The sequence below is a fragment of the Gossypium arboreum genome, chromosome 1 (assembly GCF_025698485.1).
Source record: "Gossypium arboreum isolate Shixiya-1 chromosome 1, ASM2569848v2, whole genome shotgun sequence".
Taxonomy (NCBI): domain Eukaryota; kingdom Viridiplantae; phylum Streptophyta; class Magnoliopsida; order Malvales; family Malvaceae; genus Gossypium; species Gossypium arboreum.
In genome coordinates, this window is record NC_069070.1 from 7,564,459 (window position 1) to 7,631,395 (window position 66,937).

A 66,937-nucleotide genomic window follows, 5' to 3' on the forward strand; every position below is an offset into this window, starting at 1 on the left:
TCAGATAGTGTTGGTAAATGATCATAGGAAAATATTCATGGTTGGGAAAAACCAACTTACAAATCTCTCCCCAACGGCTCCGTTGCATGCAATACAATAGACATTCACCGCTCGCTGATATAAAACTATCTTACTACGAGATATATCATCGCTTTCCACATTGATACTATAAATTAATATCAAACAAATTATAATTATTTTACCTTGATAGAAAAAAGAGAGCTAAACAATGAAATGTGGTTTCCAATGAGAAAGTATCTTACGGGTTGTGGCAGATAATTCCATTCACACCCGGGCCTTCTACCTGAAAATTTGATTCAATGTAAGCAAGCTTGTCAATAAGTGGGCAAGTTTCCAACAACAACAACAATAATATTTTTATCGATTAAATTCAATTTAATATTATTTGATATTTTTTTTAATCTAATAGAGTTATATGAAATTTAAATCGAATAATAAATAAAAAAACACAATCAAAATTAAATTAAATTAAATATTTAGAAGTGGATAGTCGAATGTGATATTTTTGGCCATCAAACAGATAATCATTCCGTTGATTAAAAAAATTGACATGTAGAAATAACCCATCACAATTAGCAGACTCATGGAAACTTGGCAATAAGATAATTTATTAACGAAAATGGAACTCAAAAGAAAAAAAAACATATCAAGGAGGAATGAAACAAAAAGAAGATGGGGTTTCTCAACCCAATCTGCTGGGTTCCTTCCCATCTCTGTACTGGGAGAAAAGGTTCAGGGTTTCTAATTTTGAGGAGAATTTGGTTTCTTTAGACGAGGAAGGAAAATGAGAAGAATGAAAAGACAGGGTAAAATGACGTCGAAAGGTGTAGCTGAGCTTAAAGTTTTGAAATTATACCTTTATTTTATAACTATGTTATTTTACTTAATTGATTTTTCGAATATTTGAGATGTAAATATTTAATTTAATTTAAACTCAAAAAAGTTATTTATTTATTTTAATTGACTAAAAAAATCAAACAACTCAGATAATTTAATTCAAATAATTGAACCATATAGAGAGAGAGAGAGATGATACACCAACGACACAGTTGTCCATGCTGACGACGTGGTTTCCACAATGACTGCATAAAAAGAAACGAGATTCAGTATTCATTTCATATCTAATGGTGATCGGAATTGGAAGCTCCAGCTCTGTCTCTGACTCTGATTGCGTGTATGACTCCAGGTCCGAGTCCCACCCTGAGTCCCACTCTGACGCTGGTTCTGTCTCTGGCTGCGACTCTGACTCTGACTCTAACTGCGGTTCTGGCTTCGATTCTGGTTCTGGCTCTGGTTTTGGTTCTGACTCTGGCTCTAACTCTGGATCCGACTTCGGTTCTGTCCCTAACTCTGGCTCTGTCTCCGGTTTTGGTTCCGGTTCTGGATCTGGCTTCGGTTTTCCCTCTAACTTTGGCTCTGCCTCCGGTTCTGGATCCGGCTCCGGTTTTGCCTCTAACTCTTGCTTCGGTTCTTGCTCTGGCTCTGACTCTGGCAGCGGGTCCGCCATTGGAATAGAAGAAAGAAGTAGAGGAACTGATATACCCTGATTGTTTGAGCTGAGTCCAAGAAATAGGCTAAGTTACAGTTATAAAGTTGAAGGTGGGAGAGAGGGGTAAAGAAATGGAGAAAAAAACCAAGAGCACTGAGGTTTCTTGATTGTGAGTTGTTACCTGTTTTTAACTTCCCAAATGGATATCAGATTCTTTGCAGCAAAAATGGGAATGGTACCACGTGATTTATATAAAGAAAATGGAAGCAGCAGAATGATAGCTTCTTTTTCGGTTATAACTGTCAACAGTGAGAGGGATTTATATACAGCCCAAGATGAACATTGGAGGGTCCTTATGTAGATGAAGTGGGTGGCTTTCAGCTCCAAGAAAGCTGGTGTCCTGCATTACTATCTCCCACTCAAATGTGAAAGGAACCGCCACTACCTTTGTTCCATTGCGTACCCTTGTATTCTGTAATTAAAGGGATTTATTGGACTGCTAGGAAAATGAGCTTGGAGCACTGCTGTAGTTGGCATTGCAAATCATAAGTTATTGACTGGTTCCATTAGGACCTTGACATGTTAGGTTCTTCCGGCATGGGTTGGTTCCAGTACCTACTGTGAATAGCAAGTGTTTATTGAGCTTCCAGGCTACAGAGTTTACTCCAGAAATTTGTTGCGGAAGTAGTGTCATTTAAAGCTGACAGACTTGGTTTAATCAAGGGAAGTTTTACTGATGCTAGAATGAAGTCTATTGGCTGATGACTCGTATTCTAAAATACCAGCAACAGTTAATCAAGAGTATGGCACTTGGATAGAACATTTGTGTTATATACTTCGGTTGATTAGGTGATAGAGATTACATCCTTTTTAATATATTTGGAGGCCTATACTTCCGTATGCATGTTTGAATATGTTTGAGACATACATGTTGGATAGAAATACTTTTGCGAAAATGAAGAATCCGAGTAGCGTAATCGATAAAAGGCTCTAATCAAAGCAAAGCTTTTCCGAATGCTAAAAAGTTTGAACAATTTCTTAACTCTGATATACCACAAACAGCTAAATCAAACTGGATTATAATACAAATGAGAGAGACTATATACAAGCCTAATGTGTGGATTGACATTATCCACAAGTAGCATTCTCAAGTCTCAATGCTTTCTGGAAAACCAAATTTCAGGGTTTAATTAATACCTACAAAACTAAGCTTCTATATAAAGGGACATGTATATATACATATGAATATAAGTAGCTTGATTCAAATATAGGGAATGTGATGTTGAATTGTACATTGTATCGGTTACTGGTAAAATGAGCAAATTATATACAAAACAAATTGCATTCTTAATAAGCTTTTGACTCCAATGCCCTGCACAAATTTATAAGAAAGGACGACAAAATCATTGTTTTTAAATGCAGAATCTCATGCCAACAGCAGTTATACTGCCGATCTCACGTTTACAGTATTTTGATGAGTGTTCATCGGACCCTAAAAATAAAAAATAAAACCAGCAGCGGTTGTTTTCCTAGTAGCAATTGCGTTAAACTTGGTGAACTTTCATTCAAGCACTGCCATTCTCGTAGGGCGCACGATGCAACCGAGTTCCATCCCAATACAGCAACTCGTCCCTGCAACCACAGCCATTTGCATTCAAAACCCAACTTTCTAATTTGATTGTCGTAGCTTTAGGATTCAGCATTTGAAGGGGAGAAAAAAGAAGCTTACGGATGAAATAAAATAATCTTCATACGTCGCAAACTCAAAACAGTAAACAGAAGATGAATATATTCGTTAATTTTATTAAAGGTGTAAAGCCATAGAAATAGAAAAATGTAAACAACTTACAAATTGCTCCCCAATGTGTCTGTTGCAATCATTGCAACGGACATTCAATACTGGTCGATCATAGAGATACCAATAAGACGGTAAAGGATCGGTCCTCACATTGACACTATGGAATTAATATCAATCATCCAAAAAGATTAAATTGTTTTCTATTCTTCTTTATTACACAATGGAATTAATATAGTTTGTGTTCTTGAATGACAAAGTATCTTACGCATTGTAGCAGATATATCTAGACATCGGCCCACCTATCTGAAAATTTGATCCAAAGTAAGAAAGTTTCAAGTTAAAAGGGAATATATTCATACAAGAAATCAAGAAGGTAGTATCCATAGTTCCATACATAATACCCGCAGTTGTACATGGTGACGATATGGTTTCTGCAATGGCGGCATAAGAGTAAACGATTTTGATTATTCATTTCATATCGAACGTTATCTGGAGCACCTGCAAACGACATAATGGGAATGGGTTGTTTCTGCTGAGTCCACGAAAGAAACACTCAAAGTGTATGTTATAAAGAAGATGAGAGTTGAGAGAGTGTGATAAAAAGAAAATGGAGAAAATTAAAAGCGACAAGACTGAGGTTCTTACCTGCTATTATCAAGTTGTGAAATGGAAGGGAATGCAATTGCAAGAGGAAGGAGATAAAGGAATGAATGGTTCCACCGCTTTTATATAAACAAAATGAAAGCAAATAGATTACTTCTTTTTCAGTTTTAACTGTCAAGACTGAAAGGGATCTCGCGGTGTTGGGATTTTTGACAGCAACAAAAAAGAAAACAGAGCAGAGGAAGAAATACAGAACACTGAATAAGGAAGCAAGAAAATTTTACTTGCTCACAAACGTGTTGCAAGGAAGCAATAACAGATATGCTTGTTCAGTGTCCTGTTTTTCTTTTTTTGCTCCGTTTTCTTTTTTGTTGCTGTCAAAAATCCCAACATGGTATTAGAGCTGCAATGAACTAGATTTACTTCCCCTAATTGTTTAGCCTTTCGAACAAAATGAAATTCAATCTTAAAATGTTTAGTTTTGCCATGAAAAACTGGATTCTTAGCTATGGCAACTGTTGACTGATTATCAACCCTGATCTCAGTTGCTTGAATCTGCTCTTCATTCAAATCACACAGCAACTTTCTAAGCCAAATGGCTTGATTAACAGCTGCAGCAGCTGCAATGTGCTCTGCTTCAACTGTAGATTGAGTAACAGTTTGTTGCTTCTTTGAGCTCCAACAGAAAACCCCTGAGCTAAGAGTAAAAAAGTATCCAGAGGGCTTTTTATGTCATCAATGGACCCTGCCCAATCACTATCTGAATACCCTATCAATTTGAGCTCTTCTGCCTTCTCAAAATTCCCTCCATAATTCAAAGTTCCCTTTACATATCTGAGAACACTTTGTTGCTTTAAAATGCACAACATCACAGCAATGCATAGATCTGGACAACAAACTAACAACATACATAATATTAGGCCTAGTAGCTGTTAAGTAAAGCAAACAACCTACCAAGCTTCGATATTCCTTCTCATTAACCCTTTCTTGATTCCTATTACTGGTCAGCTTCTCCCCTTACGCCACTGGTATGTTGACTGTTTTGCAATTTTCCATGCAAAATCTGTTGAGAATCTTTAAAGCAAAGACATGTTGGCTAATAAAGATGCATTGATCAGATTGGTTCACTTCCATTCTAAGAAAGTATGTCATAACTCCCAAATCTGTCATTTCAAAAACTTCTTGCGTTTGCACTTTGAACTCATCGTTCAGCTCTCATTTGCTTCCAGTTACAAGTAAGTCATCTACATAAAGTGAGACAATCAGAAGAGTTTCATTTTCTAACTTCTTCACATAAAGTGTAGGTTCAGTAACACTTTTCTCAAACCTGAGCTTAGACAGGTATACATCAACCCTGTCATACCAGGCCCTTGGTGCTTGCTTCAGACCATACAGGGCCTTTTTTAGCTTGTAGACTTTGTCCTCTTCACAATGAACCTTAAACCCTTCTGGTTGTTCAATAAAAATTTCTTCCTTGAGGAAGTCATTTAAGAATGCTGACTTGACATCGAGCTAGTGAATTCTCCATTGCTTCTGTACAGCCAAGGCAAACAGTAGCTTGATTGTGTCTAGCCTCGCTACTGGAGCAAATGTCTCCATGAAATTAATGCCATATTGCTTACTATAGCCTTTCACCACAAGCCTTGCCTTGTGTTTGTTTAATGAGCCATCAGCATTGTACTTGGCTCTAAACACCCACTTGACACCTATGACTTTCTTCTGATCTGGTCTGTCAACCAATTCCCAAGTGTCATTCTTGTAGATCATATCTAATTCAGCTTTCATGGCTTCCAACTCTTATTCTTGACATCTTCCTCAAAGTTTGAAGGCTCAACTATTGCAACATCACATCTTTGATATGTAACACCCCTCGCCCGTATCCCTCACCAGAACAGGGTTCGAGGTGTTACCTGACTTAAACTCAGTCAATCACACAAAAACTGTGTTGAAAAATTTCAATCAATTTAAAACTTTTCTTTTCACATGCAATTTATCCCATATATGAGCTTACGAGGTCCAAAACATTAAAACCCTATACATGCCATAGACTCGAAATACTAGGATTTACTTACATCGATAACGTGAGCTCGACAGTGTGATAATATCTCCGGCGAACTCCAACCCGAGCAGGTAACTGAAGTCAACAATCTATAAAACAGAGAAATGTAACAACGGAGTAAGCTTTCATAAGCTTAGTAAGTCTTAAGCAATGCAAACAAATAAACGCAATTATACTTCGATTATTTAATTTCTTAAGAGGCCAAATTCTAGGGATATTGCCATCTGGCCGAATATACACAAGCACATAATGCACGTTTAGCATTCTTATCACACTTAATCTGAATTCATATAACATATTTTTATCAAATACCCTCACATACTTTCACAACCTGACCAGGTGTATCATGATCATAGGTATAGTTTTAACATTTATTCACGTATGTATCACATTACTCCCTTATGATTCACTTCAAATCAAACTCACATATGAGTACATACTGCGTACCTGGCCCACTTTACGTATTAAATGTATTCATTTGACAATCTGGCACGAGGTACCTTAGTCATAGGCTTTTCTCAAATCACCGGCATTTCGCCTGCTAGGCTCGAGGCCCGATATCATTTCACCGGCTTTATAGCCTGCTAGGCTCGAAAGCCCGAATAGTATCTTACCGACATTATAGTCTGCTAAGCTCAAAGGCCCGAATAATCAAATCAACAAGTTCTATATAACATATTCATATCAATTGAGTACTAACATCATTCGAACGTATATATAATTATACATCTCAAACACTTTTCTTTCATCTCATTTTCACACTTAACGTTTGATAGCTTATGCATAACATTTCACTCACATTCATTTCAAACTTATCATTCGATTATAAAAGCACATTGCATATTTACCAACATGTTATACTTGCCATTAGGCCATATAAGCATGATAAATACACTATCATTTCATCTTTAACATTCGGCTAAACCCTTATCTTACAAGGAACACCGAATTCACATAACATATCATTTCACCGGCATTACGCCTGCTAGGCACGAAGGCCCAAATACACATCACCGGTACGAAGCCTGCTAGGCACGAAGGCCCGAATACATATCACCAGCACGAAGCCTGCTAAGCACGAAGCCTGCTAGGCACGAAGGCCCGAATATAATACCAAAGACTAGGCTCAGGGATTTATCCGGATATAATACCAAGACGAAGCTCAGGGATTTAACCCGGATATTTTACCAGCACGAAGCTGCGGGTCTTTAAGCCCGGATACACATCAAATATCATGCATATTTAATTACATATTAACACATCTCATTCAACATATCACATTTCCATTTCACCATTCAAACTTAACCCATAGTGACCATTCGACTATAAGTCATATGCATAAATTATTTATCGCGCAACTTAGTTCAAGTAGAACCAAAAGGTCACGATTCATCTAATATATACATATTGCTCATTGATTCGCACACAACCTTTCAAATTAGCAATTATAAGATGGTTCCGCACATAGCCCATCCTTATCGATAATTTACGATGGTTTTACCCTTACTCACATATATGTCATAGGAATTTTTACCTATGCTTATCAATTCACATTCATGATTCAATTCCAATCGATTTAACATGCCTAAGTACATATCGCATACCTGAATAATTTACTTTACGGAACGAATCCACATATCGTATTAACCCATAGTCTTATAACACCACACTTTTAATGGTTTACCTCATCGAAGTTCACATTTAATCACTTTAGTGCCAAGCCGTATTCGGCTATCACAAAGGACTAATAATAATAATTTTATACACATCATTGTTTCCTTTAGGTATTTAATAATCACAAATCGTGATATCTCCACCAGCACATATACGGCATAGTTTATTCATTGTAATACTCATTTAGTGCATCAAATTTCCAAATCCAATTCAACTTAAGCATAATAGCCATAATCGACATAGCCTTAAATCATTACATATTCGCACATTAACTAAATAAAATTTACATTTCCTTTACCATATTAATTTAACTCTTGGGCATATAAAAAGGAATCAAGCTTAAACACTTAAGAACTTACCTCGAATGTTGCCGAATGATTACAACGGCTATTCGATTACTTTCTCTTTTCTCTTATCCGAATTTGCCCCTCTATGCTCTTGAGCTTAAAATTTAAAGATTTTAAACTAGTCATTATTCGACTATTCAAGCATCACTTTCAAAATATAATATATATATATATTCAACTTTCACACCTACTGATCATAGTAAGCTTATAAGAAATCAATAAGCAACTCATTAACAAATTTTTGTCAATATTTACCACATAATCATAATTTCACTGCAAGCTGTCTTCCTAAGCAACAGTCACTAAATCATTTATAACTGGAGCTACGAAACTCCAAATCAAGTTCCATTAATTTTCTCTGAAAATAGACCCATATATCTTTTACCCATAAAATTTTCAGGATTTTTAGTTTGGCCAATCAATACCAGATTTTTCTTAAAGTTTCCCTTATTTCACTGTTTGACTAATCTGACCACTCTTCACTACGAATCAAATTTCTCATTGTACAAAATTAAAAATATGTTCTCGTTTATTTCATTTGAAACTAGACTCATTAAGGAGTCTAAGAATATAAACTTAATCTTATAACCATTTTTTTACAATTTATAATGATTTTATAAATACAGAATAGAGGATCTAGAAGTCATTCTGACCCTGTCCCACATCACTTAAAATATCTCATCATCAGTAATTATTTTTCTTACACGGTTTCTTTTATAAGAAACTAGACTTATTAAGATTTAATTACATAATTTATTCAGCTTCTAACTCATCTCCCACAATTTATGGTGATTTTCCAAAATCACGTTACTGCTGCTGTCCGAAGCAGATTTATTACCAATTCACTCTTTCACACATACCTTGCATGCATGTTATTTAAACATGCATATCACAAATCAATCATCACATACCTATAACTTCACTTAAGCATAATCTTCCTTTCATCATTTTAAAGCACAACATTACTCAATATTATCCAAGTTCACATTCGACCATAATACACACAACATGTTAGCCGATTTTTCCCCTTAGCATCTAAGGCACATGCATGCTCATTTGCTTGGCTCAACTTCATCTATTCTCCATTTTTCATCAAAAGAACATGAAACAACAACCATTTCTCTCATTTCCATTCATGACCGAATGCTCACAACACAACCAAATATCAAAAATATGCTTCATGGGTTAAGGTAGAAACAAGAAAAACCCATGAACATCAAAATCGAAGCAAAGCACCATGAACTTATCTTGGATTTTCTTCCCCAAGTGACCAAACATTCAAGAGCTCTTTTCCTCTCCTTTCTCTTCCATTTTCGGCTACCATGAACAAGGATAGGGTTGATGAGGATGTTTATGAGGTATGTCAGCTAGGAAAGCAGGCCAGATTGCCATTTCCTTCAAATAAGGCCTGGAGAACCTTAGAAAGACTGCAGCTTGTGCACACTGATGTGTGTGGTCCTATGAAGACTCAGTCATTGAATGGCAGTAGGTATTTCATTCTGTTCATTGATGATCACTTGAGATTTTGTTGGATTTACTTCTTGAAGCACAAATTAGAGGTGGCCTCAATGTTTTGGTAGTTCAAAATAGCTGCAGAAACTGAAATAAGCTGCAAGCTCAAGACCTTAAGGTCTGAAAATGGAACTAAGTACACCTCAGCTCAGTTTCAAGTCTTTTGTGAAGAAGCAGGCATTAAACACCAACTCACCAACATCTATACACCTCAACAGAATGGTGTAAGTGGAAGAAAAAATAGAATCTTGATGGATATGGCCAGGTGTCTCATGTTCGAGAAGAATTTGCCCAAAACACTGCTGTTAACATTCAAAACAGGCTCCCCACCAAGGCATTGAGTCAGAAAACGCCATTTGAGGCCTGGTTTAGGTTCAAGCCATTATTGGCTTACATGAGGGTCTTTGGTTGCATTTGCTATGCACATGTCTCAGGTGTGAAGAGGGAGAAGTTGGCCAAAAAAGTACAACCTGGTATTCTGGTAGGCTACAGCACAGTCAAGAAGGGCTATAGGATCTTGGGACCTTCAACATACAAAGTGCTTGTGAGAAGAGATATGGTGTTTGATGAGAATCCATATTGGAATTGGGAGAAGAATGAGCCAGAAGCAATTTCTGAAGACCTTATGGCTGATCAAACTGAGGCTGATCAAAATGGTCTTGAAATGGACATTGATAATGAACCAGTCAAGGGTACAAGGACTTTGCCTGAGATTTATGAGAGGGCTCAAGTAGCTCAGGAAGAACCAAGCTATTTTGAAGATGTTGAAGCTCATGAAGGCTGGAAACAGGCAATGGCTGATGAAATTGCCATGATTGAGAAGAACCAGTCATGGGAATTAGTTGCAAGACCAGAGGAAAGTCATTGGAGTGAAATGGGTCTATCGAGCCAAGCACAATACTGATGGAAGTTTGAACAAACTAAAAGCTAGGCTAGTGATGAAGGGTTTTAGCCAAAAGTATGACTTAGACTATCTGGAAACCTTTGCACCAGTGGCCAGGCTAGACACCATCAGGCTGCTAGTTGTCTTAGCAGCATAGGTGCAATGGAAAATTCACGAGTTAGATCTGAAGTCAGCATTTCTAAATGGATTTCTCGAAGAGGAAATTTATATTGACCAACCTCAGGGTTTTGAAGTGGCAGGTAAGGAGCACATGGTGTCTATGCTAAAGAAAGCCTTGTATAGCTTGAAGCAAGCACCTAGAGCCTGGTATAGTAAGATCGATAGCTACTTGATATTTTATGTTAAGAATGAAGGAGCTAAAACTCAGCTCATTGTGTCTCTATATGTTGATGATCTGTTGGTGACAAGAGGAGACCAAGCAATATTGGCAGACTTCAAAGGCAAAATGGAGCAGAAGTTTGAGATGTCTGACTTAGGACAAATGTCCTACTTTTTAGGCATGGAAGTGTCACAATTTCATGAGGGAATTTTGTTAGATTTTATTAAAATAAATCTACAATATAACTTAATAAACCAGGATCTGTCATGTAAAATCATCAAGAATAAATTAAGAACAAAACTAGATGCGGAAGTGTACCTGAATCCATGGATTCCTTGAGACTTTCTGGAACTTTGAGGATTTGATCTTCCAAATTAGTACACAAGAAATTCAGAGAATATCTGCTCTCTCTTTCCTAATGATGGGATATTAGAAAAGATATCTTGTGTATAATTTGGGGACCATAACCCTAATATTTATAACCTTAGCATATTAGTTCTAATCAAATTCTAATTAGCCCATCATTAATTAGAATTTGATTAGAAGAGTATCTACACATGTTTGACCCATACTTTATTTAATAATTAAAAGCCAATAAAATTCTAACCAAATTAGATCACTTTTAATTTGGGCTAACCTATCATGATAGTAAATAATAACATGTAATTATCCTTATTATCTATGTGATGTCCAAATTTTCCAACAAATTTTTCTAAGTCAGAAGGCCTTTGCTATGAATATTTTAAACAAATTTTCAATGCAAAATTGTAAAGCAACAAGCACACCAGTTGCTGTTGGAGAAAAGTTATCGAGCCAAGGTGGTTTTGAGAAGATATGTGAGTCAACCTATAGGAGCCTAGCTGGTTGTTTGCTATATTTGACTGCTACTAGACCAGACATTATGTTTGCAGTAAGTTTGCTCTCAAGATTCATGCATTGTTGCAATGAGAAGCACTTTCAAGCTGCAAAAAGGGTGCTCAAGAACATCAAAGGTACCCTGAGTTATGGAATGTTGTATAGCAAGGCTAAAAGCCTAAGATTTGTTGGCTATACTGACAGTGACTGGGCTAGTTCGATGAATGACGTGAAGAGCACTTCAAGGTATGTTTTTACCCTTGGTTCAGCCATATTTTGTTGAAGCTCGAAGAAGAAAAATGTGGTTGCTCAGTCAACCACTGAGGCAGAATATGTGGCAGCTGCAAGAGCTGTCAACCAAGCCATTTGGCTAAGAAAGATCCTGGCTAATCTAAATCTGCATCAAAGGGAAGCAACATAGATAATGTGTGACAATCAATCTGCTGTTGCAATTGCAAAGAATTCAATTTTCCATGGAGGACAAAACACTTCAACATTAAGCTTCATGTTGTAAGAGAAATGGAGTAAGCACAGGAAATGAAACTGGTTCATTGCAATTCTAAAGACCAAATTGTTGATATTTTGACAAAGGCCCTTAGTGTGACACGATTCCTTCACTTGAGAGCTAAAATAGGAGGTCGCAACATGCTAACCAAGGAGGAGTGTTAAAGGTTGGTCAGCATGTAGCACCAGGAGCAGCCAAGAAGTAGGCCATGCAACCCGAACCATGTTGGAGCTGCTGAACTAAGTGCAACTGTAGACATTTAGTTCATTTTGTTCTTTTTGGTTGTTGTAATGTAATCTTGTTGATAAACATGTTAATTTGCATTTTTTTGTGTTTAATTTGGTTTATTGTTGAATTGAACCCTGCTAATTAAGTGCTTTTATGATCTAATATTGTCAATGATGCAATCGGTCGAAAACAAGCTAAAAATGGCCAAATTAAAAGACAATCATTAAATTGGGGCCAAACCAAAAAAATAGAGAAAGCCAAGGAGTTATCAATTTTGTTGACTTTGTAAAAAGCCAAAAATAGGAAGATATTATTTTACTTTTATTTTTGTTTTTATTTATTTTTATTTTATTTTATTTTATTTTATTAAAATAGTTAGGTTATTTTTAGTAAACCCCATGTATATAAATAAGGGTATTTTGTTCTTTGAAAATCATACATTACTTTTGTAGTCATACTTCAATTTGGAATTGGATTATTCTCCCTTTTCCTATTTCCATTTGAAATTGAATTATTTTTTTTCTCTTTCAATTTGACGTGGGAATTTTGTCCATTTCATTTCAATTTCTTTGTTTTTTTCTAAATTCGTCCAATTGCTTTCCAAGCCCTTTTATCCTCCAATTTCTTCCATTATCATACAAATTCAATCACCTTCCATAGCTTACAAGCATGAATAATTTCATGCTTAACTAAATTCCATCTTAGATTTAGGCCAAAGTTCTTTCTGGTCAGGAATCGTGAGATATGAATTCGTGCTAAAATCCGTCCAATATGTATTCATTCTTTTACTAAGTATCGGGATTGACAACTCATCCCTTAAGGTTAACTCGATTACAAGTCAAAAAGTGCACATTGGGTTGGAGTCGTGTTAGCTAACAGTTGGAGAAACGAGTCGGCCTGTATTCGGATCTCCGAGAACAAACGAGGAAGAAGTGATCGGATTTAAACGACCCACGCAGTTGAGTCCGTTAATTCGAGTTGGGTTCTTCAGAACGCAAGGCTGTCGAAATCTTGAATCGGGAACGCGTGTATCTCGGTTAGATAATCGGTAAAGGTTGGTTTGCAGGTCGTATCGAAACCAGCTACTAGAGGAGAAATTGGTGGTTAGGACGTTTTTAACTATTATAACCAGCATATCGTTTGGAGGAGAAGACTAATTTTCGAGGATCGATTCTTGATACGAAATTTACCGAGTCTAAGGCTAAGGCTTATTTTATTTGTTGCAAAATTCTAAATTTATTTTCTAATTTATTTAATTAATTATTTATGTTGTTTCAATTATCTAGTTTCTAAACATTTCAAAAACCCCTGATTTACTTTTATTTCTAATTTTTGCAGGCACGATTGGAGTTGTGGGCACGACTATTGTCACGACCTTCGACACGACAAACAATCTGATCATAAGCGATACACGGAAGTTGATTATAGCATCCAATCCTTGTGAACTCGACCCTACTACCACTCTTACTACTAATTAGAGTTATTTTATAGAAATTATATTTGGTGATTTCAACGCCCATCACTTGTTCATGTTGAACTATGTTAGGTAGATGTTTGATGTAATTTGATAGTGATTGAGCTGTTAACTTGCTTTGCTCATGAGTGCAAGCTTTGTTTATCAAATTTCAATCTATTAGTGGTAGTAGGTAGTGTTTAGGTGTTATACTGATTTTTGACAAGCTGAATGATTGGTTTTATGTATTGGCATTATTTCATTATTCTTTCTTAATGAAATTATCATTATTCTTATTCAAGTTACTCTCCATCTTTCTTTGCTTTTGTTTCATTTTCTGTTCTAGAGGTTTGTTTGTTTCTTCAGCAAGTCTCGAGTCTTGCTGCTCAAGCTTTAGCTGTAATTTGCTTGCTCTTTGTTCTTAACACCAACACCCCTCCTAAGTTCAAAGCTACTTTAACATTTGAATGGGTGCTCTTGATGGAAGAAACTTGGGAAGGACTGAGGTTATCAGAGTCCCAAAAGACATTGAACTTCCCATTTGTTGGAGAAGGAGAACCTGAGGTGCTGTCATAGTCTATGGAAAATGAAAGAATGAAGTGGAATTCAACGTTTGAATCAATGGGAACATCAGTGAATTTAACTTTGTTGATTTCAGCTCCTAGGTATTCTCGGAAAAGGTCCGAGTTCTCGGGAGCTGCTTGGATTGACATATGGCAAGGAAGAAAACTTGAACAACGAAAAGGGCAATGAGAAGCTTAGAAGACTCCATTGCTGCTGTGATGTAGGCTTGGAGTTGAAGAATTACTCTCGTTAATATATAGGCGTTAGAATGCAGAATACAAAGGTTTGAAGGCATATGGAGAATAAAAATAAAGCAATGCTTTGTTTGCCGTTGTCGTAATTATGAATCTGGGATATTTAAACACAACAAATACGCTGCTATTTTGGTCCTGGAGCTGTATCACAAAATACCAGTAATATAAATGAAGCTGGTATCTTCCTGCAGGGTATGATAATGATGTTATTTTGTCTTGCTGCAGGGGTATGATAGTTAATTGAGACAAGAACAGTGACTTGCCTTACCAGCCATGGGAGAGAAATCTGCAAATTTCGACCCTTGAATATATGTTTTATGGAATATTTCAACAGTTTGTTGCTCTTAGATACCATAAGAAAAGTTTTCTGTAGATAGTATAAGAAAATATTATTGTATTCAATTCATTGGTTGACTTTTTATTATTATTTTGGCCCAGGAGATCTCCCACAAAATACCAGTAATATTAATGAGGCCGATATCTTCTTGAACCTAATTAGCAAGACATCTGAATGTAAACAACAAATATTATTGTCACATACATATCAGTTAAACTGTCACTTTGTCTTGTAGTCGACAGTGGTTTGCCTGACAAGGCATGTAAGAGGAACCTGCAACAATTGACCTTTGAATAATATGTTTTTTTAACCCAAATTCTTGGTTTCTAAAAAATATGTTGAACTTTCCATTTGTAGGTGATGGATGATTGTCATAAGCATGGTCAATTGCAAAAGCTAGAGTGAAGTGAAATTCGACCTTGACCCAACATAAAATGCAGGCTTTTTACGGTAGCATTACTCAGCTTAGTCCTTGATCAAGCATATTACTAACACCAAATGCTACAAACAAACTACATACATAGATATTAAATTTTATGAGAAAGAAAATAAATGAACAATTTATATACTAAGAAAATGTAAAATAATGTTCTATAGCACATCAAAGTTGCTCACCTGATTAGTTTCCATGCATAAAAAAGTTGGCTTTGGCCTTAAAATCCTTGTTTTTAACTGCCAAAGCCAACAGCAGGTATGCTACTAATCCTGCAAGCTGCCATTTTTACTCAAAAACCAACTTTTTCAACCCAAAAAAAGTAATAAAATGAAGGAGCTTATATATGCAATATAACCCTTCTTCTCCTTCTCGACATCATAGGGACATCGGGCTGTCCAGCAGCTCCAGCTATAACCATAGGCTGAAAATATTAAACAAGAGACAAAAATATGTTCATCTTATTCAAAGGTATGAGTACATTACAAGCTGGTCGGATTAATTTGGATTAAAAATGTATGGCTTTGCAAATTCATTTTCTCTGAACTCTTTGACATATCTGATTCATCACTCTTTTGCTGCGAGCTACATTAGCTTTCATAGGAAGATTACTAACAAATTCATTTTGTCTGGACTCACAATCACTCGACATCTCAGTAACTCAAGAGAGACATCAGTTGCAGAGGCTGCAACTCGAACAAATTCATATTCAATTAGAAGTCCAACAAGGATAATACCTTTTCTTGGTCAGAAATGCCAGTTCCAGCTGCAGCCAGAACCTCACACATGTGTTTGGTCTTGAATAAATATTCTTTGATAGACAGCTGCCCCTTCTTTTGAAAATACAGCAGGTGTCTCAGACTTGAAAGTTTAATACTGGAATGAGTTGTAACTGTAAACTTTCTTTCGGTGGTCATAAATACATCATAACTAGTTTTGGCATTTATCAAGTACAGTAGACTCTCATCACATACAGTAGAAAGTAACCAGGAGGACAGAAGCTTATCTTGCTGTTTATATAGCAAAAAATATGTATTGTCAACCAGATTCCCATCTGCATCAGTCACAAATTGAGAAATATGACCAGAGGATTCTACACAGATATTAAATTTTATGAGAAAGGATAAAAATGAACAATTTATATACTAAACAAATGTAAAATACTGTTTTATAGCACATCAAAGATGCTCACCTGATTAGTTTCCATGCATAAAAAAGTTGGCTTTGGCCTTAAAATCCTTGTTTTTAACTGCCAAAGCCAACAGCAGGTATGCTACTAATCCTGCTAGCTGCCATTTTTATTCAAAAACCAACTTTTTCAACCCAAAAAAAGGGTAATAAAATGAAGGAACTTATATATGCAATATAAATCTTCTTCTACTTCTCGACATCATAGGGACATCGGGCTGTCCAGCTCTAACCATAGGTTGAAAACACTAAACGAGAGACAAAAATATGTTAAATCTTATTCAAAGGTATATAAGTACATTACAAGCTGATTGGATTAATTTGGATTAAAAACTTATGACTTTTCAGCTTTATGGTTTTAAAACGTAGTTGATAGTCATTTTCTCCACCATGGTTTATATCATATATAGAGCTTCATTAGTATACGTTAAACTTTCTTTTATAGTACAAAGAAGGGTGCAGCTCCAGTATGGGAAGAGTTTATAAATACCAGAATTCGAACTCCACACAGCTGGAATCAAGTGCAATTCGACGGTACTTGAGTTTATAGGCATATATATCAAAGACCATGACCAATGTTAACTACATCAAATGCATGCAGGATTTTTTTCATAGTGGCATTTAATCAGTCTAGGTACATATTTCTCACACCAAAAGTCACAATAAAATTCCTACATAGATATTAAGTTTTATATATTAAACAAATGTAAAACTATATATGTTTTAAAGCGCATCAAAGATACTTGAACAGTTTCCCTGCACAAAATGTTGCCTGGCTGTAAAATCCTTATTTTAACTGCACAATCTCATTCAAAAACTAGCCAACCTCACATTTACAGTATGTTGATGACCATTCGGCCCTTAAACCAAAAACAGAAGCTAAAATGAAAAGAAAAAAAAAACCAGCAACACTTGCTTTTCCTTGTAGAAATTGCATTCCTACTTTGCTTAGAATTCACTATTCGTTGTTACAGACTGGCTTGAGTGTGCCAGCATAAGTCAACCGGCTTCCGTCCCAATACAGCAACTCCCCTCTGCAAAGCCACCATTTTCATATTCAACTTATATAATAATTTTTTTGTCAAATGAATACTTAAAATTATTTCAAGAAAAATCAATTTTACGTAAAGTGACTAAATTATATAAAATAAATGTAAAAAGATTAAATCGATAGAGAGGTTAAAATAAGAATTAAACAAGAAAAAACTTACGGATTCAACATAAACTTTTGTTCTGTGCGAGACCCTATAGGCAGCCGGGGCAATCCAACTCCAGCCGTAAGGCCCATAACCTGAAAATAGTATATGAAAGACAATTTTATGTTAAATATATATGCAACCACAAATAATATATAAACAAAATCAATAATTATAAAATATGATTGATTTACATAGGACGGGAACCAAACGTCTTAATAGAAAAGTTAAAAAGGATTAATTTTTGTCGTTAATCTTTGTATTTTGTTGATTTTATCTTTATATTTTAATTTGGTTGATATTAATCCATATACTTTTTGAATTGATCAATTTTAGTATACGATATACACATTTTATTTTTAAAATTTTAGTTTTAACCCAAATAGGTAGTACTTAAATTTGTTATTAGTGTTGTACTATCCATAAAGTTATAGATTTAATCTATGTTTTTAATTTGATCATATTTAGTCTTTATACTTTTCAAATTTTAAAATTTTAGTCTTGATATAAACGGAATAGTTAAATCCATTCGATCAAACTATAATGACATTACACGTATGATAATATATTTTAGTATTTTCTTTTAAAAATAATAAAATTTAATGATTTCAATAACTACAATTTGATCAATATTTAAATTTTAAATTTAAAAGGAATAGGAATTAAAAATTACCAAATTAAATTACAAGGATTAAATTTACAACTCATATAATGTATATATGAAGGAGTCCAAATGAAAGGTATACTTAGTGCAAAAAACTTACTAATCTCTCGCTATACCTTGTCACATTGCTTGCAAAGCACATTCATCGTAGCGGAAGGATAGGAGACAGATGCTGGTCGGGTTGGAGGTTGTCGAATTGATAGCTTACAATGAGACCAAGGCCATGTTGCAAGTTTAACACGCACATTCACTATTTTATATCAATCAATACACAGGTTTTAATTATGATAATTGCACTATTTGAATATTACACAAATGAAATGTATGTATTTTTGAATAATTATATTAATTAAATTGAGAGATATATCTTGTAGTTTATGATAAAAGATTCGCCTCATTCCTGGTGACTGAAATTATTTTTATTAAAAGTAAAATAATGAACAAATTTATCAAAACAATTTTTAAATGCTGAGGAATATATATATATATATATATATATTTAAATTTATTATTTTAAATTGATTAATTGTAATTAAAATAATTAAAATTTAAAATAATTTAATTTATTTAAATTATTCTATTTATAATAATTTAAACTCGAAATAATTTAAATCTCAAAATATTATTCGCATGATAACTTTTTAAAACTCTTTAATTAACCCAAATCAAACCTTACAAGCAAAAAGAAAAGATGCAAATATTATATTGTATATGCTTCTTTAAAGAAGCCATGGAACCTAAGCATATATTTCCTGGTAAACTAAAGAACAAGGAATCCTATAAAGAACACAACCAAGAACTGAAACCTGGGCAGACAAGAAACTTGATACATAAAACACTTGAGAAACTTGCAAACAAAATGACGATAAAGAAACAGAGAGAGGGTTATTACTTATTACAACAATGGCTGCAAGGAAGTTGTCGGACGACAGGACGTGGTTTGGCAATGACGGCACAAGAAGACACGGGAGTCAGAGTTGAAATCGTATCTAATGGCGTCTGAACCACTGGACTCAGTCTTGTGGCCGATTGGATCAAAGATTGCAGCTGACTCCAACAAAACGCACACCCGAAGTTAGTTAGATTATGAACTTCAGAGGGATATGGAAATGTATAAGGAAAAAAAAAGGGAAAATGGGGTTCTTGATCGTAAGTTGTTTACCAGTAAAAAATGGGTTTAACGGAGGGATGTTGTTGAGGGAAATAAATTGAAAACGGTTTAACGGGGGTTTATATAAACAGATAAAAGGTCCCTTTTGCAGTTATAAGAACCTTGCGGGAAATTCACGGCTAAAAACCAACTTGAAATGCTCTAAGCCTTTTTCAGTTATAAAGATGTAAAGGATCGTTAAACAATAGAAACACAATGAAGGTTATTATACAAAATCATCATATTAGATTCACACGGACATTATTGTCAAAGTGGAAAAATATAGGTTCAAGTGCGTTGAAGATTCAATGTATTATCCGTTGAGGAGTATTGTAAATAATTTTAAAGTTAAATTACACCAACAGTCACTCAACTTTAAGGTAGTTAACAAAATAGTTATCTAGATTTCATTTCAGTCACTCAACTTTTAAAAAATAACAAAACAGCCACTAACGTTATAAAAAAGTGACAAAACAGTCACTGACTAACAGTTTCCATTAGTGTTTTAACAGAATCGCTAATGTGGCAAGTTAACTAGCTGATGTGACCAATTAACTTGCCAATGAAAAAATTGAAAAAAAACCCAAAAAAAACCCATTTAGCAGAGAAGAAGAATAAGAAGCAGCAGCAGAAAAAGAATCAAGCTGAGAACCTCCAGCTGCATGGAAACTTATTAGTTTCTGAGAACCTCTTAGTGACCTAGTCTTAAGTCACCCATCTGAGCCCTGAACTTTACATATCAAGAATCAAGCATGGAAATTTCCATCAATTTTATGCCAGCAAAAGGCACTTACATTATAAGCATCAGAATGGGAGCATGGATTCTTATATTTTAAATAGGGGTAATGGTGTAGTTACAGAAATGTATTCCTAACCTTTGCAGAAAGTGGAGCAACATACAGAATTATTGAAGCATTGCAACATGGGTTTAGAAACTGAAATAGGTATCAGTGCAATGCTTGAAGAAAAGGCGCCTCAATGCACTTGAAAGTATCTGATGAAGAGGCTTCGAGGGAAATGGTGCTCCCAACTTTGATAATGGTGCTCTTGAAAACTCTCCTCCATTGATCGACTCTACCACTAATAATAATCATAAGCTATAAAGAGGAGAAACAAACATATAATTAGTGTGTTAATTCGATTACGAGATGATGTTGTATAGTATTCTGGTGGTTCTGGTTATCGTACTACTATCCACTGAAGTCGCCATTGTGCATGGTGAAGGTAAGGGTAACAGTGGGAATGGCAACAACAATGGTAACGGATATGGCAACAGCAATGGTAAGGGCAAGGCGACAACAATGAGGACAAACGCAAAAACAAGGGCAATGGAGATAAGAAAAAGAAAAAGAAAGACGATGATGAAGTGAATTATAACATGTCGTCATCAAAGACCGGGCAAGAAAGAGCCTACTGCAAACGGAAAAGTTCTTGTAACCTGAAGACCCTTGTTTATCCATCCGAATGCCCTCAAAGGAAGCCTACTAAGAAGAAAAAGCAGAAGGCTTGCCATATTAACTGCTGCAGCAAGTGCGAAGAAGAATGTTTGAAAACCCACATTAACAACGGTTAGATGTAGAGAATGGAGGGGAATGGTGCTCCCAACTTTGATAATGGAGATCCATTGCAGGAAAAGCATAAGATGGAGGTATCTCACTAGGTACAGATGGACCATTCCAGTGACCGTTGAAGCTATAACTATCTGAAATACTTCCACTGGAATTTGAGGAAGAGGGATGAGTAGCAGAAGAAGAATGTTTAGCAAAGATAGGGCTGGTAGGGCTGTCAAATTGAGAGTAACTGGCTGGCTGGACGATTTTTTAACACCAAAGACGTCGTCACATGTCACGTCACTTTTTCGTGACGTCTGTAATGGAAAATGGTAAAAAAAATTATTTTGTGATTTTTTGAAAGTTGAGTAACTGAAATAAAACCTAAGTAACTGTTTTATCAGTTATCTCAAAGTTGAGTGACTATTGATATAATTTACCTTAATTTTAAACATTGTATCATAAAAATAAATATAATTAAAATCTATAATAAAATTATTAAAAATAATAATAATACAGTTGATATTTGCTGTTCATAAGAGAACAGAATTTTACAGCCACCCTGTTTAGATTTGGTTTTACTAAAGGATTTCGATAGTGCAAAAAGAAGCATGGCATTCATAGCCATGAACCGTCATTTTGAGACAGTAATGTCATTTTTACCAATAATAAACTGGCACATTATTTTTATTTTATTTTTTTACTTTTTCAATTAAAGTCATAGTTATAATTCATATTATATATGCCAACCCTTTTAAAAGGGTACATTGGGCTTGCTTTCCGAGATACATTTGTATTGGGCTAATCTTATTATGTCTATGTGGGAAATCCAAGTTCTTTCTGTGTCGAAAAAACCGAGTTAAGCCGACCGCCAAAAGAACCTTGAATTGGGGGCAAACCAAACATTTCAACTTAATACACGTGTCGTTTTATCATTGGACAAGATTCTTTTTCTGTCTTCGTTGTCTCGCACGATCTCCATCATGATATGGAGCGGAGTGGAGCCCCAAAAAGAATATATAAATTAATAATTAAAACCACTAAAATATTTCACTTCAGCACAAAAAAGAAAGGAAAAAAAATTCAAAAAAGAACTAGAAATTTATTATCGCTCACAGTCTCTTTGAGAAAGCCCAATAATTCCCTCTCTCATTTTTAATTTTAGATATTTTTGTTGCCCTAGATTTTCTCTGTAAGCTCTACCTAGAGAAGAAGCCATGGTGAGTTTTTTCTTTTCATTTTTTTAATCTTTTTCTGCTATTTTCCTTTCCATTTTCAGTTCAAGTCTTTGTCTTCGATCTGTCTTTCTTTGACTTGCATGGAACATTTAAATTTTTTAGATCTGATTTATTATTTACATTGAACGTAGAACTCTGTGTTTCTGCTGATTGGCATAGTCTGAATCTTTTTATTTTTTTTGGTTGTTGCTGGATTTGCATTTTGGTTTAATGATGATAGTTATGAATGTTTTCATGCTTCGGTTATTGTTCGATCTTCTGCTTGATGCTGTATTGACGTTTTGGATTGTTAAACTTGAATGAGAACTTATTATAGATAAAAACAATGCTTAACTTAATCTTCATGGATCTACCATTACGGTTCCTTTGACAATTTGGGTTTGAACTCATATATTAATAAGCGTTATAACTTAAATATGTTTAACGGATCAATACACTATATAGATTTTGAGAAATTATTATAGATAAAAACATGCTTAAATTAATCTTCATGGATCTACCATTCGGATTCCTTTGAAATTTTGTGTTTGAATTGAGATATTAATAAACGTTATGATTTACAATGCTTAACGAACTGTTTATCGAATTGTAATGATTTTCTTTTTCTCTCTTATCCATTATCTTTTTTGGCTTTTGTTTTCTAATGGATTCATTTTGATCATTTTTCTAGTGTCCATCGTTGATAGATGACGTTTTTTAAATTTAAAAATATTGTTTAATTCATTCTTTTTTATCCCCACAAGCGGATGTGCATCACTGGTGAAGCGATTTCCTATTGATAACCTGTGACATGCCATCTCAACTACTTTTATTATTGTTAGTATTGTTGCTGCTTGACTTTATCACAAAGAAAGTAATCGGATTCATCTCTTAGAGTGGCCCCAGTTGGTTAATACTCTTAAGATTGGGATATTGCATTTACACCTGTTAAATTTTTAAGAATGTTGTTTCAAAATTTATGGTTCATTGTCAAAACAGTGAAAAAAAAGGTGGGATTGGATCAATTTGGTTGACCCGGTTGTTTTGAGTCATTGATCCGTCTTTATGTTCTTTTTTCTAAATGGGAGAGAGAACTCAAGAACATATGATTTTTTTTAATTAGCCTAATTATGATTTCATCTCTTGGGAATTCTAGTCAATGGGAGAGATATTGAGTCCAACCTTTGTAAACACTGTTTGTGCTCTCTTTATATTTATCTGGTTTAAATCCTATCATGTGTGGGTCTTGTCTAGATTTATTTTGGTCTATGTTTAGAGATATTCCGGTTATCAATCCATTGTACAGTTATTGATTCTAATTATAGTTATTTGGATTTATATTATTCATATATGTAATTGTGATTGTTCTTGTATTTGTGCTCTCAAAAAAATAAAAATAAAAAATTGGGTCATTGTTGTATGGAATCTTATGTATTCCTTGAACCTTTCCATTACAGGCTAATGCAGCGTCTGGAATGGCTGTGCATGATGACTGCAAACTGAAGTTCCTTGAGTTAAAGGCCAAAAGAACATACCGCTACATAGTATTCAAGATTGAGGAGAAACAGAAGCAGGTTGTTGTAGAAAAGCTTGGTGAGCCAAGTCAAAGCTATGATGATTTCACTTCAAGCCTCCCTGCTGATGAATGTCGGTATGCTGTCTATGATTTTGACTTTGTGACTGCTGAGAATTGCCAAAAAAGCAGGATTTTCTTCATTGCATGGTATGTGTTAGTGCTTTTGCCTATTATTCTCAAGCATTGTACATTCTAGTCGTTGCTGCTTATGTTTTTTTTTTTTTTTTGTTTATTTGAAGGTCTCCTGACACCTCAAGGGTGAGAAGCAAGATGATTTATGCAAGCTCAAAGGACAGGTTCAAGAGAGAGTTGGACGGTATTCAAATAGAGCTGCAGGCAACTGACCCGACTGAGATGGGACTTGATGTTATTCGAAGCCGTGCCAACTAAATTGGCATCTCCAAATGGCAGGAATAATGGAGATGGTAAAATACTTTCTGCTTTTGTTTCAAGTGAAATGTTAATAGTTTGGTGGGGTGGTATGATTTTGGTTTGTTGTTCAGATGTTATATCCAAGTCTTTGTCTAGAACAAGTTTAGCAATTTCCATTTGAATCTTATGATTCTGTTATGCATGTCTCAAAGTTATCGGACGGAGTGTCTTACAGCTGAGTCGATAAACAAAAGTCTCATCTTCTTGAAGAGTATATGAAGCACTCTTTTTTGAGGGGTTTTTTCCATTGCAACTTTGACTATGGATGGTTGGATAATCGCATATCAGGTTGTTACTCATACTTGTGAATATTGCGCAGGCCCGATGTGATATTAGACCTATCTATTTTAACACGATCTCAAAAACTCAGCCTAATCAATCCTAAAAATTGATAAAATTAAAAATACTCTTCACAATTTTTGTTTTTTATTTTTAAGAATTTAGTTTTATTTTTCAAAATTTTAATTTAGTTGTTAAAATTGTTAAATTTAAAATTATTTTAACATTTTAACAATGTTAATAGTTAAATTGAAATTTTAAAATTTGAAATGTACGACTAAAAGTCTAAGAATAAAATTATATGGATTAAATTTTAAATTTACAAAGAGTATATGAACTTATAACATATTTTTAACTTAATAAAAGAAATTTTAACTATTTTTGTTTGAAGGAAAAGAAATCATTAATTATAATGAAACTTTACACTGATGACGTTTTTATAAAATTATTTTAAAAAGAAAGAGAGGTTAAAAGGCATTTTACGTCTTAATTTTTTTCTTAGTTTTCCTTTCCTAGCTTTCTCCAAATTAGGGTTATTTCAAATTTATGATATGGTTAGTTACGACCGATATTTAGACTAGAATCCGTAGCTTTGATTATTAGTTTTGTAATTTATTCCTTATACTATAATTTAGTTAGTTTTAACTTTTATATTTTTCAAATTTAAAATTTTTTATCAAACAATAATTATTAAATTTATTAAATTTTGTTATTTTAAAATCTATACGGCAAACATATTATCATATGTACAATAAAATATTAACTTGTCATTTTCACATATTACTCAATTAAAAATTTAATTAATGGTTTAACAACATACATTTATGTTAAAACTAAAATTTTAAAATTTGAAAAGTAAAAGAAATTAGAATGATCTAATTAAAGAATATGGATAAATCTAAAAGTGTACTAGTAGTACAATACTAGAATTTAAATTTAACCAAACGGATTTAATTGTTATTATTTGAGTTAAGATTTAAATTTAAAACTTTTAAAAATATAGGCACTAAAATTAACAAATTCAAAAAGTACAATAACAAATTGATTAAATTAAAATACAAAATTAAATCTAAAACTTTTATGATCTACATGAAGTTTTAACCTGCTTGATAAAAGCTCATTTTCACATTAAATGCCCCAAGTACTAGCAAAAAGGGCAAGAGAGATCCTTGTCGTGCTTGTTACTTCAATGGTTAAATATGCCACTAGTCCTTGTATTTTGATAAAATTTGAGCTTTCGTCTCTACTTTAAAAAAGTTAAAAATAAATCCTACTTTTTTAATCTAACAATCTCAACCCAATCATCAACTTTGTTTGTATATTTTTATTAAAATTTATCTATTTAACATGAATAACGTGAAATAAACATGTTAACAAAAATTGCTAGAAACTAACATCAATAATGATTGGACTAGGATTTCAAACTGAAAAAGTAAGATGATTTAATTTTTTAAACTTTTAAAGTTCAAAGACTAAAATTCAAATTTTGTAGAAGTACAGGGACTAACTACATATTCTAACCTACTTCAATTTACAAATGATCAAATTAAATGGTAAAGATTTTATTATCATTGAACGAATGGTAAGGCTTTAGGTGAACTCTTGCAATTCATCAGCCATATGCCACAATCTTCTCAGTTCACAAGGTACCCTATACAAGAAGACTAGTAATCTTAATCTTTTCCAGCTATATCGGACCGAATCTTTGCCTAAACTTCACCAACCGCCTTCGGTTTGGCAGTGAATGAACTTGTTCTTTTCGAAGATAATCAAGTGTAAACCATACTTTCCATTAAGGCATCCCCCGTAACAACAGGTCCCTGTTAAGTTTCCCTTAAAATTTTGTATCGTTAAAACTGTTTTCCAAGAAGATTACTGATCGACATTCTCATACGAATTCTTCAAACGATTTCCACGAGCAAGAATATCATGTGTAACCTTACTTGGCTTAACACCTCTTCTGAACATGTCATCGCGCAATTCGAATGCCTTGTTCAGTTCTCCAGCAACACAACAGCCGTGTATCAAAAAATTATATGCCAATGTATCTGGCATTATACCCTTATTTAGCATAGAGTCCCACAACCGAATAGCTTTGTGTAAACTACCTCTTCTACAGTGCTCGTATATTATAGTTGAATAAGTAATACAATCCGGGAGAATACCGTTGTCAGCCATTCCAACTAAAAGCTCCATAGCCTCCTCAAGTCTTCCTAACCTGCAAAAGCCACGGATAAGTATATTGTACGTGACTGTGTTAGCTAAAACTCCTTTAACAATTGCATTGTGAAGCTCTACAGCTTTGTCCATATTCCCTTCCTCGGCGAGCCGATTGATGAAACATCCATATGTTATCTGGTTCGGGAGCAAATTACTACCCAGCATTTCTTTACAAAGAAGCTCAGCTTTATCAATGAAACCAGCCTTACATAAGCCATTTATCAGAGCAGTATATGTAACAACATTAGGGATGCATCCTTCACCGATCATAATATCCCAGAGCCCGAAAGCCTCCCTAAGATTTCCCACTTTACTGTTTGCATCTATCATGCTTGTGTATATCACATTGTCAGGGCTCAATCCTTGATCGTCCATCTCCTTTAGCAGCACAAGTAACCTTCTTGTATCATGTTGTTTTAGAGTTCCATCAATAAGTATGCCATAACACACGAGATCCATATCAATGCCTCGTGCAACCATCTCACAACAAGCCCTCAATGCGTCCTCTATTTTCCCTTCCTTGCAATAACCATGTAATAGTGCACTATAACACATCTCATTCAACTTACGGTGATCTCTATGAAGGCCATCCAGGAACTCTTTGGCTTCCGACAGTCTACCAACAGAACAAAGACCACTTATTAAAGATCTATAAGTATATGTATCAGGCACAAGACCTTTGTCCACCATTTCGCCGAACAATTCAAAGGCTTTTACCATGTTACCGTCCCTGCAGTATCCCTCAATTAGAACATTATATGTCACCTCATTTGGCATAATGTTTCTGTCCACCATTTGACCAAACAATCTAACCGCCTCCACCATCATGTTTGCTCGACAAAGACCAGATATAAGAGCAGTATATGTATAAGTGTTCGGAGCAATTGCCTTCCCTGTCATCTCATGATATAGCCTAAACGCCTTATGCAATTTTCCTTCATTGCAATATCCACTCAACAACGATGTGTAAGTAACCACAGTTGGCTGCAATCTGTTGTTAATCATCTCATCAAAAAAAGACTCTGCTAAACTCAAATTCCCTAACTTGCAGTACCCACTGATCAAAGAATTATAGGGATAGACCGTCACTTTTATTCCCGCCTCTCTCATTTTACTAAGAAAACCAAGTGCAATATCCATTTCACCTCTTCTACAAAATGAATCAATCAAAATAGAGAAAGTAACATCATTCGCATGCAAACCCTTGCTTTCCATATCATTGTAAAGCAACTCGGCTTCATCAAATTTCCCATTTTTACATAATGAATTGATCAATGCATTGTAAACAAACAAATTAGGTGCTAACCCAATTTCCCCTACTTTCTTTACCAAACTAAGAGCATCTTCAACCTTCCCCTTCCTCCTCAGCCCCTCAACCAGACTTGTAACTACGGCTTCACTCGGAACAAAACCCAACTTTATCATCTCATCCATCAACTCTACGGCAACATCAAATTGTTCCACTCTGCATAAGCCAAGGACTAACGTATTATACGTGATAATATCTGCTCTCAGTCCCCGTTTAACCAAGCCATTCTTAATCTCAACTGCCTCCCACACCCCATGATTCTTACAAAGCCCATGGATAAGAACATTGTACACCACCACATTCAACTCGGCCACGTTCGACTCCATTTGGTGAATCATTTCACAAGCTCTAACAAAATCCTTCGATTCGCAAAAACTTCGGATCACCACCGTGGATATAAAAATATCAGGCCTAATACCAGCTTTCATAATCTCATCAAACACTTCCAAAACAATGCCAAACTGTCTAATTTTCGCTAAGTCGTTCAAAAGAGCACTTAGGGTCCTAATTTGAGGCAGCAAACAACAATCAAACTTCCTCATTAATCTAAATACCATTAAAGCATCAAAAGCTCTCCTATTCTGCACATAATGTTGGATCAACAAATCAAAACCCAAACACGAATGGAACTTACATTTCTCATGAGCCTTCCAAAGAGCTTCAAAGGCCTCACTCGGACTCAACCCACGAAGCAAAAGCGTCTGCAAAAGCGAAGAGGCGGGCCAAAAGAGATTAACGTTGAGTAAAGCGTGAATCAACACGCAAAACGACTCGGCCGAGTGGTGGAAGCCTTTGTGAAGTCCTAGGAAGTTAAAGAACCGTAAAGCTAACCTCGGGTCGTCCAAGGTTTGGATCAAGACTTCCTCGACGTGGTGGGTCTTCAGGAAAATGGCGGTGCTTAATGCGACCTTCCAGCTTTGCCTTCCACGCACAATGAGTCTGAGATTGGAAATTATTTGAGCGTCTTTGGCTTTTTCATCATTATCTTGAGGGGAAACTTTGGGTGTAGCACAAAATCTCCGTTTTGAGAAAATGATAGGAATTATGAGAGGTCGATGAGATGGGTATAGCTTCATTTCTTCGAGTTTAAATGGGGATTTCCTTTCTGGGTTTCCACCATGGATTTGGAGGAGGCTTGCAAAAATGGGAGCTTTGATGAGAGAATTCGGCTTTCAGTGGGGGAGTTTGCTGCGATGGTCACGGGTCAACCCGGAATGAACAAAAATATGGATCTTGAGATAGTGGGTATTAAGTCTGAGGTTTAATTCTGCTATATGTCCTACAACTCCTCAGTCTTTTAAAATTTAGTCTCTCTATTTTGGATAAAGTAACATTATCTCTAACTTGATAACTTTTTTTTTTGCCTACATTAGTCTCAAGTGATAGATGTTTTCAATTTAATCAATATACTTGAATTTCCTTCTTATCGTGATACTCTGAAATGTGTCACGTCGTCTTTGAATTTTTTAAAAATTTCTTTATAATATTTTTATTTTTGTATTTATTAGATTTTATATAATTTTTAGAAATTTTAAGTAATGATACGACACAATCTCAAAAGTTAAATTCAGAGACTAATTTTTAATGAAATTCAAGTTGAAAGACTAAATTAAGAAAAATTATCAATTTTAAAACTGATACTAAGGAAAAGAAATTAAAAACTTCATTTATTAAGTTTTGCTTTATCCCTTTTATTTTTAATTCTAAACCTTTTTATTATTCATGTTCGTTTTATAACTTATATTTAGAGTTTGAGGTTGTCTCTCGCGACAAATTAACATCTCCACTTCTAAATACAATGTGTTTTACTATCACATTCAACACTTATTGATTTTTAATTCTAAACTTTGAATATTAAAATGATATATATTCAAATTTAACAAAAAAATTTAGTTACAATATTATATTCTAAGTAAATATATTAAATTTTAAAAATACAAAGATTAGAAGCAAAATAATATTTAACCCATTAAAGTGATGACCTATGTAATACCCCTAACCTGTATCTGTCACCGGAATAGGGTTACGAGGTATTACCGGACTTATACACTATCATTTATACAAAACTGAGTCATAAAATTTGTATTCCAAATCAATTCTTTTCAAATTTCACCACAAAGTCCCTAATATGGGCCTACGGGGGCCAATACATGCTTTGGAAGTGGTTCAGAACTAAACTGGCAATTTTGGAAATTTTTCATTGAAGATAAGGGCATACGGCCGTATGGCCTGAGACATGGCCGTGTGGCCAGCCCGTGAGGATCACATGGCCGTGTGGCCAGCCCGTGTGGAATTCTAATTTGCAATTTCTTAAATGTCAAAGGGGCAAACACCCATGTGGTTAGGCTGTGTGGTAAACTAATTTTTCACCATTTTTAAGTCATTTTCATACGATTTTGACACACGACCATGCTTGAAACCCGTGTCCTTCACGTGACCAAGGCACACTGCCATGTCTTTTGTCCGTGTACTATCCTGACTTTACAATTAAGGATGCAGGGGACACACGATCATATCACACGCCCGTGGGCTTACCGTGTGTCACACACGGCCTAGACACACGCCCATGTGTCTAACCATATGGACGAAAATAGGCCGTTTTAGGCCACTTTTCTCACTCTTTCATCCATTACCTGCACTTAAACACAATTACACAAATTACAACCAACCAATCAACCAATTTATGCCCATAATATGCATTTTATATTAATACACTACTGCTTAACCATTAAACTAAGTTTCATACACATATGCCATCCCTTTTCATACTTTAATCATCTTTAATTTTATCCAACCAAATACTTATACATGCTATATAAATCAAAAGATAATAACCCGAAAACTACCAAAGAGCGTCTGGATAGTATGATTTTCAGTGATGATCTGATCCTCCATGTCCACGTTAATCTATAAGACATATCAAACACATTCAAGTAAGCTTGTGAAAGCTTAGTAAGTTCGTAGACTTAGAAAGTAAACTTACGAAATATGGTAAAGCATTCATATCATATATAATTCATTAATTTCTCCTGACATTCACAAACCAAATCAGTTTCATTTAGTATTATTCAATACTACTCACTCTTAAACTTCATTCTTTTGGGCCCATTTATTGCTTACCATCTATTTTCTAATTAAGAAACTATACAGAATTGAGTACTTCGTCTTTACTTTGCCATAGTAAACTATGGACTTACACATGATCACGTTTCACTTTCCGAAGTCATGGCCCAGCCAAGGTCTTACACGAGTCATATATCATACCGATGTCATATCCCGGATATGGTCTTACACGGAAGTATTTACTACTTTTCTCCGATGCCATAGCCTAGCTATGGTATTATACGGATTGCTTGTATCACTTTAATCCGAAGCCATAGCCCAGCTATGGTCTTATACAGATATTGCTTATCATTTGTTGCCATAGTCCAACTATGGTCTTTTTCCTTCAATTCATCATTTGTCACTAGACAAAAGTACTCAATCTGATGTTTCATTCAACTTGATCATTTATTCAATTTCATATTTTTACATTATTCATGGTTTTATCATAATCATATAGTATAACTCATTATAAAATTCATAAGAATAACAATGATCACTAAAATTTAGCCACATGAACTTACTTGGGCTAATTTGCAAAAGTCGTAGAAATTTAAGGACTATTCTTACAATTTCTCCTTTCCACGATTTACTTCTTTTTCTTGATCTATAATTATAAAACCATTCCTTCATTAGCATCTATTTCAATTACATTCTAATTCACAATTTATGCCCTTAAATTTTTAAAATTACACTATTACCCAAGCTTTCAGTTTTTACAATTTAATCCATGCTCAATTTATTCATCGATTGAGCTAATTCCTCTCAAATAACACTTTATCAAGACATTATAAACTACTTCAAAGACTTTAACACTCAAAATTTCATTACAAAACCCTAATTCCAATAACTTTCACAATTAGATCCTAAAAATTGATTTTTATAAAAAATCTCTTCATAAAATCATCATATAATGAAAGTAAAACCTCAATTCCATGATAAATCATAATAAAATTTTAGCACTTATTCATGGAAACTTTCAAAATCATCCATGAAATCAAAAACTAATGAATTAAACATGTGGACCTATTTGTAAAAGTTTCAAAAACACAAAAATTAGAAGAAATAATCAAGAATTGAGCTTACATGTAATAAAAATATGAGAGACCAGCTTAAAAGAACCCTTCAATGGTGTTTTTGCTGGAGAGGATGAAGAAAAATGAAGAAAACTCTAGATATTCTAATTTAATCCAACTTTTAACTATTCAATTTCAACTTAATTACCATTTTGCCCTTAGTTCACACTATGTCTCAGTCATTCACTTTCCTAACCGTATAGCCCATTTTATTTTGGGCCAATTTGCTCTTTAAGTCCCTCTTATTTATTATTAAAGCTATTTAATCACTTCCTACAGTTTTACATCTTATTCAATTTAGTCATTTTTCTTCAATTAACTATTAAAATGGTAAAATTTCCTAACGAAACTTTAATACTAACTTATTAACACTCTATAAATATTTTTAAAAATATTTATGGCTTGGTTTATAAATTCAAGGTCTTGATACCTGATTTTTATCTCCTTTTATCTACAAATTTTCTTTAATTCATAATTTCACTAAAAAAAATATTTCTAAAACCACACTTAACTTTTACTTACTAACATCTAAACTCACATGTCAGATTTAGTGATCTCAAATCACTATTCTGATATCACTGAAATTTGGGGCCGTTACAACCTAGTAGGTCTAACCCACTTAAACTCAGGCCTAAATAGAATTTGGAGTTTTGGATTAAACTAATAATATTTCTAACTTAATCATGATGATCCACCTACATAGAAATACAAATCAAGATCATAAGATCAAATGTATAGAAAATTAGAATAGCTAGATCTAATATCATTCTGTTCAAAGGTTTCTCGTTTCTTTTCACTTGGCTTTTAAAACTTGTGTAGCAATGTTAAAGTTTGGTAAAAGTATGCATGTTTAGTATTTTAGTGAGAAATTAATTAATTCAATTGATAATTTTAATCATTTTCATGATTTACCTTTAGTAAAAAGAAGGAAATTTTTTCTTATTTTTATAAGAGTTTTAATCATATTTTTAATAGAGTAAATTAGAAGAAAAAGCTGATTTTAAAAAATAATTAAGGATTTAAGTGTTTTTTTCATATTTAAGGAAGTAGGTTGATTTTAGAGAGAAAAATAGAAAAACACATTTTCTATTTGTAAAAAAATTGTTTTTTTTTATGTGTTGGAAATTTGGTGAGAATGATTTGTTTGTGTTTGTATTTGAGGTAGACATTGTGATAATTTTAAGGTATGTATGAGTTGGTGGTGATGTGATGGCACTTAGAGACCCACATATTTTGTCTGTCGTGTGGGAATGGAATCATCACCTTAAAAGTCCATCCCGTTGTAACTCAGGTTCCCAGTTCACAATGGTTATATGGTCACGAGTTCAAAAATAACTAAGGCTCCCAGTTGATGGTGGCTATGTAGTCACGGGTTGGAGTATAACTCGAGACCCCAGTTGGCAATGGTTATGCGGTCATGGGTTCAAGTTTCGTGATTTCAGAAGAGGATGTTACATAAGTTTGAGATCATAATCATAGGAAAAAACAAAGGAATTTCTAGTATAATCAACTTTTTTTTCTCTACCTCTACCAAAGTAGTATCATTAACATCATTGTCCGAAATTAGTGACAAAGATGATGAAGAAAAAGTTGAAACTCAAGTTGGGATAGCAACGATTATAATTATTAATGAGTTTTTTAATCACAACAATCGCTATTGTACTAAGCTACATTTCTACTTTTCTCCAGTGCCACAGTCACTCCTCCCCCTGAAAGTTTTTTTACCCCCAACTTTATTACAGGTTTCGATAATAGAAAGATTAAGGATACTATATTTGGTGGAGATGGAGAAAAAGAATAAGTTGATATTTAGAAAAGTCCCTTAATTTTTCCCTATGATTATGGTCTCAAACTTATATATAGGGTTTATAAATCATCATCTTTCGGTATCATAAAACTTGAACTCGTGATCGCATAACGACCGGCAACTCAGGGGTCGAGTTATACTTCAACCCGTGATCGCATAACCACTGTCAACCAAAAGCCTTACATAACCACTGTCAACTAAAAGCCTTAGTTATACTTCAACCCGTGACTGAATAACCATAGTGAACTGAGAGATCAAGTTGCAATGCAATGAGCTTTTAAGGTGATGGTTCTATCCCCACACAATAGATAAAATGTGTAGGTCTCTGAATGTCACCGTATCACGGTAAACTCAAACATACCTTAAAATTATCATATAGTTTCCCTCAAACATAAACACAAATAAATCTCTCCCTCAAAAAATTTCAACACTTAAAAAAATAATTTAGAAGAGAATTTTTATTTTGTAAAGGACAGTTGCCGAGAGAGTTGATGGAATAGGGGAGAGCAAAACCCCCCATTTATATATGCAACCAAGAGAAAAAAAAGTTAAAAAAATTGTGTGTGAGCTAATGACTGTCTAGGATTCTCGGGATGGGATGTCTGAAAATTATTCTGGGATTCTTGAATTCTGAAATTTTTCATGGGTTAGGATTAGGGTTGAAAATGGAAGAAAAGAAAATGATTATTGCTAAAGATGTTTTCAGCTGAGGTGGCAGAAAGGACGTTAAAAGCACACCTTATAAAATGCATTTTCAAATGAACTGCCACGTAAATTGAAAACGCGCCCTTTTATAATTTTAAAAAATTCCATTTACATTTTTTATTTCATTTGAGAAAGTGATTTTAATTTTTTTTTTTAATGTCATTCTAGTTACTGTTTACCTTTTATACTATGTACACTTAACTCCTACAATGTTTTAATTATAAAGACAATTTCCAACTTTAAAATTATCGTTTAAAGAAATTGAATTTTAAAAGTAATTTTTACTATTATTGAAATAATTAACTAACGTCATACAAATAATTTTATATTAATTAATCGTAATTTGTAATATATATGAAACTTTAAAAGTTTATTAGCTCTAAATATAACGTCATTTTATTGCAATAAACATATTATAAGTTATAATAATTGTTGAGGATATCATAATGTGATTTTCAATGGGTTAATTTTTATATTTATATGATACGGTTATTGTTCATGAATGTAATATTGTAGATATATTTCTGTGCATGTTAACACGTATCTTACTCTAAGATTAAAACGTATTTTCTAGATGTGGGTTTGCTTATATGGTGGTGCGAACCATATCGTGCGATCTCATAAAAAGGTGCAAGCACTTTATATTGAAACCCAAAGTGTGAACTGCATAGAATACGGGACAAGACCTAATCAAGTAATCGACTAACGGGTCAATAACAGTGAGAATCATAACAATAATATTTAATAAAATGTTTAATTATTAACTTTAACTTAGGATAACTTCTATTTATACAAGTTATAAAATACAATTCATAAATTGCATGCAATAATTTTATAATTCAACAAGACTTCATAATATTTTTTTTTTGGTAAATAAAAGAAAATTACAACTCAAGTATTAAAACTCAGGACATAATCTTTGTCAACTAACCGCAAACCCGGTTTACTATCTTGCCTGGACTTGGCAATCTTGTCTGTGATTCTATTCTCTTCTCTAGGAATATACTTGAGGTTCCAATGACTTAGTAGCTTCAAGAGCAAAAGAATTCTCCTCACCAAGGCAGAGCTAGAGCCATTCCAAACTCCATCCTGGATAAGATTAATAGCTTCAAGACTATCTGTCCAAATGATGATTTTCCGAAAGCCCTGTTTGAGGGCGATTTGTAGCTCATCAAGGATGCTCCATAGCTCAACAACAGTAACTTCACAGCTACCCAAATATCTTGTAAAACCATCGATCCACTTTCCATTGTGATCCTCCAAAAATCCTCTAACTGCGACAAATATTCCTCAAAATTTAACAGATCCATCCGTATACAAATGAGCCCATCCTTCCAAAGACACTGGAACTAATTCTGTTCTTGATAATTTGGATCCTTGCAAAGCTAATGCCAAAATATACTGCTTTTCCCAACATAGTGACGTTTTAATGACCTCATCAACACTCCATGAAAGACCTTGAAAAATGTGGAGATTACTAATCTTCCAAATGCGCCAAATGATAATCCCGAACAAACAAGACCAATTGACTCCTCTCCCTAGATTAATGTCTTACTGATTCCGAAGATTGAGCTCTATCCATTCATAGAAGTTACCTGAAAAAAAAAAATAGATTGCTTACCTGTAGGGAGTAGCTGCAACCAAATATTTCTTGCCAGTGTATAATCCCTTGGAACATGAAGGACACTTTCATAGGTATGACCGCAGGCACCACAAATCGTATCAGATCCCAAACCTCTTCGTAGCCTTTCCACATTGGTGAGTAGACGGTGTTTGATAGCAAGCCAAATGAAAACTCTAACCCTTTGCGGACCCTGATACTTCCACGGAAGTTTCCAAATGTCATCTTTAACATTCCATGAATCCTCTCTAAGCATCCTGTACGCACTTCTGATTGAGAACGAACCAGGCGCAAAACTCCCCCAAATAATTCTATCTAATCCAAAATTTGGATGAGGTGGCAGAATCCCTGTAATTCGAAGAATGATGTTCCCAGGTAACCACAGACGGAAGATATCTAAGTTCCAGTCACCATTTTCTGTGACCATATCACTAAGAGAGCAATCCATATCCAAGCGAAAGTTAGAAACTACCTTTTTGCAAGGAGGCCCAATATTAGGAATCCAAGAATCCTTCCAGTAGTTAATATTGCGGCCATCTCCTACCGATCAAAGGAGATTTTCATATATGAGTGGCCAAACCTTTGAAAGAGATCTCCATATAAAAGAACAACGTCCCCTCGATATAGATTCCGGTAAACCACTTTGAATCCCATACTTAGACTAGAGAACTTTAGCCCATAGAGAAGAAGAGTCAGACACCAACTTAAAACCTAACTTCATCATGAATGAAGTATTCTGATCATGTAGAGATCTTAAACCAAGACCACCATTAGCTTTAGGCTGACATATCACATCCCAACTAACCAAAGCCATTTTATTGTTTCTACTAGTGGACCCCGAAATGAATTGTCAAACCATAGCTTCAATCTCATCACACAAACATTTTGGGATCATCATCGATTGCATAAAATAACTCGGAATAGATAACAATACTGTCTGAGCTAAAGTGATTCTCCCAGCAAGAGAGAGTTGTCTACCATCCCAACTGCAGAGCTTACGACGAACCTTGTCCATTACAAAGCGCAAAGTATTATTCGTAACTTTCTCATGAAAGAGAGGAACCCCTAAATACGACCTAAGATTTTGCACTATCTGAAAGCCAAAAAAACCACTAATGCGCCTTTGAGTGTCACCATCCACCCCTTTGGAGAAGAATATATTAGACTTTTGTAGATTAACGTTATGCCCCGAAAATCTACAAAAGGTGTCTAAAACATCATTGATCACTCTCGCTTGCTCATCCTCTACCTGACCAAAAAGGATTAAATCATCTGAAAAAAAAAGGTGAGAAAGAAACGGACTTGTTCTAGAAAGCTGAATAGGCAACCAACTACCTTCTGCTATGGCCGCGTGGAAGCCATGACCTAACCATTCTATGCACAGAATGAAAGGTACAGAGAAAGTGGACATCCTTGTCGAACTCCTCTTGCCAGTTTAAATTTCTGCGACGGCACACCATTCCTGAGCACCTGCATAGTTAAACTAGAAATAACTGACATTATAACATTAATAGGAAGTTAGGAATACCTGCAGCCTGTAACGAAGCTTCAATGAAATCCCAACGAACGCGATCATAAGCCTTTTCAAAATCAATCTTAATGGCCATCCATCTTTTATTCTTCCCCTTACACCTCATTGAATGTATGACTTCCTGAGCGATAAGGATGTTATCATTAATGTTTCTCCCTACTACAAAACCTGCTTGTTCAGGTCCAATGATCTTCGAAAAAACAACTTTGAATCTGTTAGCGATCACTTTCATCACTAATTTAAAAAGGACAGAACAGAGAGAAATAGGACGAAATTGTGAGAAACACTCCGGATGCTGTACTTTAGAGATAAGAACAATAAGGGAGTTATTAAGGTTAGGGTTAATACTCTCTCCAAAAAAACCTGTTTAACCTACTCACAAACCGAAGAACCAACTAGCTCCCATTGGCTTTGATAGAAAAAAGTATGAACTCCATCACTACCGGGTGCTTTTAAAGGTGCTATATCAAACAGAGCCTTTTTGATCTCCTTGTCAGAAACTGGCGAATTAAGGAATTGGATCGCTTTAGGTTCAAGAACGGGGAATGAGCCACGCCCAATATTACTTCTACTCTTAGGTTGCTCTCCATAAAGATTTTTATAAAAATTAATTGCTTCTTGCTTCAATTCTTCCTCATCCATAATCCATTCTCCTTCTTGATTTTTTAGAGCAATAATACGATTAAACTTCCTTCTCTGAAGTGTTCGCCTGTAAAAAAAACTTGTATTTCTATCTCAAAAAGCTAACCAATCACACCTGGCCTTCTGCTTCCATAAGAGCTCCTCATGATGTAGCAGTAACTCCAGATCATCTCGGACTTCTGACTCCATCCGATACAAAAAGGGCGAGCTTCTTCTGTCAATCGCCTTCTAGACACTATCCAGCTTCTTCTTTAAATAATTTTTCCGATATATAACATGACCATAAACCTCCTTGTTCGAAGATTTTACTTGCTTGATGAAAAAAGCATGAGTTAAGGACATGTTACCCAGAAACTTCCAATTCTGCTTGACAAACTCTGAGAAACCCGGATGTTCAACCCAACCAGCCAAAAAACGAAAGGGCATTTCAGAGAAGTGACGAGTTTCAGACATGAGAGTTAACTTAAGTAATCTGTTATCCGATTTAAGCTTCTGCAAATAAAGAACTTTAGGCAAAGGAAATTTAAGGCACCAAGCGTCATTACAAATCGCTCTATCCAGCCCTTCAAAAATACCCCCTCTGTTCCAAGTAAAATTAGGACCACTGAAACCCAAATCTTGTAATCCCATAGAGTCCATGAATTCACCAAAGAGAACACACCTTCTCCCATTAACCCTACCTCCTCATTTTTCACAAGGATCAATGATAGTATTAAAATCTCCAATCGCTAACCAAGGGTCCTCATCCACCGGGACAGTATACTTAAGAGCCTTCCATAACTGCTTCCGTTTTTGGCTGTTAGGATTCCCGTACACAAAGGTAACCAAAATCGGTTTACAAAAAGGAGTCCCCGAGATTTTAATCAAAATAAATTGGGAATGATTTCTCAAAATCTCTATAGAAATAGTATTCTTCCAACCAATCCAAATTCCTCCAGAGAAGCCCACCGCCTCCACACGATGCGAAAAATCTAAACCGAATTTAGCAATAACAGAATCTGCTTTAACCCCACTTACTCTTGTTTCCAAAAGTCCAACTAAGTCGAGCTTATGCTCTCTATTATACTCCCAAAAAATGAGAGGAAATTTTAAGCTCGCACAACCTTGACAATTCCAACAAAAAATAGTAAAATTCATAATAAAATAAAAATTAAAACAATAATAATAAGAAAAAAAACCACCATATTATGTCAACGTGGACTTAAGGCCACCGATTTGTCTATCAGCACTACCACTGATCCCCTCAGCCCTTCCCTCAGCATTCGAATTAAGGAGGTTAGCCATAGAGCTCATTGTAATATCCCGAATTAGGGCCTAATCAGAATAGTGGTTTCGTGACCACAAATTTGAGATAGAAATAATTATTTTATAATTATTTTGGGGTTTATGATATGATTTCATGATTGTGTGAAAATTTCATGACGAAATTCTATGCATAAAGTGCTTAAGTTGAAATTAGGGACTAAATCGAATAATTTGCAAAACTTGCATTCTAGAAGTTTTTAGCATGAAATTGCTTTGGAATATTAATGAGGAGGTCTTAAATATAAATTTGACCAATTTCTAAGTATATGGACAAAAATTAGATATGGATGGAATTTTTGAAAGTTTAGTAAGGAAGGACATTTTGGTCATTTGGATATTAAATGAAATAAAATGGGAAAAATAACACAAAAATGATCATCTTCTCCATAAGTTGCTGCCAAATTTTTCTCTCCACCATAGCTAGGGTTTCAACACTTTTAAGCCTTGATTGTAAGTGATTTCTATGCCTGTTTTTAATGATTTTTATGTTTTTGAAATCCCGGTAGCTCGATTTAGCTTATGCTAGCAATAATTCAACCTAGGGTTCATATTTGGAAAAATGCCCATAGGTGAAATTTGTGTATTTTGGTGTTTTATGATAGAATATGAGGTTTTAAATTATGCTAGACAACTTGTGCTACTCGGTTTTAAGTGAAAATGAGTAAAAGGGCTTAATCGGTAAAAATACCTAATATTCATAAGTACATGTTAGAGTGTGAATTTGATGTTGCTATAGAAGGGAAAAATGATCAGCATGTCATAAAACATAAGAATAAGGGATGAAGTTTAATTCCCGAGCCTAGGGGCAAAAGTGTAAATATGCAAAAGTTTAGGAGCAAAATGGTAATTTTGCCAAAGTTCGTACTAGGGGCTGTTTTGATGAATGTATGTATTAAATAAAATTAATTTGGTATTATAGATCAAGAGAAACAAGATTCAAGTCGTGATCGAGGGAAAAACAAAGTTTACGAGGAATAGGCTCGATTGCTAATATTTTGTATCGAGGTAAGTTCATGTGTAAATAATGTAACATAATTTTATTTTAAGTGATTTAATGATATTTGTATGATATGATATTTATTATCATGAAATATTATGCTTTGTGAATTATTATTTGGTAATATGCAAATTATGTGAACAACTTGATAAGTATGAGATGTTAGCAAGTATCAGTTTTTACATTTCGAAGAAGGTGATCAAAATGTAAAATTGAGAAGAACCCCGTTTGAACCTTGGGAATAGATTAGGGTACAAGTGACATGTCACTAGGATGGTTGAGTTCCGAACTCGTTGAGTTGAGTCCAAGTTCGTGAGATGTAACTAGGCATCCGAGCTCGTTGAGTTGAGTCCAAGTTCACTTATGGATGCGAATGCCCGAGCTCGTTGAGTTGAGTCCGAGTTCATTTATGGGCGGGTTACATGGTAGCTTGGCTACATAGATTTCAAAAGCTATTGAGCTTGTTCAGTTATGAGTATAGCACTTACGTGCACACTATCCGCGTATCCGAAATTATATTCCGATGTGTTCAACGGGAGAATCCTAAGAGAATATGGAGAATACTTAAAACGAAAGTGATTCGATGATGAATGTGTTGAAGAAGTGAAAATGGACAGGTATGAGTTTAATTCTAGGTTGAGAACTTTGTTGAGACAGAATTGTGGTAAGATAGTAAGTATTCTTATGTTATGTGTGTCTTAATGATGTTTATGTTGGATTGCATGATCATGTTACTTATTATTTGCATATGAACTTACTAAGCATTTATGCTTACTCCCTCATTTTCCTTCATTGTAGTTTTAGTAAGCCGGCTTGAGAATCGGGATAGGTCGAAGGCTCGCTCACACTATCAGAAGACCTAAATTGGTAAAATGACTTGTATATTTTGAGTGTGGCATGCATAGCACTATACTCACTTTGTGTAAATGATCATATGATATGGTTATGGTTTGGTAAGAAAAGGGTTTGTAAATGATTAGCTATTGGAATGGGTAATCAAGTTTATATATGATAACATGTATGCTTTATGTCTTAACTAAACCATGAAAATCCTTGGAAAGGTAAAATTGGCCACAAAACAGAATCAGACAGCAGCAATGACATGAATTTGAAAAATCACTAAAAATAGTAGAAATGGAATTAAAGGATGAATAAGTTATGAAATCAAATCTTGATGAGTCTATTTTCATATGGATGGAACAAAATAGGTAAATGAGTTATATTTTATGATATATTTAAGTTTTGGTGGAACAGGGTTAGAGTGGTCTCTGAATCCCCTGTTCTGAATTTAAAATTCACCATAAATTGTACAAAAATAATTAGAAGTCATGTTTTATATGTATAGATTCCTTATTGAGTATAGTTTTATGAGAAACAAACTACATAATCATTGAAACTCTGTACAGGGAGATATCTGATTTGTAGTACATAGGGGTCAGAGTAGTCGAACCCTGAAATAGGGGATACTTTAATCAATAAACTGTACTAATTACCTCAACAAAAAATTCTAGAAAAAAATTAGTAGATAGATATATGAGTCTAGTTTTAGGGAAAATTTACATAATTGGATTTCGAGTTTCGTAACTCGAGTTATGGATTTTTTAGTGACTGTGATGCAGTTAGCCAGCTTGTCTGGAAATTCTAAAATAAATTGTTTGAGCTGTTTAATTAATGAATTAAGTTCGTTAATACCTCGTGCTCGACTCCGGCGACGGTCTTGGGTACGGGGGCGTTACACTCATAGCCTCAGTCAAAGGAACCCTAGAAATTCCGGCATTTTTAAGTCTATTGCCCTTATCCTTGAATGTGCGATTAAAGGAAGCTCCACCACAGTTAACACTTGCTTTATGCTTAAACCCACGCCCCATGGAACCAGAAAAAATTTTATTAGAATTAACTAAAAAAATTTTCTTGTTACCTTTGGATGCTTTAATATCGTTGCTTTCATTAAAAATGACAGCCGAGTGTTGCTTTGGGTCTAAAATGGAGGTTTCTAAATTGACGACTGTTTCACAAGGCCCTTCAAACATGGGGTTATTTAGGATCAGACTTTTCTCCACATTCCCGGAAGAATTCGAAGGTGCTATCGCCTTATTCTGCTCCACCCTATGTTGACCTGAATTAAAGTTTTGGCCATTAAAATAACTGTTGTTCAGATCACTATGATTTGGCCCGTCTGGAGCTAAAGGAACAGAATATTTAAGCCTATCTCCACTTGGCCCATCAGGTTTTACCTTCAACGACCCACTAGACCCCGCGTCATCTCCCTTTGCGTGCTCTAAGCCTGTAAGTAACAGAATAGAATCAGCATTAATATTGGTTAAATTGTTAATAGAGCCCTTGTTAATATAAAGAAAACCATCCGACTCCTCTGGCCTTTTCTCTAAATATTTGAAGCTTAGACCACCCTTGTTCGGACCAAACCCAACTGCATCAGAGTCCTTAGCTTTGGACATCAAAATCGTCCTCCTAGCAGGCCTAGAATCCACCCCAGCCCCACGGCCCACTCCATCCGTATAACCCAACGCCTTAAAAGGCTCACTCCTAATTTCATTTCCCTTAAAACCCCCCACCACATTACCTGCTCCTTTCTTCCCCAAAAATTCCTCGATAGAATCCCCTAAAACGCCTCCTGAATCACCATCAATATCCAAAGGTGCAAATCTAGTCCCCAACGGCCCCTTTTCCCGACTTAGCTACCCCATTTACGCGAGAATCACGTTGATTGCACCTTGATTTTTGCTCTACCAGCATCCACTACCCGTAATCCACTCTCATTCCCTCACTTCCCTCACCGGCAACTTCATCAGATTCCACAACCACCGCATCCACAGATTTCCTCGAAGCTGAAGAATCTCCCACCGCCGGGCATAGATCCTTAACGTGACCATATTTACCACAGTTGAAACAAACCATCGGGAGCGCCTCGTATTCAACCCGTTGGACAGCGCCATCCACCAAGACTTGAGAGACGAGGGGCATGTCAAGATTGATGAAAACTGCTAAAAAAGCGAACCGCCCCCTGGTTCTAGTATCAGTTTGTAAGTCCAGTTTAACGACTTTCCTGATCAGCCCTCTAATAGCTTCAATAATTTTACGCTTGTATAGGTAACCCGAAAGACCTAGCAACCGAATCCAAGCCATCACGACGCTAGGGTAAGGCTGAGATGGATTAAACGTTTTTGTCCACGGTTAAACGGTAAGATATTGTCCAAAAACAATCCACGGTCCCTGGGTTAAGACTTTGTTGTAATCATCAATATCCTGAAATTTAACTAGAAAATATCCATTAGTAGTATCCATTAGGTGAAAAGGTTTAGTAGGCTTCCATAGATTGAGGATACGATTATAGAGCACATTGTAACCTATGTTGCGCCCTAACAGCTTGAGAATGACCGTCAATTCCATCTGTTTAAACAAAATATTTTTGATATGATCAAAGAAAACAATTGCCGAAACCCCATTGATTATGGACGTATTCACGTCTCCTTCTAAAAGTTCAAGATCACTATCATTCTTTCTTAAGGCACCTTCATGATTTTCATCTTCAGATACAACACCACCTCCCAAAAGCTTATCCTTAAAGGACATAACCAGCTGTTGGTCAGAGTCAACTGCCATGGTAGTGTCTTATCCACCATTAACTTCCTTAAATCTCACTTTTTTGGTGTTGCAGTCACCGTCAGCACACGGATCTCTATCAGCATCGTTGCCGAAATTTTGAACCTCCATCACTCGTGTTCAATGATATTTTGGGTACTCTCTAATGTTTTGATGGAGTAACAGTACACAATTTTTAATCTATATTTGTATATTGATACATCAGATGTTGAAAACTATTTGATAACTCACTAGAAACTTGGAAAGATAGTAAGGAATTATTTAAAAATTTAGACTTCATAATATTTTTTTTTGTGGAAAAGAAAAAATACAGAAGACTAAAACTAAATCCTCATAGGAGTATCCTCAATCAATCTTAAGCCAAGACTTCTGGACCGAACTGACTTGGCCAAACCATCGGCCACTAGATTTTCACTGCGAGGAATATGCTGGATCTTCCACTGTTTTAGAACTGTGAGAGCGGAATGAATTCTTCTGACGATTGTAGAATTAGAAGTCCCTTCGAAACCTTCTTGAGTAGCATTAATCGCTTCAAGGCTATCAGTTTGGATAAGGAAATTTTTGAAACTTCTATCCAAAATGAGATTTAGGCCGTCCAATATCCCCCAAAGTTCAGCCTCGACCACCATACAATTACCCAAATATCTGCAATAGCCTATGATCCACCTACCATTATTGTAACGCCCCTAACCCGTATCTGCTGCCAGAATAGGGTTTCGGAGCATTACTACCACTTGCAAATCACTAAAAAAAAAATTCACTTAAATACTTATCAATTCAATGCATCAATAAATATATTACCATTCAATCAATGGCTTGGCACTTGCCTAAGCATCAACAACAACACTTGTTAGTGTACTTACACATATTTCATATAAATTCTTATTTTCTCAATATGTCATATTTGAATTTAATATTCGTCTTAACTTACATATTTTCCTTATGTTAACATATAAAAGATAATCTCATATGTACATGTCATGATACATATCATTCTCTTACCGTTTCTTTAATAACATATATCATTCATTTCATTATATCAACATTTCATGCACCATCATTTCCTTATATCTTAGGTATATTTATTTCGGTAATGGTTCGTATTAAACTTAACATAATTTAAATTTCATGTACCTATACTTATTTCATTTATCTATCTTATAAATTATTTCATACAACTTTTCGTACATTTATTTCCATATGACCAATTCCTGTAAACATTTCACATCACCATTTTGTATAACCAATTCATTTAACCATTTGTTATATTACCTGAATATTAGTTGTTCAACAGATATCTTGGCGTTTCTCTTCCACGATCTTATTTATCTTCGACATGATGCCATAGTGTCTTTCAACTATGGTCTTACTCATTTTTTGTCATGTTGCCATGGTATCATTCAACCATAGTCTTATTCATTTTCCCGTCACGTTGCCATGGTATCTTTCAACCATGGTCTTACACATTTCATGCCAGGTTGCCATGGTATCTTTCAACCATGGTCTTACACGTTTCATATCAGGATATCAGGTTGCCATGGTATCTTTCAACCATGGTCTTACACGTTTCATATCAGGTTGCCATGGTATCTTTCAACCATGGTTTTACACGTTTCATATCAGGTTGTCATGGTATCTTTCAATCATGGTCTTACACGTTTCATATCAGGTTGCCATAGTATCTTTCAACCATGGTCTTACACATTTTCTATCAGAGAGCACACTCTTGCGAACCTCATTCTTACAGTGGGATTACTAGTCCAGGCTAAATCCCCTGTAATATAAACTCATAGAGTATTGTCGGGATTACCAGTCCAGGCTAAATCCCCTACAACGACAATTACTCTAATGAGCTTGGATCTGAATTACCAGTCTAGGCTAAATTCAGACCCTAATTCGGATTACCCGTCCGGGCTAAATCCATTTTACACATATTCTTCGAGAGGGCTATATCAGGTTAAGATCACCCGTCCGGGTTAGATCTTTTTTACCGTCAATTCCTTTTCAGAGATCCATCGAATTTTCCTTTCATTCAACCGGGATTTCTTCCCATTTTATCAAATATATCAATGTTTCATCAATTTTCATATAATGAACATTCAAATCATATTCATATCAAAAACATGCATTTCGAGCATTTAAGAATATAATTCAAGTTACATGAACTTACCTCATTGATTGTTCGTGTTTATGATTTTATTATTCTGATATATTTTCTTTTCCATGATCAAGTCTCGTATTTGTGTCGTCTGGATCTTTATAAATAAATTTGATCATCATTTTCATTCATTTCATATTCTAATGCATTTAATTAATGCTCCAGGAAAAAATTACCATTTTGTCCCTAAACTTTTAATTAATGACGATTTCATCCTTAGGGTCAAGAAAATAAAATTCTTGCAATTTAATCCTTATTTCTAGCTATTATTATCATACATATCGATAACAGTCCATGAATTCTATAAAATATCAAAATTTTTCACAAGTTCAACACTTTTCAATTTAATTCCTAAAACATGTTTTCCCCCGATCTTGAACTAAATTGATAATTTCGTTAAATTTTGTAATTTAAATAATAAAATAATCTATTTCATGCAATTTAGTTATTTCTGACATTTTTACAAAATTGTCCATAAAGTTTTACTTTTATTCAATTTAGTCCCTAAGCCTAAAACATGCAAATTAGCCATGCTAGATGAATATTCATACATATTTTCCTCCTCTTCCTCTCCATTCCACATCCTTAATTTATATAACATGCAACAAGTAACATTATCAATAATTTCACTATTTACTTATATGTACATTTAAAACTATCCATTTGCGTCATAGTCACTAAATTATTTATATATTAAGCTACAGAACTCGAAATTAAGATCCGTTAATTTTTCCTGAAACTAGACTCACATGTATTCTTACCATGAAATTTTCAGAATTTTTGGTTTAGCCAATTAGTACATTTTATTCATTAAATTCTCCCCTATTTTGCTATTTGATAGTTCTGACCACTCTTCACTAAAGTTTAATTATCTCTTTAAACAGAATTCAAATGATGTTATAATTTTTTCTTATAAAATAGACTCATTAAGGAATTTAACCATATAAAGTATGTAACAAAATTATTTTTTATAATTTTTAGTGATTTTTCAAGTCGAACAAGGGATCTTGAAATCATTCTCGAACCAGTCTCACAAAATATAAATATCTCGAATACAGAATTACTTTACTTTCTCTATTTATTTTATATAAAAATAGACTCAATAAGCTTTAATTCCATGTCACCCTTAGCTTCTAATTCAATTTCTATCATTTTTGGTGATTTTTCAAAGTTAGCCTATTACTACTGTCTAAAACTACTATTGATTACCAAGTTTATAACACTCCTATTTCCATTTTCTACCATATTTCCCATTATTTTCTCTCATTTCCCTTCACTAATATATCAAAAACATGGAACCATATAAAATAAAACTCTACATTAACATCAATTCCATGCTTTTTCAACAATATTAGACTTAAAAATATATTGAAATCTTAATGTTTTTACCTTTTCTTATTAACTTCAATATTTAACTTGATTTTTCTCTCTCCTCGAGCTTCTATTTCTTGAATCCAACTTGATATTCTTGCTCCCCATCATCTCCTTGCTATCTTTCTCTCTTGATGGCTATGGAAATTCTTTCAATTTTTAGGTGAGAATAATGAATTTTTGGTGAAAGGACTAAATTGTAAAGAAAGAAAACTTCTTTTCTTCTTACTCTTTCTCACGTTGGTTTGCATAGAAAGGAAAGATGATGAAAATTCTTCATCTTTCTTTCCTTATATACTAAATAAATAATAATAAAATAATATTAAATATCTCATAAAATATTAATAAAATAATATTTATCTAATTAATTAATTTAAAATATCAACATAATCATTACATTCTAGAATTCTCTCTCTTACTAATTGACCATTTTGCCCTTCATGATCTTTTAGAATTCCATCCTTGAGTCATCATTTAATTTGATAAAATTGTAATTTAGTCCCTCATAGTTCTTCACTTATTCAATTTGGTCCTAATTTATCCATTTTCCTTAGTTTCTAGATCATTCTACCCTTAAAATATTTACACTAATGGTCCTTCAACTTTTCATATTTACACTTTAACCTCTTAAGTCTTGAGTATTTACTCTTAGGCAACAAAACTTTTCTGACTTTTACAATTTAGTCCTTTCCTGAATCAAGATATCATAATTTACTTCCCAGTGTTGCCATAACTCAAAACTTCCCTTTTTATCACTTTATTTCCTTATTTTATTATATCAAGGATAATATATTACTGTAAAGATTGTCGGGGTATTACAATTATGATCACACACAACACCCCCAGTAGTTGCAAAGTCATCACCGAGTCTAACCGAACCATCAGATTTCAAGCTTACCCAATTGTTGGCCAAATCCGAAATGTGTGAGTAACCATGCTCCATGTGATGAGCTGGTTTTGAGGCTAATAAATATTGCTTAGCCCAACTGCATAAAACTTTAAGGATTTCTTCATAACTCCAAGAGAAGTCTTGAAAAATAAAGAAGTTGCGGTTTTTCCATATGCGCCAAGTAATAATCTCAAAAAGGTACGACCAATCTACACCATCTAAAGAAAATGAGAAATAATTTGTGAGATTAACCGTCAACTAATTATGGAGAGAACCAATAAAGAACCTGGATCTTCTATCTTCTAGGATAATATTGGCCCAGATGATTCTAGCTGCAGAACAGTCACGAAGTACATGAAGTACATCTTCACAATCATGACCGCAAAATCCACAAGCACTGCTATTCCCAATACCTCTCCTTGTCCTTTCGGCATTCGTTAGAAGGTGCTGCTTAAGCGCGAGTCATAAGAAATACTGAATTCGCTGAGAACCTTTAAACCTCCAAGGTAGCTCCCAAATGCGTTCTTTAGGATTCAATGAACCAGCTCGGATATTCTCATAGGCACTTTTGATGAAAAATAATCCAGTCGAGGTAGCCCCCATACTATTTTGTCAAGACCCGATGAAGGGTGCGGAGGTGGAATTCCAACAATTTTATGAATAATTTCTTCTGGAACCCACAAACAGAAAAGATCTAAGTTCCACGATCCATCACCTGTAATCATGTTACTAAGCGTACAATCCAAATTAAGGTTAGAAGAGCATGAGATATAAGATAATAAGGGGCCACCATTTGGGATCCAAAGATCCCGCTAACATTGGATATTCTTACCATCTCCAACAGACCAAGAAAGGTTTTCATAGATAAGGGGCCATACCTTAGCAATGGATCCAAAGGAACGAACAACGCCCCCTCGATATATTCTAGGGTAATCCACTGGAAATGCCATACTTAGTCCGAAGGACCAGAACCCATAAAGCATTAGTATTAGTGACAATGTTAAAACCCATATTCATCATAAAAGAAGTATTATGATCTTCCAGGTGTCTCAGACTAAGGCCTCCATGAGCTTTTGGTTGACATACTGAATCCCAACTCACCAAGGCTATTTTCGCGTTGCCATTAGTAGAACCCCAAACAAATTTCCGCACTATACATTCAATCTCATCACACAACCCTTTAGGAATCATCATTGTCTGCATAAAGTAACTTGGGATCGACAGAAGGATTGATTAAGCTAAGGTTACCCTACCTGCCAAGGAAAGTTGCTTGGCGTCCCAACTAGACAGCTTGTTACGCACCTTATCTACCACAGAGCGTAGAGTATTAATAGCAACCTTCTCGTGGAATAGGGGAACACCTAAGTAAAGCCCCAAATTATTCACTTCCTGGAAACCAAAAAAATTACTGATACTTCGCCTTAAGTTGTCATTGACTCTTTTGGAGAAAAAAATATTCGTCTTCCTTTTATTAATCGTATGACCAGAGTAACTACAAAAATCATCAAGAATACTCTTAATGATCCGAGCCTAGTGCTCCTCAGCATGACCAAAGAGAATCAAATCACCTGCGAAGAAAAGATGAGAAAGTGGTGGACCATTGCGAGACAGGCGAATGGGGGACCAATTGCCAACACCTATGGCAGCTTGATACTATGGCTCAACAATTCCATACACAAAATGAATAAATACGGTGATAAAGGACAACTTTGACAAACACATCTGGCCGGTCGAAATTTCACAGTTGGAACCCTATTCCACAGTACCTGCATAGTAGAACTGGAAATTGCAGACATAATAACATTACGTAAAAAATTGGGAATACCTGCAGCTTGGAGCGACGAGTCAATGAAATCCCAGCGCACTCGATCATAAGCTTTTTTCCAGGTCTATTTTGATGGTCATCCACCTCCTATTTTTTTGTAAGCTTCTCATAGAGTGAATAACCTCTTGAGCAATTACAATATTATCAGTGATGTTTCATCGTGCTAAGAAACCAATCTGCTCAGGAGCAATAAGCTTAGGAAAAACCACTTTGAAACGGTTAGCAATAATCTTCATAACCACTTTATAAAGAACAGAACACAAACTAATTGGCCGAAACTGGGCAAAGCCTTCCGGATTATAGGTCTTAGGAATAAGAATAATAAGCGAATTAGTTAATTCTGAATCAATACTCTTACCAACAAAAATACCTTTAACCCAACTGCAAACGGAGGCGCCAACGTGGTCCTACTAGCTTTGATAAAAAAATGGCGTGAAAACCATCACTTCCTAAGGCCTTCAAATGAGCCATGTTAAACAAAGCGGTTTTGATTTCCTCATCAGAAACTAGCCTATTAAGGACGTTAAAATTTTCATCACTAAGAGGCGGAAAAGTGTTCAAGGGTGAGCCTCTCATCGGACTAGGGTGTTCTCCATATAAAGCTTTAAAGGAATTGACTGCTTCAGTCTTTAGCTGCTCCTCATCCATGATCCATTCCCCCAATTCATTTTTTAAAGCGGTGATTTGATTCTGCTTCCGTCTTCTTAGAGTTCGGGTATGAAAAAATTTAGTGTTGCGATCCCCCAAGGTTAACCAGTCGCATCGAGCTTTCTGTCACCAGAGAATCTCTTCATGATACAATACATTTTCCAAATATTCTCTAACCTCCATCTCAATTTGACTAAGAAAAGTCGAGTTTCTTTTGCTGCGCTCGATCTCAATGTTGTGAAGTTTCTTTGTTAAAAACCTCTTTCGGGTAGGAATGTGACCATACACAACTTTGTTCCATCTTTTGACTTGATCAGTAAACTCGAAATGAACTGTTGACATGTTAGCTGAAACCTTCCAATTCTCTTTAACAAAATCTGAGAACGCAAGATATTCAACCCAATCTGCTAGAAATCTAAACGGACGCCCTTGAGAGGAATGAAGAGCTGGCATCAAAGACAACTTAAGGGGTCTATGGTCCGATTTAAGTCGTGGCAAGTGGGTCACTAAAGAATTAGGAAAAAGAGTGCACCAAGCATTGTTGCAGATAGCCCTATCTAGACGCTTCATAATCCCCCCTCTCAGCCAAGTGAAATGCGGTCCTCTAAAGCCTAAGTATTGCAACAAGGCGGAGTCCATAAATTCACCAAAAAATAGACATCTTTTACCTAAAGTCCGGCCCCCTCTCTTTTCAGAAGGAGAAAGAATAGCGTTAAAGTCACCAATCGCCATCCATGGAGACCTATCGACAGGAATAGTTCTTTGTAAGGTCTCCCATAAACTTCTCCATTTACTATGATTCGGGCTGGCGTACACAAAAGTGACAAAAAGAGGCTGCCTGGAAGAGGTATCAGAGATTCTGACAAACACAAATTGTGAGTGATTTTTGAGAACATCCACACAAATGGATTCTTTTCAACCAATCCAAATACCACCTGAAAAGCCCACTGCTTCAACACGATGTGAGTAATGAAACCCAAGCTTCGCAATAATTGAATCAGCTTTTTTCCCACTAACCCTTGTTTCTATAAGACTAATCAAATCAGGTTTATGTTCCCGATTGTATTCATGAAAAACCCGAATAAACTTCGAACTAGCACAACCCTGACAATTCCAAGAAAAAATGGTAAAATTCATAAATAATAAATTAAAAGTAAGAGGACTAACCTTTCAAAGGCCAATGGACGCTTTATCTCCCTCCTCATTGGTACTGACCGAGTCAGTAATGGTCTCCACTTGTTCACCAATAAGTTTTGCCATGGAATTCATGGCATCAGTGAGTGAGACACGCGAATTTCCAGCAATTTTAAAACGACTCCCCCGTCCTCGAATTGTCTTATTTAGCGTTCTACCACTACTCCCACTTCATTTTTTATTATCAAGACCATGTCCTTTTGAAGGAGCAGACAAGATACTAGAGTCACTTGGTCTAATATTTAACTCTGTAGCTACGATCTTGTGATCTGAGTTTCCTTTAAAAATAACGGTCGAATGTCTTTTGGGATCTAACACGTTAAAATCTAAAATCACCTTTGACTCCATAGGCCCTGTCGAAATGGGTTGTGACCCGTCCGGATTGGAGCCAGTTTTATTTTCTAAAATTAAATCCCTATGCGTCTGACCTTGTCCAGCTTTTCCTTGTTCAACTTCTAAATGGACTAACCCACTAGCTTTATCCTTAAGCCCAATAAATCTGTTATGGTCCACTATTTCCTTACCCTTATTTCCCTCAGCCCGATGCCCATAGTTACCCCCAGGTCTGTTATCTTTTAATTTCCTGCTAAAATTTCCTTGTTTAAAAGCAATCTCCTTCAACCCTAAAATTTCAGCCCCCGAATTATCAACCCCTGATTTTTTAGCCCCAAAATCTGCCAATTGATTTTTTTCAGTGAATAACGCCTTGAATCTTGATCCATCGGGATTTCCTTCCGCAACTTTTGCTTGATGATTCAGCTTTCTAGCCTGGTTACGCCTAGATTTACGTTAGACTACCATCCACGGGCCAAAGGCCTCAACCGCCGTCACCGGAGTTGTATCTTTGTCCACCGTCACAGGAGCGTCTTCCTTCTCCCCTTACATGCTTTGTTCTGCCAAAAAAGAAGCAGAATTTTTTTTTTAAATGGCCATATTTACCATAATGAAAACAGACCGTAGGGAGAGCTTCAAATTCTACTCTTTGGATTCGTCCGTTGATCGAGACTTGTGAGGTAAGTGGCTGTTTCAAATCGATCGACACCGCCATTCTAGCAATTTAGCCTCTTACACCACTATCTGTCTTGAAGTCAAGCTTCATCACTTTTCCGACCAAACTCCTTATCTCCTCTAAAATCCTTTTCTTATACAGAAAGCCCGGCAATCCTGGGAATCGGATCCTAGCTGTAACCACACTAGGAAAAGGTTTCAGCGGATCAAACTCGACTGTCCATGGCTGAACAGTGAGGTACTGTCCAAACACTATCCAGGGGCCTTGAGTCAGAGCCAGATCATAGTCAACTCTACTTTGGAATCTGACGAGGTAATATCCGTTCTTGATGTCCATCAGTCGAAAAGGTTGGGAGGGTTTCCAAAGGCTAGAAATACGATTGTACAACACCCCATAACCTATGTTCCTTCCCAACAACTTGACCACAACGGTAGTCTCCATATCCCTAATCAAAATATTCTTTAAACGCTCCGAGAAGTTAATGGCTGCATTAATAGAGGTTCGAAGAATGTCACCATCTTCAATTATGAGGTCCCCATCAGAGTCACCAACACCAGATTCAGAACCGTTTCTTCCCAGAAGCATCTCTTTCCAAGAAATTTCTTTCACTGAAGTCGTGTCAACCACCATGTTATCCATTGAATCCTCTCCCACCACTTTAAATCTGACCTTTTTAGTGTTGCGTTCCTCCTCAGTGAAAGTACAAGTATCAGTCCGGTCGTCGGATGAAACGTCGGAATCTTTCATTTTCTAACTTCATAATATTTTAATAAAAGATTATTTTACTCCTTTTAAACATATATAATACCTTTCTATCTTTATAATCTAATAAATTTTATAATAAATATATTACATTTTAAATATATAAAATTTAAAGAATAAATGCGTATTTTAAAGTTATCAAATATTTATCATCCACATAAAGAAAATTGCCCACCAAATCCTCTATTTCCACATTCTTTGAAAAGTTTGAATTTTTTATTATTTAAATACATTTTTGAAAAGTTTTTAAATAGTTATTTTAGCTTCTTAAACAAATTGTTTACTTTAGTCGTATCTGCACCAGCAAATAATTATATTTCTTCTAAAGGTTATTATTCCTAAGTGGTATAAAAATAAAGCTAATTAAAATATTGTGCATAAAATGACATAATATTTTATTTATTTCTATTATAAAATTTTAAAACTACTTTAAAAGTTAGACGTTATTTAATAGACCATTAAAATTTAAATCAATTAAAATTAATATTTTCAATGATTTAAATTTTTTTATGTATGTTTGATAATCTAAAATAAAAACAATTTGATAGAACTTTTCTATAAAAAATAGAGTGTAAAAATAATAAAACTATTTATCATTTAATGGAGAATATTTTTAATTAAGTCTATTTTATTTTATTTATTTTAATATTATATTATCCTATAAAAACTTTATGTTTAAAGTTTGATTTTGTTTAGAATAAGGTGAAATGTTTAAAATTAAGGATAGAATGTAGAATTTTTTAATAATTTAAAATCTATACTTATCAAACAATCTAATTATATTCCATGATTAATTTTAAGTAATATATCAAATAATTTTGTAATATAAATTCAATAGTTAATTTTTCAACACTTATTTTTTCGGTACTTAATTTTTGGTTTATCAAAGAACACCTTATTTAATCTTTATCAATACTTTAAAATATTTTTCAGTTAAATATATTTAAAATATTAAATTAAATTAATTTCAAAAACATATCTACATTAAAAGTATATGTTTAAAATTTTAAAATTTAAAATTATTCACCAAAAAATTTTAAAATTTATAACTTTTTAACAAACATATTTAAAAACAAAATGTTTAAAGCAACTTCAACTTTTTCTTTTTTAAAAAGAATTACATATATATTAAAACGGTGTAAAATATGCAAAAACATATTACAAATTGTTAATTACAAAATTTATAGATATTTAAAAATATTACCAATTATAATTATAATATTACATTTTCAAAATTTTTAAAACTATTTATATTGATAAATCTAGTTTTAATAAAAATATTTTTATCCAAAACTGGTTTAAATTTAAAACCCATATAAAAATATTTAAAACATAATAAAAATAATTATAGTGTATTAAATATAATCATTTTAGTACTTTATTTAAAAATATTATAAATTTATAAAAAAAGTAAGAACTTATAATAAAATTGTTAAAAATTATTATAATTTTTACTTTTAAATTTTAAAATTATAATTTATATACAGTTGAATAATTTTAATTGATATATACACAATCAAACATTAGATCCGGGCTCATTAATCTGTGCGCCATGATATCTCCAATAACATTCCGCCACTTTTCCATCTTTGTTTCCCACGCTAAACCGTCTTAACGCACATTTCCAGGCCGTCGATCCAAATAATTAATCCAACAGCCACAAGAACGCCACACCATCAATCCCCGTCTCTCTAAATCTTCCAATCAAACTCTTCCATTTTCTCCTATATATACATTTCCGCTTCCTTGTCAAACCCGCAACAGTCAACCACCAGGAAATCGCGCAAATTTTATCGTCTTCCACTCAAAACAAAACAGAAGAGAATCTACCATGGCGCCCAAAGCCGAGAAGAAGCCTGCTGAGAAGAAGCCGGCCGAGGAGAAAAAGACTACCGTCGCTGAGAAATCCCCTGCCGAGAAGAAGCCGAAGGCCGGTAAGAAGCTTCCCAAAGAAGGCGGTGCGGCCGGAGACAAGAAGAAGAAGAAGGCCAAGAAGAGCGTGGAGACCTACAAGATCTACATCTTCAAGGTCCTTAAGCAAGTCCATCCTGATATCGGTATCTCAAGCAAGGCTATGGGGATCATGAACAGTTTCATCAACGATATCTTCGAGAAGCTTGCTCAGGAAGCTTCTAGACTCGCGAGGTACAACAAGAAGCCAACGATTACTTCCAGGGAAATCCAGACCGCAGTTAGGCTTGTACTTCCCGGCGAGCTTGCCAAACACGCCGTCTCTGAAGGTACTAAGGCGGTTACCAAGTTTACTAGCTCTTGAAATTTGACCTTAGGTTTTTTTTATCTCTCTTTAATTTGGCGGAATTCGATAAATTTAGGATTAGGGTTTTATGGAATCTTAAATTGTTGTTGTTACTCTTGTGATGGTTAATGTGGTTTTGTTGTAATTATAAGTTGCTAATGGAACTTGGAGTAAACCTCTTCGCTTAAATGTTATAATGATTCGCGCGTCTGTCCCTTTCGAAAATGGTGATAAATGACTAGTCGAAATCGTTTCTTCTTATGCCGCACTTGCGGAAACCACCTCCTCACCTTGGACAACGTCATCATTACTGTAATAACTCTCTCTTTCTCTCTTATGAATATATAAAGATTCTTCTTTTACTACTGGAACTTCAGTTCTTGGTTTTGTTATTCATGCGATACCTTGTTCTTGATTGTTGTGCTGTACAAGCAAAGAATGATTGGGAGGAGGTACATTACTTAAAAGCTTATTATCTTGAAAACCTTATAAAGATTTAAAATGTTCATGTGAGGTTTATTTACAGAATCATTGTATGAGCAGATATATACACCTATACGGACATTATATATATATATATATATATATATATATATATATATTATCTTTATAAGTTGTCATCTTTTGTGCTGTACAAGCAAAGAATGACTGGGAGGAGGCACATTACTTAAAAGCTTATTATCTTGAAAACCTTATAAAGATTCAAAATGTTCATGTGAGGTTTATTTACAGAATCATTGTATGAGCAGATATATACACCTATACGGACATTTTATATATATATATATATTATCTTTATAAGTTGTCAGCTTACTTTGAAACAAACTTTTAAGGTAGAAGGGAGGGTGAATAGATTTCTCTGCCACAATGCGTAAGATACTTGTCCCATTACATTCCATTGTGTAATAGAGTAGAATAAATATTATAGATTAATCATTGCGGTTGCTTGATATTTGTAGTGTGAATGTGAAGAGCGATCCTATATCGACTCGTAGGTCCCTGTTTAATTTTCTGGCGGTGAATGTCCGATGCAATGGATGCAACAGGCACATTGGCGAGCAATTTGTAACATCTTTTCTATGCCTCTCTTTTTGTTTTCCCCATGATTTTGTTTATAAACACTATCTGATTATGCTGTCCTTTAATAAGATTAACTTGTTTATTTGTCTTGCTGTTTTCAGTTTACGCTTGATGGTGATAGGCCTCTCCATCGTGTAATGGAAAGAAGTTATGTACTTCATGTGTATATTGGCTTTGAAATACTGAATCATATTCCGAAATTAGAATGAAAAAGGCAGTGGTTGCATGCAGGGACCGGTCACTGTATTGGGATGGAACCCAGGTGATTAATGCACCACTCCTCGGAGAAAAGTGACTGAGTTACCCAACTCTAAGTTCACTAAGGATGCAAACTTTTATACGGAGTGTGGTTTTGTTTTTCATGTCAGGATGTATTGTTGGTTTTGTGCTTTATTTGGTTTGCTGAATACTCATCAAAATATTAGACCGGTATTATAATTGCTATCATTGTAGGTAATTTTCATGGATTTTGTTTCCTAAACCAACATTTTATGCAGGGAAATTGATTCAAGTGAGCATTGCTTTAAAAACATTGTTTTACATTTGTTTAGTATATAAATTGATCGTTTTTTTTTTCTGGCTTATTTATCTTTCTTTCTCATAAAACTTAATATCTATGTATGTATTTTATTGTAGCATTTGGTGTTATAAATATGTATGATGAGAGCCTAGGCTGATCAATGCCACTGCGAAAAAACCCTGCATGCGTTTGAGCAACGTGAAAGAAAGACAAAATAAACCCAAAAAAAAAGAAGCAATTTATATACTAAACAAATGTCAAACAATGTTTTTAAAGCGCATCAACTATGCTCACTTGAATCAGTTTCCCAGCAAAAGATGTTGGCTTTGGCAACAAAATCCATGAAAACTACCTAAGTTGAAATCAATTGTAAAACCAATATAATATTTTAATGAGTACTCAGCTAGTTAAATAAAGTACAAAACCAACAATGCGTCTTGAAATGAAAAGCAAAACCAGATGCGATAGAGAAGTTTGCACCCTTAGTGAACTTAAGGATTGGCTCGACCATTAGTTAAAGTAGTTAGGAAGAATTGAGGTAAGTTGTTGTCAATGTAAACTGTTTACTTTTTGTTAATGCATCAGCTGGAAGTTAGTTAGGATCAAGTTGTTAGACTAAGTTCTTGGTCGATACATTATCCAAACTCTTGTATAAATAAGTGAGCTCGGTCCTATTGGGATTATTAGAGTTCAAATCAATAAAAGAAGTAGATCCTGTTTTCTTTAGTTGAGTTTTCTTTGTTGTAGATTTAAACATGGTAATAGTGCCTGCTCTTTTTTTGGCTGAGTAGAGAGGTTTACTTTGTTTCTTAGTGGTGATAATCTTTCTTGGTTCCATCTTTGAAAGATCAGTCTTAATGGTTCCAGAAGTAGATTCTGGTCATGGTGGAAATTCTTCCCGGAATGCTGGTGATTGACTTTACACTCCTAATTCAGATCGAGTGGCAAGTTCATGTCGATTGGTCAAAAGAATTCAGCAATTTTCCAGACATGATACGGTTAAGCTCACTGAGAATAATTTTCTGTTGTGGAAACATCAAATTGTGCTCATCTCGAACGGTATGGGCTGCAGCAATATGTGTTAGAATCCTCTTGTCATATTTCTCAATTTGTGATTGATGCAGATGGGAAATCTGGTTGACAATCTAGATTTTTAGCTACATAACAGCAAGGTAAGCTTCTGACTCCTGGTCACTTTCTAGTGTATGTGATGAGCTTCTACTCTACTTGATAAATGCCAAAACTAGTTATGATGTAGTTATGCCCATAGAAAGAAAGTTTACAACTCATTCCAGTATTAAACTTTCAAGTCTGAGACACCTGCTGTATTTTCAAAAGAAGGGGCAGCTGTCTATCAAATATTTATTCAAGATCAAACACGTGTGATGTTCTGGCTGCAGCTGGAACTGGCATTTCTGACCAAGAAAAAGTATTATCCTTGTTGGACTTCTAATTGAATATGAATTTGTTCGACTTGCAGCCTCTGCAACTAATGTCTCTCTTGAGTTACTGAGATGTCGAGTGATTGTGAGTCCAGACAAAATGAATTTGTTAGTAATCTTCCTATGAAAGCTAATGTAGCTCGCGGCAAAAGAGGGATGAATCAGATCAGTCAAAAGAGTTCAGACAAATGAATTTGCAAAGCCATACGTTTTTAATCCAAATTAATCCGACCAGCTTGTAATGTACTTATATACCTTTGAATAAGATGAACATATTTTTGTCTCGTTTAATATTTTCAGCCTATGGTTATAGCTGGACAGCCCGATGTCCCTATGATGTCGAGAAGGAGAAGGGGGGTTATATTGCATATATGAGCTCCTTCATTTTATTACTATTTTTGGGTTGAAAAGTTGGTTTTTGAATAAAAATGGCAGCTTGCAGGATTAGTAGCATACCTGCTGTTGGCTTTGGCAGTTAAAAACAAAGATTTTAAGGCCAAAGCCAACTTTTTTATGCATGGAAGCTAATCAGGTGAGCATCTTTGACGTGCTATAAAACATTATTTTACATTTGCTTAGTATAAAAATTGTTCATTTTTTTTCTTTCTCATAAAATTTAAGTGCAAATTATCAATAAAAGTCCCTTTTTTTTAAATTTATCGAAATGGGCTAGGTCAGAAATTATTTATCGGAATGGGCCAGTTTTTACAAAACGCGTTCACGTCAACGCGTTGTCAGGGGAAAAAGCAGAAAAACGCTTCCTCAAGGAAGCGCTTTGCCTCGTGACGTGACGCTTCCTTGAGAGCGCTTTACATCACGTGAGACAAAGCGCTTCCTTGAGGAAGCGCTTCCGTGTTTGAACAAGAGTAACGGCTACTTTTTGACCGTTAGTAACCCCCCAACGGTCCAAAAAAAAAAACTATAAAACCCCCCACCTCTTTCATTTTTTTCACACTTAAATCCTTTCAATCTTCAATCTTTTAATATTCTTTCAAATTTCTCTCAAATCTCTCAAATTTCTCTTAAATTCCTCTCAAAACTCTCATTAATTTTTTTAAAAAAGCTCTAATTTTATTTTTTTAAATTTACTTTTTAAAATAAAAAAAATTTGATCGTGTTAGCAATGGCCGGAGAATTAATTCGCTTCGATGATAAACACATATCCGTCAAACAAATGCAAATGGTAAGTGTTAAATTTAATATTTAAATATTATTTAAGATTTCTGTCATTTATGCAAATTCAAATAATTTTTATTTTATTATTTCTTATAAAAGTCTGTAGATCGGATATTGCAATGCTATATCCGAAACATGACTGGTCTTCCATCACCGTTGATAGAGGATTACCTATGGAAAGCGGGTTTTTGGCATGTGGCGATGATAGGCCGGGGGTGCAAGTTGGACCCGAAACTTATTAGTGCTTTGATAGAAAGGTGGAGACCTGAGATGCACAAATTTCATCTTCCATGTGGAGAGTGCACTATCACTTTAGAAGACGTGCATTTGTAATTAGGATTGCCGGTAGACGGGGATGCAATCACTGGTCCGTTCATTCTGCTGATTGGGGAGCGATATGCTATGAGCTTTTGGGTGTTATTCCGGATAATATTAACGGAGGTCGAATCGAGATGGGCTGGTTACGAGACACATTTTCGGAGCCGGATGATGATTCTACCGAACTAGAAAAAATTCAATATTCTCGAGCATACATTCTTCAGATAATTGGAGGTTATCTGATGCTGGACTTGTCACGAAACCTTGTACATCTGAGATGGCTGCTAAAACTCGTTGATTTTAGAGTAGCTGGTGAATTTAGTTGGGGGTCTGCCGTGTTGGCAACACTGTACCGGGAGATGTACTGGGCTACGCGACCGAATAAAGCGAAAATCGGAGGTTGCCTATCACTACTGCAATTATGGGCACGGTTTCGCTTTCCATTTTTACGTCCTCGAGTGGACCACCCATATACATTCCCACTCATAACGAGGTAAATTTTATATTAGATTTTACAATTATTACATAGATTTAAAATATAATCGTATGCTAAAAATTTATTTAATTAGGTGGAACTATTCGGCAAGTTATGCTCGATTACCTACCTGTCTTGAAGATATACGGCTTCTATTAGAGTAACGGTCGGAAGCACAAGTAAGTATTAAAAATATATATATACATACATAATAAAATAGTGGATTCGTATTTAGTATTTAGTATTTTTTATTTAACTAATATTTCCATCATTTTTATATAGTTTCAATGGACACCATACGAGGATCCGGCAATTCGGGTAGTAATTCCGGATGAATACTTGCAAAATCCGAACACTTAGTACGTGAAGGTCCCATTGGTCAACTTTGCTATTGTGGAGATGCACCAATCAGACAGAGCATTACGGCAATTTGGATTCTGACAACCGATTCCTGTGGCACCTGAGGTGTTGGATGATCATCACAAAATCGACTTACGGCAATTGCATACGGATTGGCCGAGATTCTAGTCACACTATAACCAAATGTGGGAAGATCGGTATGATTATATACCTACTCGAGAACCGATCATCGTTCCAGAGTTAGCGTGCGTGCCGGAATACATGCCATGGTTTAGGATCCATTGCAAGCCATATTTACTGTTAGAAGAGGAGAGACAGCGGCAATTGCGTGTCCAAAGGGAACGACGTGGCCCTTTAAATCCTAGAAGAAGGGACGACGACGCAGGCCCATCAACAGCGCCCACACAATCACCCGGCTCAGCAACAGGACCTACACAGTCACCGGGCCCAACAGTTCAACCGTCGACACCCACAGCACAGCCTCTTCAGATGATGCCAAGTACGTATCCTAGCCCTTTTATGTATCCTAGCCCTTATATGTTTCTTTTTTCTAGTCCTATGGTAGGTTGGAATGCATGGCCCGGTTCATCTCCATTTTCGATTACTCTGAGTGGACCGCTGATCTATAGGCAGCCGTCACACGAGGGATCGCAGGAGGGGCCGTCGGGGAGCTCTTCTTTTTACCAATCCCCATCGCCTTATGGGTTTCAAACACATCCGCCATTAATGATGCAAACACCTTGACAGTCACTATTCTATCAAGGTGGGTCATCCTCCCAACACCCACAACCAGAACCTTCGCCAGAGCAAGCACAACCCCCGCCGGAAGCTGGACAAAGGAGGAATCCAACGCGTAACCCGTTGACGACCTCCATGTGACACTGAATCCGACCGGCACGAACATTATTTTTATTTTAATATATTTGTACAAACATTTTGAATATTTTATATTATTTCATGTAATTAAATAAAAGGTTGTTTTAAATAAAGTAATTGTAATTTACTTTTATATTTTTAATAAAATAGAAATTATTTTAAATAAGGCAACATTTTGAATATTTTATATTATTTCATGTAATTAGATAAAAGGTTGTTTTAAATAAAGTAATTATAATTTACTTTTATATTTTTAATAAAATGGAAATTATTTTAAATAAGGCAACATTTTGAATATTTTATATTATTTCATGTAATTAGATAAAAGTTGTTTTAAATAAAGTAATTGTAATTTACTTTTATATTTTTAATAAAATAGAAATTATTTTAAATAAGGCAACATTTTGAATATTTTTATATTATTTCATGTAATTAGATAAAAGGTTGTTTTAAATAAAGTAATTATAATTTACTTTTATATTTTTAATAAAATGGAAATTATTTTAAATAAGGCAACATTTTGAATATTTTATATTATTTCATGTGATAATATAAAAGGTTGTTTTAAATAAAGTAATTATAATTTACTTTTATATTTTTAATAAAATGAAAATTATTTTAAATAAGGAAACATGTTGAATATTTTTATATTATTTCATGTGATAATATAAAAGGTTGTTTTAAATAAAGTAATTGTAATTTACTTTTATATTTTTAATAAAATGAAGATTATTTTAAATAAAGCAATATTTTGAATATTTTTATATTATTTCATGTAATAAAATATAAATAATACAACATATTGACAATTACAACAACTATCAACTATTGCGATTTGGACATAATCTACTTGTATGACCTGGGTTCATACGCCATCCACATAACTTCTGTTGATTGGTTGTTTCTTGGATATCTATATTGTTGATTATTCTAGTCAAGCAAGGTTGACCCTTTGGTTTACGCCGCAATTCTCTATCCGATAACAGCTTAAACGGAGCAAGCGATACAAAGGGCCACTTACGCTCATCTGGGATCTGTGGGAATATGTGTCTCCACACGTTGTACATGTATTCCAATTTGTACACGTCGTCGACATAGCTTATGGGATCCAGACGAAGATTTTGACAAGCTGCAATTACATGAGCGCATGGATAACGAAGGGCGTCAAACCTCCTACAATCGCAAGTCCTATTTCTTAAGTGTACAGGATATTGCCCGCCAGTAATACCTTGGTGCGATTTGTCAAACTCTGTCACACGAAACCATAAGTTGTCTCGATCGTGACACACTGTGTGCATAGTGTTCGCCCGTGCCTTCGCCTTGTTAATTTCTTGCAATACCTTTGCGCACCATACATGGCCTCCCTGCATTTGGCCTGCATAATTCGCTGCTCGTTTCGGAAATAGTGACGCTAAACGAAAATATGTCTCTCGCACAACTGATGTTATCGGTAAATGACGTGTTCCTTTCAGAACAGAATTTATACATTCAGCCAGGTTTGAGGTCATGTGACCATATCGTAAGCCGCCGTCGTATGCTTGTGTCCACTGTTCGAAAGGTATATTACATAGGTAGTCATAGCTCTCTTCGTTAACTGAATGGAAAACTGCCAACATCTTATGAAAACAGTCTTTACTTATCTCATACCCTGCCAATATAAGTTGATAGCGAAAATTACATACCACTTTTCCATTTAAAATAAATTCAATATTCCAAACGAAATTATATTAATAGAGATAAAGTTAAATACCCATGTTGGCCACTTACCGTCGTTCACCTTTAGATGGATATTGCCTGTAGTAGTTGGAAGCAATGTGCCTTAGGCAATACCGGTGGTGTGTGCGATGCCATAGGCTTCCCTGTCGCTCAATTGCAGCTAGTATCCCGGTGCCTCGATCCGATATAACGCATATATCAGGTTGGGGGCAAACATGCATCCTTAACCTAGAAAGAAAGAAATCCCAGTCATCAGCCGACTCCCTCGGTGTTATTGCAAACGCAATTAGAAGGATTCTTCCACTACCATCTTGTGCGACTGCTAGCAATAGCCGATGGGTATATCTACCGTAAATAAAGGTACTGTCAATTTGTACCAATGGCTTACAATATGCAAATGCGTCTAGGCATTGCTTAAAGCTCTAGAAGAGACGCTTAAATACTTGGCATCCACGGAGCAATCGATCGTTGTAGTATGCAGGTTCTGTTTGAAGGTCTGTTACGCAACTTGGGACGTATCTCTCTAGCATTTGACACTACTTCCATATTTCATTATATGAAGCGTCCCACCCACTATGCATCTTCTCCAAAGCCTTTTGCTTAGCTATCCAAGCCTTGTGGTAAGAGGGGGTATACCCCATTTGGTTACGAATATTGGCAATTAAGACTGGCACTGAAGTCCTAGGATCTGCCTTCACCGTGGGTAGTATTAAGCTAGCTAACATAGTTGAATCCATCTTGGGATGATCTTGTGAAATACCTGTCAACGAAGTACGTTAAATAATGTAACATTACATAATAACAATATTATTTAAAAACCTTAAATACTATACCTGCAGCACATGTATGTGGACCTTTATACTTTTTTATCTCCCACAATCCTGTCCTTTTCCTCAACGAGGCGTAGATTTTCCATGAACAACTTCCGTCTTACACTGCACACTTCGCCTCAAACTTATCAGATTTAGATTTAACCACGTGGTAGTTAACACTGTTATTGATGCTATGTTGTTTCAATGCACCAAGAAAACTATCCTTATTGGAAAACTCCTTACCAACTTCAAATTCACTCGAATCCAATAACGAACTTGTATGATCACGCGTTCTGTATAGTAGATCTGAAAACTCCAATGCATCATCTGCAGATAGATCAACATTATGCATGTGGGCTGGAGGCGAGTATACCCTGAATCGTGGATCTTCTTCTTCATCTGAACCCCCTTCAACATCTTCAGATTTAGTTGGAATAGGCTCCGGTTCAGAAAATAATCCAACTTCTGTACCATCGCGGCCGAGCTCTCGAGGTGGATCCACATCGGACTCATCATCTAACCCATCATCATCTGCGACGTATGAGGTCCCCTCACCGGTGGACGTCATGGGGAGTACATCATCCCTTCTTCTGGGAGTTTCATAATATCCTCAATTGGATGTAGATTGCCAAGCACTATAAGTTGATGTCGTTCCCCAGTACGTATTTCCAGCATCAAACATCGACCCACCTAGGTGCATGTCCCATCCACTAACAGAGTGTCGTGCGGGGGTTGTGTATTCCATACCGCTACTAAAAACCGGCGGTTTCGTATTATGTAACCTACTAACGGAGTGTCGGGCAGGGGTCGTGTATTCCTCTCGAACAACAGCCGCAAATGTATCATTTGGTGATGTAAATTGTACATATAACTCAATATATGGTGCTCCACTAGCAAGATGAGTCTGCACCATTGCCTCCAAGCTACGAGCACCTTTGATGTCGAACGAGTCATATGTTACTGGATCAATAGAAGCACAAAATCGATACCTAATAGACAACACTTTCATTGGCGTCGTTCCGAATATTTTACGCCTAATCCTTTTACGAAGTTCTGTCAAATCTATGTTCTGGTTAAAAACCAGTCGTATTGTATTCTCCGAAAAAAAAACAACACCGTTCTCGGTGTGACGAACCTCACCATCATAGTAAATAACAGCACTAATGCGTTCACTCATCTTTAATTTTTATCCTTCTTAGCCTCTCTACTTTTTTTTCTGTAAGTTATGCAACCTGAGAACAAAATTTGGCTCATTTATAGCCTAACTTATTTCAGAAACCACTGTAGCAAAAGAGCGTCCACGTGGGAGCTTCTTTCAGTACTTTTGCTGAAAATGCATCCTGCTTGAAGCGTTTTTAACACTATTTATGCAGACACGTCTTCTCAAAATTATTTTTTCAGAGACCACTGTAGCAAAAGAGTATCCACGTGGGAGCTTCTTCCAGTAATTTTGCTGAAAATACATCCTGCTTGAAGCGTTTTTACCACTATTTGTGCAGACACGTC

At 35.1% G+C, this 66,937-nt stretch overlaps 4 protein-coding genes and 1 long non-coding RNA gene across 7 annotated transcripts in view; 3 read left to right on the forward strand and 2 right to left on the reverse strand.

Moving 5' to 3' along the window:
• The window catches only part of LOC128291743 (uncharacterized), a 2,472-nt gene extending 499 nt beyond the window's left edge, over positions 1-1,973 (reverse strand). The window contains exons 1-4 of the mRNA XM_053026929.1: positions 1,692-1,973; positions 1,058-1,577; positions 264-304; positions 61-166 (exon numbers count right to left, since the gene is read on the reverse strand). Of these exons, the coding sequence (XP_052882889.1) occupies positions 61-166; positions 264-304; positions 1,058-1,528 (618 nt within the window). The 5' untranslated portion in view covers positions 1,529-1,577; positions 1,692-1,973. The remainder of the gene's footprint in view (positions 1-60; positions 167-263; positions 305-1,057; positions 1,578-1,691) is intronic.
• Positions 1,974-22,127: 20,154 nt separating this feature from the next.
• On the forward strand, positions 22,128-24,581 carry LOC108480529 (actin-depolymerizing factor 2-like). The gene is made up of 3 exons (XM_017783560.2): positions 22,128-22,323; positions 23,778-24,043; positions 24,136-24,581. Exons 1-3 carry the CDS (start codon positions 22,321-22,323, stop codon positions 24,284-24,286), a joined length of 420 nt encoding a protein of 139 aa, XP_017639049.1. The 5' UTR covers positions 22,128-22,320; the 3' UTR covers positions 24,287-24,581.
• A 1,443-nt stretch (positions 24,582-26,024) lies between these two features.
• Positions 26,025-29,377, reverse strand: LOC108480663 (putative pentatricopeptide repeat-containing protein At5g59900). Of its 2 annotated transcripts, XM_017783730.2 has the most exons (2): positions 28,968-29,377; positions 26,025-28,837 (listed from the first exon to the last, which is right to left on the reverse strand). In XM_017783730.2, exon 2 carries the CDS (start codon positions 28,691-28,693, stop codon positions 26,480-26,482), a length of 2,214 nt encoding a protein of 737 aa, XP_017639219.1. In that variant the 5' UTR covers positions 28,694-28,837; positions 28,968-29,377; the 3' UTR covers positions 26,025-26,479. The 2 variants fall into 2 exon arrangements, with proteins under 2 accessions (XP_017639219.1, XP_017639218.1); XM_017783729.2 differs by having other exon boundaries at positions 26,025-29,377.
• A 26,742-nt stretch (positions 29,378-56,119) lies between these two features.
• On the forward strand, positions 56,120-58,982 carry LOC108483426 (probable histone H2B.1). Of its 2 annotated transcripts, XR_001871064.2 has the most exons (3): positions 56,120-56,639; positions 57,616-57,721; positions 57,838-58,982. XR_001871064.2 is itself a non-coding variant. In XM_017786815.2 (1 exon), exon 1 carries the CDS (start codon positions 56,231-56,233, stop codon positions 56,672-56,674), a length of 444 nt encoding a protein of 147 aa, XP_017642304.1. In that variant the 5' UTR covers positions 56,120-56,230; the 3' UTR covers positions 56,675-56,853. The 2 variants fall into 2 exon arrangements, 1 of the variants encoding a protein (XP_017642304.1); XM_017786815.2 differs by lacking the exons at positions 57,616-57,721; positions 57,838-58,982 and having other exon boundaries at positions 56,120-56,853.
• A 278-nt stretch (positions 58,983-59,260) lies between these two features.
• On the forward strand, positions 59,261-59,991 carry LOC128291720 (uncharacterized). Its single transcript, XR_008281542.1, has 2 exons — positions 59,261-59,428; positions 59,737-59,991. It is a non-coding gene; the product is annotated as an uncharacterized LOC128291720 (long non-coding RNA).
• Positions 59,992-66,937: the final 6,946 nt, after the last annotated feature.

Bases quoted from the DNA above. Each gene is read 5' to 3' on its own strand.
- LOC108480529 (XM_017783560.2), top strand. The intron at 24,044-24,135 runs GTATGTGTTAGT...GTTTATTTGAAG, and splicing joins AGGATTTTCTTCATTGCATG to GTCTCCTGACACCTCAAGGG.
- LOC108480663 (XM_017783729.2), bottom strand. From the start codon at position 29,212: ATGAAGCTATACCCATCTCATCGACCTCTCATAATTCCTATCATTTTC.
- LOC108483426 (XM_017786815.2), top strand. From the start codon at position 56,231: ATGGCGCCCAAAGCCGAGAAGAAGCCTGCTGAGAAGAAGCCGGCCGAG.